Below are 72,089 nucleotides of genomic sequence, written 5' to 3'. Positions count from 1 at the left end.
AAAAATAACTTAATAATTTAAAATTCAATAAATAATTAAATAATAGTTTTGAAAAAATTAAAAATAAAAAAGATCATGGAACATAAACAAAAAAAAACCTCTTTTTAAAAAAATATTAAAATCTAAGATTTAGTTGAAAAAATAATATCAAACTGTGTCTTCTCTACTATTTCTTCCTAATTTCCCTTTATCCTCTTCTTCCAAAAAAATTTGAGATCTAATTTCTCTTTCTCTTCTTCTTCCTAAAAAAATCTGAGATTTAATTTCTCTTATGTTCTTCCTAAAAAATCTAAGATCTAATTTCTCTTTCTTCTCTTCTTCTTCCTAGTTGTGTCTTGTTCTTGCAGCAAACCTAGACAAACCTAGGTAGATCGTTGCTGGTAGAGTCAAGATGGGTCGGGTATGAGGTTCGGGAGACATCGCCGGCTAGTCTGAGGCTCGGGAGAGGTCAACTATGGGTTTGGGGCTTGGACGACGACAAACTGTTGGGAATTGTGCCATTTAAAGCATATGTGTTGAATAATGTTTTATGACATGAATAATTAATATAAAATTTTGCATATATTGATTGTTTATTATTATTATTTGAATAATATTATAAGAATATCAGAAAATTCTCAAAATCGTTATTGTGACTACAATCTTGTATTAGTATGAAAGGATTAAGATTGTAAGGAACGAATTTAAATAGTTTGCACTAAAAAAAAGTTATATGGAATCTTTGGGCCTCGGGATGCATTTGTTTGCATCCCCCTTAGGAAGGTTTCTGACTGTGTTATTATTTAAGGTTAACTTATTTAAAGAGTAGGATTGAATGATGTATTTCAAGTTTGATTGACCCTAAGGCACACTCTTGATTTAAGTAATTAATCTAAAATAATGGGTTACACTCACAAATGTTAACTAGGATTTCAAGCAGACTAGTTAATCTTGACCAAACAAGCGATTGTCTGTAAGTCAAAAGAGAAAATAATTGATTTTAAGTTTTCACTTATGAATTTGAAAATTGTCTAAAAATTAATTTGAAATTAGTTTGACCTGCCCAAAGGATGGTCCATTAATTGTCAAATCAATTTATCGAAGAATTAGTAATAATTATTTTTATGTGTTATTTAAATCTGTTGCATTCATGCATCATATTTACTATTCCAAAAATTATTGATATTAATTATATGTGCTAAATTCATTTTATTTTATTTATTTATTTCAACAATAATGTCTAGCTCAATCCCTGTTACTGCTTTACTTACAAATGAGAAACTTACTGGTGATAATTTTATGAAATGGAAATCAAACATGAACAATTGTGTTGATTTGTGAGAAGCACAAGTTTGTCTTTACTGAGTAATGTCCTGGGGTCCCTGCTCCCAAAACTTCTAGTGAGAAGTATGATGCTTGGATTTTATCCAACAACAAGGCTAAATGCTACATGCTTGCTCGTATGAAAGAAACATGAAGAAAGGGATACTGCATATGAGATACAGGGATCTCTTTAAGCCATGTTTGGACAACATTCCGATCAATGCATACATGAGGCTACTAGAGTCTATATGGACATGAGAATGAAGAAAGGAGTTTCTGTCAGAGAACATGTTTTAAACATGATCAATACAATGCATGATGCGGAAGTTCATGGAGCAACAATTGATGAGAGGACTCAAGTTAGCCTGATATTTGAATCACTCACACCAACTTTTTCCACATTTACTACCATCTATGTTATGAACAAGTTGGAGTATAATGTGTGTAACGTCCTACTAATCCAGGATTATTACACTGTGTGTTTAAAATAGTGCTAAACTCACTAAACGAGTAATTTGGACTTAAACGTGTAATTAAACTAAATAAGGGCTGGGCATTTAAAATTTTGGCCAAAAGAGTAATACCTTTCATCAAAAGAGTTTATAAACTGATACAAGACCATAGTATAAAAAATAGCCGACCTAAGCGGAAAAATGATCAGTAGTTCTAGATTCACAAAAAAAATCCCAATCATGGTGATCGAGCAGGCCGCATATGTACACAACGCCCCCAAAGCTCTCCAACTCATGGATGGTCCAGTTTCTCTTTGCCCTTACATGCACCATAGAGCACTCGTGAGCCGAGGTCCAGAAAGAAAACCTCAACAGGCATAATAATTGTCCCAAATATTCAAAAGCAATAAACACATGTTCCACAAATATCAAATGCATTTATCCTAGTCGTATGACTTGTAAACATGTTCCACAGTTTACAAAGATATTCATTTCAATCATACAATCAATTACACGGCCTAGGAAAACAACCTTGCCGAATGAACCAATCGAGCGGTATGCGTACACATGCATTCAGCTCACGGTTCATGCCGAGCAAGTGGGGGCTGCACCCTCAGATTTAACTTGCCCTCAATTACACAACCTAGGAAAATAGCCTTGCTGAGTGGCCCAACCGAGTGAGATGCGTACTCAGGCACTCAACTCTTTGTTCATGCAGGGCGAGTGGGGACTGCACCCTCATACTGGACTCGCCTTCACGACATGCGTTCCACACACTTTTCCGACCAGCCCCACACTCAATGTGATGGTTGTTCGGCCCCACGTTCAACACGATGGTCGAATATCAATTATATCACATGCTAATGAGCATACCAACCGATTTGCTCTATATGCATATACCAGCTTTCTTACCTCGAGTCATGAGCAATGAAGCGAGGTGACCTCGAGCATGATCCTTTTCTCCTGAGCCTATCAGTACACCCTAGTCACAACCATGACAAGGAATATACATCAAGAATTGAACCGATCAAGGCTTCCAAACCAAGGCCTAGCCTCCGGGACCTTAAATTCTACTAAACCGGGTAGTAGAGTCATTCCCGAGTCCTTAGATTTGGGTTCCCATAATCTAAAACCTCATTTTTTTAGACTTTTCCCAATTAGCACCGCGGTGACCACCACTAAGGGCCGTGGTGCCTGACTAGGCAGAGAGCCTAAACGAGGATTCCCTCACAATTTGAGTTGCGGCGCCACCCCGAAACCCATAAATTTCAGTGATATTTTAAATATCCCAATTCTCCCAAACTCAACCCAAACTCGATTTCCACCCCAATTTCAACCACCAAAACAGTCCAACAACACAGATACACAATAAAAAACAACCAGAACCTCTAAAACACCCCCAAACATAAAATTCAATGATTTTCCCCAAGAACACAAAAAGCAACAAAACTAACAAACTCAAAAACTTGGATTACCTAAGCCAATTCGAATTCTCAGTGGGATTCCTAGCAAATTGAGTGTTCCCAGTCTTCCACAATAGCTTAATCCCCAAATCAAATCACCTCTAGGTTGGAATTCAGGGATTTCTCTTCAAAGACAAAATAATAAGGCCTTCAAGGGGGGGGGGGGGGGGGGGAGAGAGAGAGAGAGAGAGAGAGAGAGAGAGAGAGAGAGAAGTCAATTTGAGTTAATCAGCTCAACACTTGGTTATTTCCAGCTTAAGGGTCCCAAAGGACCAAAATTTCCCTTCCTCTCATAAGTCTCACTCAAGCCTCTCAAGGGCAAAAAGGTCATTTGCCACATATTCCCCGAATAAGCCACAATTCTCACTTAAATTTCCAATTAACTCCACTAATCCCAAAATACCAATATTTCCCCAAGTATAACTCATATCCCAATGAGTCTCGATAACTCACAAAATTACCAAAATACCCCTTGGCTCACCAGCCAAGCTTTTATCCTCGTTCTGACTTTACCACTACTTTGCTCAAAAGGATCGACTCCTGCTGAATATCTCAAATATACCCACATAACAATGTGGGCTAAACCTTATAGCACATATAATTACTGTTATACCCATTTTTGGAGTATCACTACCTATTAGCCCAGATCATGCTTAGAGCCTAGTCAATTGTAACTTTTGTATAATTCTTGGGTCAAGCCCAATAACTTAAGCCCACAATCAATGTAACACTAGTTCTTCAATATAAATAAGAGGAGAGGGGAGGGGAAAAGGGGGGGGGGGGGTGGGGCGGCGGTGTTTCACAGAGAGTTCTCTCCATCTTCAACAAAGTCAAATAGCTAAAAGCTAAATACAAATGTAATAAATGGCTTGTAAGATCAATGACAGTGAATAAGTGGATGTAGGCCATCTTTTTGGGGCTGAACCACTATAAAAATCTCTCTATCCATTATTTCTGAGCACTAGACACATTTCTTATACTTTATTTAGCTCTCAAAATTTTTCTCAATATTATTCTTTGGGTATTAGACGAGTTAACGAAAAAATGAGTCAACATTTTGGTGCTTTCATTGAGAGTTGAATGCAAGGAAATAGACATTTTGGTGCTTTCGTTGAGAGTTGAACACAAGGAAAAAGACGTTGATGTCATTGAAATTCATCCCAGCAACAGGCTGCCCCAAACCATCTTCGTTCAGTAATATTTCAGACATATATGAACAGTAGCTGGCAGATCCACATGTCTAGGTTGCTTGGGAGTGCTTGAAGGGAGGAGTTACTTTGGAGCATTCCTTCTCTTAGGTTCTTGGAAGACCTCTTGCCCCAGAGGACCTCAAGCTTGGAGGACAACCTCAGGCCTGGTGGACCACCTCAAGCTTGGAGGACCAACCTCAATCTTGAGGATGACCTCGGGCCTGGAGGACCTTGGACAGCTTGGCCCTGGAGAATCTCAGAACCTTTGAGTATTCCTTTTGCTTGGTTCCTTGAGAATCTCGGAACCTGAAGCATTCATCTTGCGTGGTTCCTTGAGATCCTCGGAACCCAGAGCATTCATTTTGCTTGATTCCTAGAGGTCCTTGGAACCTAGAGCATTCCTCTTGCTTGGTTTCTAGACGTCATCAGAACCTTGAGCATTCATCTTGCTCGGTTCTTGGAGAACCTTGGAACATGGAGCATTCATCTTTCTCAGTTGCTAGAGAACCTCGGAACCTTTGAGAATTCATCTTGCTCGGTTCCTTGAGGTCCTCAGAATGTTGAGCATTCTTTTTGCTTGGTTCCTAGAGGTCCTCAAAACTTGGAGCATTCATCTTGCTTGGTTCCTAGAGAACCTAGGAACCTTTGAGCATTCATCTTGCTCGGTTCCTTGAGGTCCTCGGAACCTTGAGCATTCTTCTTTTTTGGTTCCTAGAGGCCCTTGGAACCTGGAGCATTCATCTTGCTCGGTTCCTTAAGATCCTTGGAACCTTGAGCATTCATTTTGCTTGGTTCCTAGAGTCCTAGGAACCTTTGAGCATTCATATTGCTTGGTTCCTTGAGATTCTCGGAACCTAGAGCATTCATTTTGCTTGGTTCCTAGAGGTCCTCAAAACCTGGAGCATTCTTCTTGCTCGGTTCCTTGAAATCCTTGGAACCTGGAGCGTTCATTTTGCGTGGTTCCTAGAGGTCCTCGGAATCTAGAGCATTCTTCTTGCTTGGTTCCTAGACGTCCTCAGAACCTTGAGCATTCATCTTGCTCAGTTCCTGGAGAACCTCAGAACCTAGAGCATTCATCTTGCTATGTTCTTAGAGAACCTCAGAACCTTTGAGCATTCATCTTGCTCGGTTCCTTGAGGTCCTCAGAACCTTGACCATTCTTCTTGTTTGGTTCCTAGAGGCCCTCGGAACCTGGAGCATTCATCTTGCTCGGTTCCTAGGGAACCTCAGAACCTGGAGCATTCATTTTGCTTGGCTCTTAGAGGCCCTCGGAACCTGGAGTATTCATCTTGCTCGGTTCCTTGAGGTCCTCGGAACCGTTGAGCATTCATCTTGCTCGGTTCCTGGAGAACCTCGGAACCTGGAGCATTCATCTTTCTCGGTTCCTAGAGAACCTCAGAACCTTTGAGTATTCATCTTGCTCGGTTCCTTGAGGTCCTCGGAACCTTGAGCATTCTTCTTGTTTGGTTCCTAGAGAACCTTGAAACCTAGAGCATTCATCTTGCTTGGTTCCTAGAGAACCTCAGAACCTTTGAGCATTCATCTTGCTCGGTTCCATAAGATCCTTGGAACCTTGAGAATTCTTCTTGTTTGGTTCCTAGAGGCCCTCAGAACCTGGAGCATTCATCTTGCTAGGTTTCTAGAGAACCTTGGAACCTGGAGCATTCATTTTGCTTGGTTCTTAGAGGTCCTCAGAACCTGGAGCATTCTTCTTGCCTGGTTCCTAGAGGTCCTTGGAACCTTGGATCATTCATCTTGCTCGGTTCCTTGAGGTGCTCAAAACCTTGAGAATTCTTTTTTCTTGGCTCCAAGAGGTCCTCAAAACCTGGAGCATTAATCTTGCTCGGTTCCTAGAGAACCTCCAAACCTATGAGCATTCATCTTGCTCGGTTCCTAGAGAACCTTCAAACCTATGAGCATTCATCTTGCTCGGTTCCTGGAGAACCTCGGAACCTGGAGCATTCATCTTTCTCGGTTCCTAGAGAACCTCAGAACCTTTGAGTATTCATCTTGCTCGGTTCCTTGAGGTCCTCGGAACCTTGAGCATTCTTCTTGTTTGGTTCCTAGAGAACCTTGAAACCTAGAGCATTCATCTTGCTTGGTTCCTAGAGAACCTCAGAACCTTTGAGCATTCATCTTGCTCGGTTCCATAAGATCCTTGGAACCTTGAGAATTCTTCTTGTTTGGTTCCTAGAGGCCCTCAGAACCTGGAGCATTCATCTTGCTAGGTTTCTAGAGAACCTTGGAACCTGGAGCATTCATTTTGCTTGGTTCTTAGAGGTCCTCAGAACCTGGAGCATTCTTCTTGCCTGGTTCCTAGAGGTCCTTGGAACCTTGGATCATTCATCTTGCTCGGTTCCTTGAGGTGCTCAAAACCTTGAGAATTCTTTTTTCTTGGCTCCAAGAGGTCCTCAAAACCTGGAGCATTAATCTTGCTCGGTTCCTAGAGAACCTCCAAACCTATGAGCATTCATCTTGCTCGGTTCCTAGAGAACCTTCAAACCTATGAGCATTCATCTTGCTCGGTTCCTGGAGAACCTCGGAACCTGGAGCATTCATCTTTCTCGGTTCCTAGAGAACCTCAGAACCTTTGAGTATTCATCTTGCTCGGTTCCTTGAGGTCCTCGGAACCTTGAGCATTCTTCTTGTTTGGTTCCTAGAGAACCTTGAAACCTAGAGCATTCATCTTGCTTGGTTCCTAGAGAACCTCAGAACCTTTGAGCATTCATCTTGCTCGGTTCCATAAGATCCTTGGAACCTTGAGAATTCTTCTTGTTTGGTTCCTAGAGGCCCTCAGAACCTGGAGCATTCATCTTGCTAGGTTTCTAGAGAACCTTGGAACCTGGAGCATTCATTTTGCTTGGTTCTTAGAGGTCCTCAGAACCTGGAGCATTCTTCTTGCTTGGTTCCTAGAGGTCCTTGGAACCTTGGATCATTCATCTTGCTCGGTTCCTTGAGGTGCTCAAAACCTTGAGAATTCTTTTTTCTTGGCTCCAAGAGGTCCTCAAAACCTGGAGCATTAATCTTGCTCGGTTCCTAGAGAACCTCCAAACCTATGAGCATTCATCTTGCTCGGTTCCTTGAGGTCCTCAGAACCTTGAGTATTCTTCTTGTTTGGTTCCTAGAGGCCCTCGTAACCTAGAGCATTCATCTTGCTCGGTCCCTTGAGATCATCGAAACCTTGAGCATTCATTTTGATTGGTTCCTAGAGGTCTTTAGAACCTTTTAGCATTCATCTTGCTCGGTTCCTTGAGATCCTCAGAACTTGGAGCATTCATTTTGCTTGATTCCTAGAGGTCCTCGTAAGCTGGAGCATTCTTCTTGCTCGGTTCCTTGAGATCCTCGGAACCTGGATCATTCATTTTTCTTTGTTCCTAGAGGTTCTTGGAACTTGGATCATTCTTCTTGCTTGGTTCCTAGATGTCCTCAGAACCTTGAGCATTCATCTTGTCGATTCTTGGAGGACCTCTGAACCTGGAGCATTCATCTTGCTCGGTTCCTAGAAAACCTCGGAACCTTTGAGCATTCATCTAGCTCAGTTCCTTGAGGTCCTCGAAACCTTGAGCATTCTTCTTGTTTGGTTCCTAGAGGTCCTCAAAACCTGGATCATTCTTCTTGTTTGGTTCCTAAACGTCCTCAGAACCTTGAGCATTCATCTTGCTCAGTTCCCGGAGAACCTCGGAACCTGGAGCATTCATCTTGCTCGATTCCTAGAGAACCTCGAAACCTTTGACCATTCATCTTGCTTGGTTTCTTGAGGTCCTCGGAACCTTGAGCATTCTTCTTGTTTGGTTCCTAGAGAACCTCGAAACCTGGAGCATTCATTTTGCTTGGTTCCTAGAGGTCCTCGAAACCTAGAGCCTTATTCTTGCTTGGTTCCTAGAGGTCCTCAAAACCTTGAGCATTCATTTTTTTTTGGTTCTTGGAGGTCTTAGGAACCACACAAGATGAATTTTTCTCCTTGAGTCACTTGGATCTTCTAGCAGAAGAATTGGCTAAGGTCTGCAAGCAACTTGGATCTTTTTATTGTATTTATTTTCCATGCTCAGGTCTGAAGCGTCTCGAATGGCTTACAAGACAACTCGTGAGCCTATGCGCACCAGAATCACTATTGAAAGATCGACAAAGTCAAGTAATGATAAGTACAAGGCCTAAAGGTCTAGTCCTCGTGAAGAGAAACTTGAATAGAGTTCACACAGTAAGTCAACCTTATGCAAACATGAAGACTGACTTGGGGGGCAATTGTTGTACCCATTTTTGGAGTATCACTACCCATCAACCCAGATCATGCTTAGAGCCTAGTCAATTGTAACTTTGTATAACTCTTGGGCCAAGCCCAATAACTTAAGCCCACACTCAAATGTAACCATGGCTCTTCAATATAAATAAGAGGAAAGGGGAGAGGGAAAAGGGGGGGGGGGGGGGGGGGCAGTGTTTCATAGAGAGAGTTCTCTCATTCCTTAATGAAGTCAAATACCTAAAAGCTAAATACAAATGTAATCAATGGCTTGCAAGATCAATGACGGTGACTAAGTGGATGTAGACCATCTTTTTGGGGCTGGACCACTATAAAAATCTCTATATCCATTATTTTTGGGCACTAGACACATTTCTTATACTTTATTTAGCTCTAAAAAAATTTCTCAATATTATTCTTTGGGTGTTAGACGAGTTAACGAAAAAACGAGTCAATAATTACAGATATACCCACAATGGGTAAAAGTTACGAAAATGCCATTTTTAAAAGAAACGAGCCTATAAGCACATTTAATACACTTAAACATGCATAATTAGTCATATTATTATATAACTCATGTAATTCATATAATCATATAAATATTCATTAAACCACGCATAATTCCAATTATGTCCTCCCAGCACCCTAATAAAGGCACTAAGCCTTATTAGGAATTTTATGGCGTTACAATATGACTCAGCTATTAAATGAGTTGTACATTTTTGAATCACTCAATAATATTAATACAAAAGTAGAAGAAGCAAATGTTGATGATAATATATGTATCGCCCTGGATAGCCAAGACCGTTACACTGTGTGTTTTAAATAGTGTTAGACTCTCTACACGAGTCTCTTGGCCATAAACGTGCAACTAAATGTGATCAACAGTTTAGGGTTAAAAAATTTGGTAAAAAACGAATAACCATTTCATTAAAATATTCACGTTCGTACATGGTATCCCAAAATAACATTTAAAAGGCTAATTACAGGTCAAAAGTTACAACCAGCCAACCTAAGTGGAAAAATAGGGTTTGACCTTAGTTCCTCTAAGAAACCCCGATCGTGGTGGTCGAGCAGCCGCATATGTACACGTCGCCACTGAAGCTCTCCAACTCATGGCTGGTCAAACTTCCCTTTCCCCTTACTTGCACCACAAAGCACCCGTGGGCCGAGGGTCAGCAAGAAAGCTTAAACCATGCTCATAAGCAGTTAACAAGATATCATAGAATCATAATAAGCATGACTACCAATAATAACCCTACTCATGAATGCATTCTATTCAGATAAGTAACTATAGTGTCACACCGGGTCTCGTCGCCCTAGATATTTGACCATAGAGTCACCCCGGGGTTGGTGCCCTAAATAAATGACTAATAAGTCATACTAGGGCCTATTGCCCTAAGATATGGGACTACAGAGTCACCCCGGAGCCCACTGCCCTATAACTAGAATTAGAGCTGGCCCAGCGTACCTGGCGCTTTAATTTTCAAATGACCATAGGATCGAACAAGCGTACGTAACTCCCCTGATTAGGCCTAACCATATTGACCAGCGTTTATTGCGCTATTTCCACCCTCGACTTATAAGTCAATGCTTTTGACCAGCGCTCAGCGCGCTACTGTCGTCCTTGACTTGTAAGTCAATGATTTTCAATAAGATAATTCAAACAAGAATACATCATTTAACGTTTACCCAAATATAGAGTATTCAAGCATGCTTAATTAAGCAATCACAGGCACAATCATAATCATGCTCATTCACAGGGGCTCGAGCCCTAATCAATCTATTTTTAACAACCAGACCAAGCTCTAATCACATATTTCACGTATTGGGTACATTTTTCTTACCTCAGGTTAAAGCACAAGTTAGTTAACAACGACCATCGAGCACAATCCAGTCCCGAGCCCTAACCGTACCCTAGCCACAACCATAATATACAATATTTATCAATATCAAGTAAACAAAGACTTCCGAACCGATTCCTCGTCTCCGAGACCTCGAATTCTACTAAACCAGGTAGTAGAATCTTGCCTGAGCCCTAAGGTTTGAGTTCCTGCCATCCAAAACCTAACTTGGCCAAACTTTTCGATTTGAGCCGTGGCACCCCATCAAAGGCACCGCGACTCTCCTCAATTCAGAGAGCCCTCCCCTTTTTTTCTTTGGACACGGGCCGCGATGCAGCTCAACAAGCGCTGCGGCGCAATGGCGGTTCAAGGAACTGTTGGGAAAACTTATACATGATCTTTATTTATTTTCATGTAGATCTAATATTAAACAAATTAATATGAGATAACCTAGAACATGTTTCTAAAATTTAATTCAAAGAGAAATAATGATAAGAATACTTACATTATACGCGGTGGAATGAATGAGTCATTCCTTCAGTTTCTCTAACCCTTGTATCCTTTCTGTCGCAGAGTATTACCAAGGAACTGAACCGATCTTCAATTTTCTTTACAACCTTCCAAAGTATCCTTAGAATCACCTAGACTAGAGTGGAAAATTCTCAACACATGAGATAGATACAGAGAGAAGAAGAAGAAGAAGAAAGTATAATAAGGCTTAGAAAATGACTTCTGTTTAGAGAGAATCTAAAACCTATCAGAAAACTAGTGTCTGTCATCTGTTTTGACTTATTTTTCCACTCTCTCTTAACATTCCTTTTATAGACTTGGTAATTTATTTAATTAAAAAATCAATAAAATAATAGCAATTAATAGCCCTAGGTCGAAATTACATGGGCTTTAGGCCCTTGAAATTTCTCATTTGATTATAAACTCATTGGACTTAAAATCAAGGCCTGTATTGTTTTCTTTTGAATTAATTAATTAAATCCATTATCAAATTAACTATTTATAATTTGAACCTTGATTTAAACTTATTTATAAATTTAGATATCAATTTATCTTAATTAATAAATCTGCCCTAATTTTTCTTTTCTTCTCTAAATTAAATAACACTGTGAAACTATCCAAAATTGGCATGGTCAACTTTGATTATTCTAATTGATAATTAAATATATTAATAAAGAATATTTAGATGATTTTATCCAAGGTACAGTGGGGACCATGGGCCTATGAAATCAAGCTCCAATAAGTTATCATAAATCTAACAAATAAATTTACTAACTTATTAATTCCTTGTGACTCCACTAAAGACTCGGAATTGCACTCTTGAATTCATAGAACGCTCTATAATAAATATAGATACACTATTAATTATCCATTGTTACAACCATAATTGTCACTCAATCCTCTATAGACGGTCTACAATGAGATGGGACTAAAATACCGTTTTACATCTCATTGTATTTTATCCTTAAAACACTTAGTTCCTTGTAGATGATATTTCAGTAAACTAATATTAATTACTGAAATGAGATCTCTATCATTTAGCACCTTGAACCAAACTAAAAGGAAACCATTCTTTCACTTCTTCATCAGAAGCTATATATGTTCATATCTATGATTAACACTCCCACTCAATTATACTACCGGTTCCCAAGATGTAAGTTTGGGCTAGTCCGTAGGGTAAGCTGGTAACGAACAAGTCGAAGAACTCAAATAATACAATCAGTTAGAATACTAACCACTCACAATTGAGATTGAATTGACCTTTGGTCAACTATATGATATGACTAGAATAGATAATAATTGTATATTTACTTATCCTATCAATTGTCAATATCGGTCCTATCCGATGTAACAAATACATCCGATCTTATCTACTGTGCTAATGTTATGGAAATAACATAACACTACAATGTGTAAGTAGATCATATCGTAGATTGTCAAGTCAGTTTAAATCATGTGCACTGACTAATCTTAGGATAACTTATTTTGAACATATAATCATATTTATATTCCACTATGATTACGTCACTATAAATACGACTAGCAATATGCTCGAGATTTAATAGAAGTTTGTATTAAACAAATAATCATGAAAATAAAACATGTGAGCAAAGTGATTGACCAAGTAAAAAAATGATTTCTATTCTTTTATTGATAATAAATGAGAATACGAAGAGATTGGGTTTTAATTAGGGCATAAAACCCCAACAAACTCTCACTTGCACTAATTGAAACTAATGCGTTAATTCTACTAATCCCATTTCCTTGATATGCTTATCAAATGTAGCTTCTGGTAGTGTCTTTGTAAATGGAACCACAAGATTGTCTTCAGTTGCAATCTTCTTAACCTTCACATCTACCCTGGCCACATATTGTCTTCAGTTGCAATCTTCATAACCTTCCTTTCCATATGCTTACTCCTCTTGTGACTACGAGGTTCTTTCGAGTTGGCTATCGTTCCTGTATTGTTACAAAACAACACAAGCAGTTTTTCCATTTCTGGAATAGCACCAAGATCTGAATAGAACTTCTTTAGCCAGCCTATTTCCTTAGCTGCATCTGACGCGGCTATGTACTCAGCCTCCATGGTGGAATCTGAGATTGCAGGCTGCTTTACACTTCTCCATTTCATAGCTCCACCCCCAAGAGTAAACACCATTCCAAAAGTAGACTTCCTAACATCGACATCAATCTGAAAATCTGAATTGGTGTAGCCTACAGGGTTCAGAACACCACCCTTGTAGACTAACATATAATCCTTAGTCTGCCTTAAATACTTCAGGATATCTGTTCACTACTCCCACTACATAGTAGATATATGTTCTAGTACACAACATGGCATACATTAGACTTCCAACTGCAGATGCGTAAGGAACTTTTCTCATTGCATCTTCCTCTTCAGGAGTCTGGGGAGACTGCTTCTTTGAAAGATGTATTCCATGGCAGGACGGTAAATGTCCTTTCTTGGAATTTTTCATTGAGAAACGTTCAAGTACTTTATCTATGTAAGCTGCTTGAGGTAGAGCTAAGAGTCTGTTCTTTCTTTCCCTGATGATCTGGATACCTAGAACATAACTTGCTTCACCCAAATCCTTCATCTGGAATTGAGTGCTCAGCCAATTCTTCATATTTGATAATTTCTTAACATTGTTTCCAATGAGTAAAATATCATCTACATAAAGAACCAGGAATACCACTATTTGATTTTCCTTCAATTGGTAAACACAAGGCTCATCAATTTTTTTTTTCAAAGCCATAGGTTTTGATTATTTCATCAAACCTAAGGTTCTAGGAACGAGAAGCTTGCTTAAGTCCATAAATAGACCTATTCAACTTGCAAACTTTTATTTCTTGTCCAGCTACTTTAAAACCTTCTGGCTGATCCATATAAATGACTTCGTCAAGCTTTCCATTAAGAAGAGTTTTCTTTGTCGTCCATTTGCCAGATCTCATAGTCGAGAGCGGCTGCTATGGATAGGAGGATGTGAATGGACTTGAGCGTGGCTACCGGATGAAAAGTTTCCTCATAGTCCACGCCTTCTCTTTGGGTATAACCCTTTGCCACTAATCAAGCTTTATAAGTTTTGATATTTCCATCAACACCTCATTTCTTCTTGTAGATCCAATTGCACCCAATGGCCCTAAAGTCACTAGGTGCTTCCACAAGATCCCAGACGGAATTTGAGTACATGGACTCCATTTCCTGTTTCATGGCTTCGAGCCATAGTTCCTTTTCAGGGCTAGCCATTGCCTGTTTGAAAGACAATGGATCATCGTCACTAGTGTCACCAACAACCATATTGGTTTCACCATCTATACCATAACGAACTGGGTTCCTAGAAACCCTCCCACTACGACGAGGCTCCGTGACTGTTTGCTCAGGAACAGTGGTACTTTCTTCATTTAAATCGACTTGCGTCGGTTGGACATGGAGAGTGGGAATTTCATCATCAACTCACGTTGATGACGATGGAACATTGGTTGGAGTCAATCCTTTAACCATCCCCTCTAAAACTTCTTTGTTACGTGGTTTGGAGTTTTGGACATAATTCTTTTCCAGAAAAGTAGCATTCGTAGAAGTACACACTTTCTTTTCTAAATGCTATAGAAAAGTCCACCTCGAGTACCTTTAGGATAGCCGAAAAACATGCAAGCTCCAATTCGCGGTTCTAGATTTCCTTCCTTATTCCTCAGGACGTGGGCGGGAGACCCCCAGATTCTATAATGGTGTAAACTAGGTTCACGTCCATTCCAGCGTTCTAAAGGTGTTTTGGGGATTGATTTAGACGGCACGACATTGAGAATGTCATTCGCGGTTTAATTTGCATGTCCCCGGAATGAAGTTGGTAGAGTTGAGTAACTAAGCATGCATCGAACCATTTCTAATAAAGTTTTATTCTGGTGTTCTGCTACACCATTTTGTTGCGGAGTACCTGGGGCAGTAAGTTATGATAAAATCCTAAGTTCTATTAAATGATCTTGGAACTACATATCCAAATATTCTCCACCCCTATTAGATCACAAGATCTTGAACGGTTTACCTAATTGGTTTTGAGCCATCGCTAGGAATTCCTGAAACTTTGAAAATGTTTCTAATTTCCTATGCTTTAGGTAAAGAAATGAGTATCTAGAGTAATCGTCAATGAAAGTGACAAAATACTCAAAACCACCACTAGCTTGTACATTAAAAGGTCCACAAACATCTGAATGCACAAGTCCAAGTGGTTCTTTGGCCCTATCACCCTTTGCAGAGAATGGTCGCTTGGTCAATTTTCCTTCTAGACAAGATTCACAGACAGGTAATTCACCTAAGGTGAGTTCCCTCAAAGGCCCATCCTTTTTAAGTCTTTGAATCCCATCATAGCCAATGTGACCTAGTCTCAAGTGCCATAAATACGTCATATTATCGTTATTGGTCTTTTAACGTTTATTGGTCTTAGGTTTAGCTACTTTGAATACATCATTGTTAAGAGCGAGGGGTTCGTTAGGTCGCGGAATTAAAGCCCATTTTCCAAACATGCAATACACAATTGTGATCCATTGAAGGAAATAGATATATTAGAACTTGCGAAAGTCATAACAAATTGTTCTAATTGCAACATGGAAACTGAAGTTAAATTTCAACTAAAATCCAGAATAAAAAATACATCATTTACAATTAAGTATTTATGTTCGAACTTCAGACAAGCTATTCCTCTAGCTTGGACAGTAATGAACACTCCATTTCCAACTCTAAGCTTTAAGCCACCTTCGTCCATTTCCTCCCACGATTCAAGAAGCTGTAAAGAGTTGCAAACATGGTTGGTAGATCCAGAATCTACAATCCAAATAGATTTATCATTCTCTAAAACACATGTTTGTAAGATAAATGAACTATAATCATTAGCTGCTATAAACTTGGGGCAATCTTTTTTTAAATGCCCCTTCTCTTTGCAGTGAAAGCACTTATCTTTACCTTTCTTGTTTTTCTTGTTTATCCCCTTAGGCGTTTGTGCATTTGGTTGTGCACTCGTCTTTGCAGCCTTGGGGTTGTTGTTTTTTCCACCTTTCCTTTTGTTTCCAGCTTTTGAAGATGAAGCTGGGTTAGCTTCAGCCTTAGCTGGATCAGAAACAATAATAGTATTCTTATTTTCTCCTCCTTTACTAGGTCCACCCATGATAGGCTCATAAATCTGAAGCTTGTTCATGAGTTGCATCATACCATATTTGAGTTGATCACGAATGTGCGGACACGATGCCATTCGAGCATTCACTATGTCATCATGTATGTGTGGAGACGGTGCTATCTAAGCATTTACGGTGCTATCACGAGCATTGACGGTGCCATAACGAATGTGGGAACACGGTGCTCGTTCTGGGGATTCCTCCGCATGACGAACTTGGAGTTGTCACCAATCAACTTTATGTTGATATTCTGCTTCCAATTAATGAAGTTTTCTCGAGTGAGTTTCTCCATCAAAAGTTGACAAAGGATGAGAGTAGACACAGACACTACTTAACTTAAAACTACAAATTATCAATAAAATAGAAGTCAATAACATTTGCTCAATAAAACTCCTATTCACACAAAATTTAAGAAATAACACAACATATAGAAAAAATATGTAAGATATGAGAAAAAAATACCAAAAACATTTATATCTCTATTTCTTTAGGTTTTTTACTATTTTATGATATCGTTATCCCGGTTCGCGAGAGTGAAAAAATACCACTAGTTAAATAGAGTTGTAAACCCGTTTAATAATGGACACCATTATTAACAACCTACTACTTGATCAAAATAAGAAAAAAAAACTCTTATTTTATGAGCTAGACCCACAGTTTCGATAATCATAGATTTAGTCCTAGTAGTCACCATAGGGGTGAGTCTAATAGAATTTGACCTATAATTATCTATCTTTCGAAATCTAGCCTTGTCAAAATAACTAATGAACACCTTCTGTAGGGGGACGAATCAAAGCGTCTTGAGGCCCCATTAAGCTATTGACTTTGTTAAACCAATGGTGGAGATCGAATATAATTCTTAAAATAAGATCATTATAAAATTAAAAATAATATTTTTATTATTTATTTTTAGAAAATTAATTACTATGGTTCTCCAAAAAATTGAAAAGATTAAATTTTTAAAACCAAAGTTCTATAATTTCCTATTAATTCTATAGTGTCACATTGAAACAAATTCAATTAATTTGTTGCTTATCAATATTTAGGTTTAACTAATATAATGAACCTGTACAATTAAGTCCAACTCAGGTAAATGGGCCTCAACAATTGGGCTTGTATGGAGGAGGGTTGGATCCAATATGTCGTTCCCACTACAAAGGCCCCCATACTTCCATACAAGGTCAAAAAGACAGGAATTTAAACATTCGTTTTATTAATGATTATTAATTGATTAAGCCCATTATAATCATGCCAAGCAAATGAGCATTCACAAGTGGAATCACATACAAGAGAGGAATTTAAACTTTACATTTTTTTCATGGGCCCAAATAAAACCTATTATTTTATGAATATTTTATTTGGAAAAATCTATATATCTAACAAACATATGGACCACTATATGCATCTAAACCCAATTGCAAAAATACCACATATAGTGAAAACAGACATGTTATAATTGGATGGACCTAATCATGTTACTATATGAGCAATTCTATGAATTTATGCAAAAATACCACAATGCATTTCATTTGCAAAAATACCACAATTAATTATCTAGAATTTATCAACAATAAACAATAGTTAATTTAAATTTTATTTATCAACAATCAATCTATATATTAATTTAATTTAAATAAGATTTATCAACAATTTACCAAAGTTAATTTAAATCCCATTTATTAAAAAATATTTAATTAATTTGTTGAAAAAATGATATTTTTAAAAATTTAACCAATTTTAAATTTTAAAATCAATATCTTAATTGTTTTTCAAAAATATCTTGTGTTCTTACAACAATAAGCTAATATTTTAACAATTTAAAAAAATATTAATAGTTATAACAACCCTAAAATATCTTAAAACAGTTAAACAAATTCAATTATCCATGAAAATTTATAACTAACAAATTTTAAATAATTTAAATATTAAAAACTATAGAATAAACATATATTTATATTTTCAAATATAGATTGTATAAAAATATCAAGTATTTAAAAGAAAATATCTTAAATATGTGATATCTTAATTCTAATATTTTAATATATTAAAATATTTAAAATTAAGTTGTTAGTCTATTTTTAAATTTGAATTTGATTATTTGTAGAAAATATCTAATTATTTAAATCTCAACCAACAAAAATATCTTATTTTAAAAAACAATTTTTAAATGTAAAAATAAATCTGATATTTTTGGCTTTGATTATAAATTATCAATTTTCACAATTTTTAATTTCTTTAAATTATCGAGTATGTGCGCCCCGAGAGGTGTGGCTGCCTAGGGCTGTGCGCTTGACTGCTGAGCGATCTGTGCGCGTGGGTGGCAGGGCGATGGTGCGCGCAGGTGTGGGGCAGCCAGGCAAAAAACATTTGTGCAATTTTTCAAACCAAAACCGTTTCCTAATTAATTTTTAACATGTTTTACACAAAATAAAACATATATAAAAAAATAATGGCATATAAAACACAACAAAATAACCTAAAAATTTCTAATAATCACATAAAATCGATATGCTTCATAAAAACATGAAATTTATCCAATTATTCAAACACATCAAATAATTCAATTTTTAACATGTTCATGCATGAAAATAAAGATTACCAAAGGCTCTGAGGCCAGTTGTTGGGAAAACTTATACATGATCTTTATTTATTTTCATGTAGATTTAATATTAAACAAATTAATATGAGATGACCTAGAACATGTTTCTAAAATTGAATTCAAAGATAAATAATGATAAGAATACTTACATTATATGCAGCGGAATGAATGAGTCATTCCTTCAGTTTCTATAACCCTTGTATCCTTTCTGTCGCAGAGTATTACCAAGAAACAGAACCGATCTTCAATTTTCTTCACAACTTTCCAGAGTATCCTTAGAATCACCTAGAATATAGTGAGCAATTCTCAACACATGAGATAGATGCAGAGAGAAGAAGAGAAAAGAACAATAAGGCATAGAAAATGACTTATGTTTAGAGAGAATCTAAAACCTATCAGAAAACCAGTGTCTGTCATCTATTTTGACTTATTTTTCAACTCTCTCTTAACATTATTTTTATAAACTTATTTAGGTCATTTATTTAATTAAAAAATCAATAAAATAATAGCTAATTAACAACCCTAGGTCAAAATTATCATGGGCTTTAGGCCCGTGAAATTTCCCATTTGATTATAAGCCCATTGGACTTAAAATCAAGACATGTATTATTTTATATTGATTTAATTAATTAAATCCTTTATCAAATTAATTATTTCTAATTTGAACCTTGATTTAAACTTATTTATTAATTTGGATACAAATTTATCTTAATTAATAAATCTGCCCTAATTTCTCTTTTCTTCTCTAAATTACATAACTCTGTGAAATTATCCAAAATTGACCTGGTCAACTTTGATAATTCTAATTGATAATTAAATCAATTAATTGAGACTATCTAGATGATTTTATCCAAGGTACAGTGGGGACCATGGGCCTATGAAATCAAGCTTCAATAAGTTATCATAATTCTAACAAATAAATTTACTAACTTATTAATTCCTCGTGACTCCACTAAAGACTCGAAATTGCACTCTTGAATTCATAGAATACTCTATAACAAATATAGATATGCTATTAATTATCTATTGTTACAACCATAGTTGTCACTCAATCCTCTATAGACGGTCTACAATGAGATGAGACTAAAATACCGTTTTACCCATCATTGTATTTTATCCTTAAAACACTCAGTTCCTTGTAAATGATATTTTAGCAAACTAATATTAATTACTGAAATGAGATCTCTATCATTTAGCACCTTGAACCAAACTAAAAGGAAACCATCGTTCCACTTCTTCATCAGAAGCTATAGATTTTCATATCTATGATTAACAATCCCACTCAATTATACTATCGAGTTTCCAAGATGTAAGTATGGGCTAGTCTGTATGGCAAGCTGGTAACGAACAAGTAAAAGAACTCGAATAATACAATCAGTTAGAATATTAACCACTCAGAATTAAGATTGAATTGATCTATGGTCAACTATATGATAGACTAGAATAGATAATAATGGTATGTTTACTTATCCTATCAACTGTCAATATCAGTCCTGTCCGATATAACAAATACATCCGATCTTATCTACTTTGCTAATGTTCTAGAAAGAACATAACACTAAAATGTGTAAGTAGATCATATCGTAGATTGGGAAGTCGGTGTAAATCCTGTGCACTGACTAATTTGAGGGCTAACTTATTTTGAACATATAGTCATATTTATATTCCACTGTGATTACGTCACTATAAATAGGATTGACTATATGCTCAGGATTTAATAGAAGTTTATATTAAACAAATACTCATGAAAATAAAACATGTGAGCAAAGTGATTGACCAAGTCAAAAAATAATTTCTATTATTTTATTTTTAATAAATTAGATTACAAAGAAATTGGGTTTTAATTAGGGCATAAAACCCCAACAGGAACTACCCTGGCCTCTAAGTTCATGAGGTCCGTGGTGCCCCAGGAATAGGGCTACGACGCGACTCTGTGAACCCAGTTTTTCAAACATTTATCTGAGACAATTCCCTTAAAATTCACCCCAAAACAGTACCAATCCCATAACTGAGTCCCAAGACAACATTAGTAAATCACAGGCAGCAAAACCCAACTCATAAACGAATCAAAGACTCACAAAAGCCATAAAATTCAATCAATGCTTAGGAAACTTAGAAAAACAAATCTCATAAACTTAAAAGCTCAAATTACCTCTGATAAATCTGTTTTCCAACTAAATTCCCAGGCTATAAAGTTTTTAATCTTACCTAGAGTCTCTACGATTCTAATCTCGCTTGAATTCGAGCACTAAAACTTGAGTTTCCTTCGAAAACGCTAACGAGCATAAAGTGAGAATGAGAGTGAGATTTTGTGTTTTTTTGAGTTAATGAACTCAGCCGTACCTTTATATTCAAACGGTCCCAAATGACCAAAATTCCCCCACTCAACCCGATTCTCTCTCAACACCCCATAAGGGAATAATGTCATTTTCACTCTTTAATCCCTCTCTATACTCAAATCTCCCCAAATAATTATACTAAACCCACAATATTGATATAATCATATAATCACATAATAATTCGATTAAATCAATTTTTTTCCTCTTGCCCCCCTAATCAAGGGACTAAGCCTTATTAGGGAAATTAGGATGTTACAACTATCCTCTCTTTACAGGAATTTCGTCCTCGAAATTTTTCCCGAACATCTCAGGATACTGATCCTGCATGTTGGACTCTAATTCCTAGGTCGCCTCCTCGACCCTGCTGTTCCTCCATAATACCCTAACTAAAGGTATGGTTTTGTTCCTTAGTAACCTGTCCTTCCTGTCTAGTATCTGGCCTGGCTGTTCTTCATAGGAAAGATTAGCCTGGAACTCCAGATCTTTGTAACTCAATACATGAGTCACATCTGACACATACTTCTGAGGTATCGAAATATGAAGCACATTGTGTATGGCCAACAGTGCCGGAGGTAAGGCTAATCTATAGGCCACCTGATCGATCCTCTCCAGGATCTTAAACGGTCCTACAAATCTAGGGCTCAACTTGCCCTTCTTCCCAAATATCTTCACCCATTTCCATGGTGAAACTCTAAGGGAGACATAGTATCCCACTTGGAACTCCACGTTCCTACGCTTCGAGTTAGCATAACTTTTCTGTCGACTTTGAGAAGCGAGGATCTGAGCTCTGATATTCTCAGTAGCCTCATTGGTCCTCTGAACTACCTCAGAACCCAAGTATTTTCCTTCTCCCATCCCATCCTAGTGAATGGGCGATCTACATTTCCTACCTGACAACATCTCATAAGGAGCCACCCCAATGGTTGACTGATAGTTGTTGTTGTCAGAAAACTCTATTAGAGACAAATACTTATTCCAAGACCCTTCAAAGTCCAGCACACATGCTCCCAGCATGCACTCTAATATCTAAATCGTCCTCTCAGATTGTCCATCTGTTTGAGGCTAATAGGTGATACTAAACTTCAGTTGTGTACCCATAGCCCTCTATAGGCTTCCCCAGAACTTGAAAGTAAATGTGGGTCCCAATTTGATACAATCAACCTTAGAGTCCCATGAAGGTGCACTGTCTCTTTAACATAGTGATCTACGTACTAATCAAACTGTGTAACGCCCCAATTTCCCTATTATGGCTTAGTGCCTGGATTAGGGGGTTGAGAGGCAATAATTGAGTTAATTAGGTGCATATGTGTTATGAGCATGTTATTATGTGAATTGTATTATGATATGATTATGCTTGCATGTTTAAGTGTATTAAATATGCATGTGGGACTGTTTCTTATTAGAAGGGCATTATCGTAATTTTGACCATTTGAGGGTATAATTGTAAATATCTATGATTTATAATCGTGGCCACATTATTATGTGGATATATATGAGCTACTTGGAACAAGGCGATCCTAGGGATCTAGTTAGCAAAAAATTCACAACGGGGTAAAATACCTAGCTCGAGATGAGCTTAGGGTTATTTTGGTAATTTGGTAAATTATCGGGAATTATAGAGTAACTGGAATTAATTGGTGAATAATGGTTTGATAGGTTATTTGGGATTATGTGAGATAATTTGATATTAGCGGGAATTAAGCCAAATGACAATTTTGCCCTTAGGAGTAACCTTTGAGGTAAATGGGGCAAGGAGCACTATGGTCTTTTGACCACATGGGATAGCATTAGCAGTAGCCTTTGGAAAGGGGTCTTACACATTTTTTTTTTCCTTTTTCTATTCTCACTTCTTGGAGCATTTTGGAAGCTCACTTAAGGAGACTATCAAGCTAGGCCAAAGTGGATTCTTGGAGGGAATTGAAGGAAAATTTAAGCTTGCTGAGGAGTTTAGAGCTGCCAAACTAGGGATTCCAGCCAGGGTTCGAATTGGGGAAGAAGAAATCAAGGTAAATCTTTGGTTCCCTCTCATCTCAATGGTGTCTTTGAGTTTATAAATTTATTTTGGGATTTCAAGTTGTATGTTGTGTTTGTGAAAGATTGAGTAGTGGGTTTTGTTTCCTAGGCCTAGTATACTATTTCTGTGGCTGGAATTCTGTTAGAAACACTTAGTTGGGTCGAATTTGAAGGATAATTTGGCTGGAAATCGCTGAGTTTGTGAATTGGGGAAGAGCACCTTATTCTGGGTCATTTTTGAGTTTTTGGTGACCTAGCGTGACTGCGCTAGTGTCCTAGAAAAGGTGGGATTGAGCTTGATTTGGGGGCTCAAGTTGAGGGGTGCGACCGCGCCAATGGCCCAGAAGCCCCAAATTTTCTATTGGCGTGACCGCACCAAGGGTAGGTGTAATCACGCCTGGGGCCACGAAATGCTGGTATGCTCACTTTTAGGGCTAGGCTCCGGGGCTTAGGGAATCTGACTTGGGAGCCAGCTTGAGGGCTCGAGGGACATTTTTAGCGCTCCATATATTGGGAAAAATGGTTTTAAGAGTTAGAGTTCAGTTTAAACTCAGGTTCTTGGGTTAATTCCTGATGAGCGTATATATGTGTTGTGACTAGGATTTCTGCTAGGCTTGACTTAGGGTTAGTGCTCAGGGTCGTCTCATTATTCGCACGAGCATCGAGGTAAGAAAAATACACCTGATGCGAGAGGTACGTGATTAGGGCTTGGCCCAATTGTTAAATGTAATATGATTGGGGCTTGGCCCAACTTTCAAATGTAATCCGATTAGGGCTTGGCCCAACTATTAAATGTAAACATGATTTGGGCTTAGGCCAAGTTAATGAGCATGATTATGATTAAGCCTGTGAATATCTATTTAAATACCCTATAATGCATTGTAATTGTGTGTATGATGAATGTATTATATGTATGTTTGCTCCTAACTGGAAAGCTCAACTTATAAGCCGAGTATCTATCTATTGCACCTAACTAAAAGCTCAGCCTGCTAGTCGAGGGCATATTTGTTTAAAATGGTTTGGCTTATAAGTCGAGGGTTTACAGGGCTCGGCTTATAAGTTGATGGTTTACAAGGCTCAGCTTATAAGTCTACGGTTTACAAGGCTCGACTTATAAATCGAGGACTTACAAGACTCGGCTTATAAGTCGTGGTCGGCACTAGGCGCACTGACCGCAGACTGTTATGGCTAGGCCACCCCGGGATTGTATTATGCACTTGACTGGCTCGGATGCCACTTGAATGAATAGAAGTGTAACACACACTTGTGTGACCATGTGGTCACTTACTTGTACAATGTGCTTGCTTGGTTTCAGTTATTACTGTTAAGCATGCTGTTATGTTCTGTTGATTATCTGAGTCTGTTAATATGTTTTCTTGCTAAGTCTTTTGGCTCACGTGAGCTATGTGGTGCAGGTAAGGGTAAGGAGAAGCTTGGCCAGCCATGAGTTGGAGAGTGTTAGAGGCGATGTTTACATATGCAGTCTGCTCGACTGTCACGACCGAGATATCGCATGGAACTAGGGTTGGACCCCGGTTTTGCCGCTTAGGTCGGCTTATTTTGTAATCCTTGAGTTGTAAATAATTTTCAAACTTGTATTTTCGGATTTTATGTAAAGACTAAATTTTCAATGGAAATATTTGTTCCTTTGACCAAAGTTTTTAATACTTGAACCATTAGTTGCTTAATCACAGGTTTTAAGTCCAAATGACTCGTTTAGTGAGTCCAGCACAAATTTAAATACACGTGGTAATGGTCCCTAATTAGCAGGGCGTTACAAACTGTATAAGTCATCCTCATTGGTAAGAAGTGAGCTGATTTGGTGTATCAATCCATGATAACCCACACCGAATCATGTTGACCCACGGTCCTGGGTAACCCAACCACAAAATCCATTGTGATATCCTGCCATTTCCACTCTAGATATCCAGGTGCTATAATAACCCTGCTGGTCTTTGATGCTCAGCCTTGACCTACTGACATGTCAGGCACTTGGCCACATACTCAATCACATCCCTCTTCATCCTAGACCACCAATATAACGATCTCAAACCCTGATACATCTTCATGGTGCCTGGATACAAAGAGTAAGGAGTGGTATGCGATTCATCTAAAATCTCCCATCTGATAATAGTATATATCGGAACACAGATCTGACCCTTATATCTCAGCAAGCCCATATCTGACACTGTATAGTCCCTAGCCACTCTGGCTAGGATGCCCCCTCTGATACTCATCAGTTGTGGATCACTCAACTGACTTTCCTTTATCCTTTCCAAAAGATTAGAATGTAGTGTGATGTTGGCTAACTGATCCACCACTAACTCTATTCCAGCTCTGGTCATATCCTCTGCCAATTCCTTGGATATCTCTGTCACACTATATAGTTGACCTGGACCTTTTCGGCTTAAGGCATATGCCACTACGTTGGCCTTTCCCGGGTAGTACAAGATTTCACAGTCATAATATTTCACCAACTCTAACCACTGCCTCTGTCTCATGTTCAGGTCCTTCTACGTGAAGAAATACTTTAGGATCTTATGGTCAGTGTATATCTCACACTTCTCCCCATACATGTAATGCCTCCATACCTTAAATGCAAAGACCACTGCTGCTAATTCTAGATCATGAGTGAGGTACCTCTGCTCATATTTTTTTAACTGGCATGATGCATAAGCAACCACCTTCCCTGCCTACATAAGAACACAACCCAAACCCTGTCTCAACATATCATAGTACACTTTAAATTTCTCATGATTTGTCAGAAGACTCAGTACTGGAGCTGTAATCAATTGCCGCTTCAACTTCTAGAAGCTATTCTCACACCTATATGACCACGAAAACTTCTGATTCTTGCATGTCAGTTCCATCAATGGGTTAGCAATCCTTGAGAATCCTTCCACAGAACGCTTATAATAACCTGCCAATCCAAGGGAACTCCTGATCTTTGAAGCGTTCCTTGGCCTTGGTCAATCTTTGACTACCTCAATCTTAGTAGGGTCCACCTTGATCCCATCTTTACTGACCATGTGACCAAGAAATGTCACATGCAGTAACCAGAACTCACATTTCTTGAAATTTTCATACATTATGTGTTCCCTTAGCCTCTGTATAACCAACCTGAGATGCTGCTCATGTTCTTCCTCTGACTGAGAATAAACCAGAATATCGTAGATGAAGACGATCACAAACCGATCCAGATAATCTTTGAAAACCCTATTCATCAAATCCATAGAAGCTAATGGGGCATTAATCAAACTGAATGACATGGCTAGAACTCATAATGCCCGTATCCGGTGCAAAAAAAAGTCTTTAGTATATCTCCCTCCTTGATCCTCAGCTGGTGATATCATGATCAAAGATCTATCTTTGAGAATACTGTCTTACACTCCAACTCGTCGAACATGTCATCTATCCTTGGCATAGGATACTTATTCTTAATATTTAATTTGTTTAGTTCCCTGTAATCAATACACATCATCAGAGAACCGTCCTTCTTTTTCACGAATAGGACTAGGGCACCCCATGGAGAGAAACTAGGTCTAATAAAACCCAAGTCTAACAACTCCTGTAATTATACCTTTAGTTCTTTCAACTCTGTTGGGGCCATTTGGGATGGATCCCTAGACACTAGCTCTGTTCCTGGTGCCAGTTCAATAACAAACTCCGTCTCTCTGTGTGGTGGCAACCCTGGTAAATCCTTTGGAAACACATCAAGAAACTCACATAGTAATCTAGTTTCCTTAGGTCCCACTGGCACGACGTGAGTGGTATCTACCACACTGGCCAGGAATCCTATGCAACCATCTCATAGTAGGTCTCTAGCCTTCAATGATGATATCATAGGTATACGGGGTCCATGCACAGTTCCAACAAATACAAAGGGATCGTCACCCTCATGCTTAAGGGTTACCATCTTCTTCTTGCAATCAATGGTTGCCTTATACTTTACTAACTATTCCATGCCAAAAATCATGTCGAAGTCGTTCATAACCAGCTCAATCAGATCAACTGACAACTCTCTACCATCCATTGTCTCTGGCAATGATCGGACCCATTTTCTGGAAACTACTAACTCCCCAATGGGTTACGTTCCGAACCCCACATTATAATAATCACATGGTCTTCACAATCTATCAATTATCCTACTAGAAACAAAAGAGTGTGTAGCACTAGAATCAATCAAAACAGTATAAGAGGTTCCAACACTATAAAGCTGACCTGTCACTATTGAGGGACTAGCCTCAGCCTTTAGCTGCATAAATGTGAACACTCGAGCTAGAGTCGAGATGTCCGCCTTTCTTGGTTCTTCTTTCTTTACTCTCAATCAATCTTTCTTTGAATGTCCCACTATCCCGCACAGGAAGCAGGCCTTTGCCCGACACTCTCCCACATGGCGCCTCCTACATCTGGTGCACTCCGGGTAAGTCCTCTATAACGTCCCAAATTTCCTAATAAGGCTTAGGGCCTTGATTAGGGGGCCAGGATGGAAAATTATGGAATTATGTGATTATGTGATATATATATGTGCATCATTATGTGATTATGTGAGTTATATTATAATATGACTTTATATGCATGTTTAGGTGTATTAAATATGCATGTGGGCTCATTTCTATTTAAAAGGGAAATTTTTGTAATTTGGACTGTTATGGGTATATTTGGCATATATGTGGTATGTGTGTGGTACTACATTACTATGTGGATATGTTTGGGTTACTCAGCACGAGACGATCCTAGGGAGCAAGCTAATGGGAAAGTCACAACATGACCCATACTTGACTCGGAGTGAGTCAAGGGGTATATTGGGTATTTAGCACATTACCGAGATATTGGGTAATGGGAATGATTATTTGATGATATATTGGGAGTTAGTGAGATCAGGAGGGAATTATGGGAATTTTGACTATTTTACCCCGGGGGCCTTTTTGGGACCTCAAGCATTAGGATTTTCTTGAGGTTACTTAAGCTTGAAGTAACCTGTCAGAAACATAAAAAGAACGTTCAGTATGTTCTCTCTCTCTCCCATTCTCTTTCTGACGTCGTTAGCGTTTTCGAAGGAAACTCGAGTTTTAGGACTTAGATTCAAGCAAGGTTAGAGTCATAGCGATTCTAGGGAAGATTAGAAGCTTATTAGCTGGAGGATTTAATTGGGAAATGACTTAATCAGAGGTAATCCAAGTTTTAAATTTGAGTTTTCGAGTTTTTAAGCTTTGATGAGTTTTTGAGTTGTTTAAAGTTTAAGTTTTGATGGTTTCGGGCCATTGGGATGTCAGTGAACTTTGTTTTTGGATTTGAATATGTTTGGATAGGTTTTTGGAGGATTTTAAATGGGAAAAAAAATGAAGAAAATGGCTGGGTTCGAGGTTGGGTCGCGGCCTTGTTCTTGGAAGTCGTGACTTGTGTGTACTCAGAACCAGGAGGGGTTCTACTTGGGGAGCATGCTGGGACTCTAGGGGCAAGTCGCGGCCTGCACCCTGAAGCCCAGGCAGAGGGCTATCTGTCTGGGAGGCACGTCACGACCCCCATGGCCAAGTCACGGCCCACCTATGCAGTTTTGGTCAAGTTGGGTTTTTTAGTTGTGGGAACTTAAACCATACGGCTCGAGATCAATCCTACTACCTGGTTTGGTAGGATTCGACGTCCCAGAGGCTAGGACTCGGTCCGGAAGTCTTTATTTACTCGTTTTTTATGGGATTCTATATTATGGTTGTGACTAGGTGATCACTAGTGGTTCAGAATCATGATCGTGCTCGAGGGTCGTTTATTGGTAATCTGTGCTTGGACCAAAGGTAAGAAAACTGCACCTAGTATGTGATGCATGTGATACATATGATTATAACATGGCATGAAAGTTGAATATGTAATTGATCAGAGCTTGAGTCTCTATAAATGCGCATGGTCATGATTGTGCTTGTGATTGTTGATTAAGCATGTTGAGTGCCTTATCTGGATATTTGACATATGATATAGGCTTATTTGCATTACCTTATTGAGGAAACACTGACTTATTAGTCAAAGATGGCAATAGCGCTGAGCACTGATCGTAAAGCACTGACTTATTAGTCAAGAGCAGCAATAGCGCATTGAGCGCTGGTCGATATGATTAGATCTAATCAACAGAGCATTATACGCTTGTTCGACCCTATGGTCGAAGAAAACTAAAGCGCTTGGCTAATGTATGGCTAGTTACTCAGAGCTAGGGCTAAAAGGCCCAGGTGACTTGATGGTCACATGGCTTAGGGCACAGGTCCCCAAAATGACTTCATAGTCATCTATTTAGGGCACAAGACCCCAGAATGACTTCATAGTCATCTATTCAGGGCACGAGACCACATAATGATTTCATAGTCATTTATTCAAGGCACAGGACCCATAATTACTTCATAGTCATCTATTCAGGGCACAGGACTCCAAGATGACTCCACGCCATCTATTCAAGGCAAAGGACCCTAGGTTGACCCCATGGTCATCTATTCAGGGCACAAAATCCCAGGATGACTCCACGACTATGTATTTAGGTCACAAGACCCCAAGTTGACCCCATGGTCATCTGATTAGGGATACAAGCCTCAGAATGATCCCATAATCATTTATTTGTACTTGCCTGCATGCATGAATCGGTTTATTCACTACAAGAAAAAATGCTTTTAATAACACCGAAAATGTGTTATCAAAACATACGATAACACTTTCTAATTTGTTAAGACCGACTATGTTATCGTAGGTCAGGGTACTTTACATAACACTTTGTCAGTGTTATACATATGTGTTATTGTACTGTCAACGATAACACAATTTCTGTGTTATTTTAATATATAGATAAGTGTTGAATTATGTTATTTATAGTCGATTATATAACACTTTTTTTGTGTTATACTACACTTTAGTATAACACATTTTCTGTGTTATACTACGCTTTAGTATAACACATTATTTGTGTTATATAATGAAGTTTGCATAACACAATTCTTTGCATAAAAAGTGTTATTGTAATAGATATTATAACACAATTTTCATATTATTGTTATATTTAGATATGTTTAAATTCTCATTATATATTTTATTTATATAACACTAATTTATTCTATTATATTTTAATTTTTTTATATAATTAAAATTACCTTTCTAATATATACTAGCATCATCAAATGAACTTGATTTTCAAATAACAAAAAGTAAGAACATTCAACATTGTATTAACAATCCACAAATTAGTTTAAAACATTCAACACTGTCATCAACAACAAAATGTTTTTTAAGTATTCAAGGAGTCTTAAATATTCAACATAGTTAAAAGTTACTACTTTCAACACAAATAAATAAACAAAGTTACTACTTTCAAGGAGTCTTAAGTATCCTTTTCTACTTCACTTGTCACATCTGCAAAATAAACAAAGAAATATTTTATTGTTATTATCTAGCATCACAAATTACTTCAAGAAAAATGCTATGGAAATTATATCCAAGAAAGGACACCACATACAAAATAGTGAATTCACAACTACACCAAAGCAAACAAAGAAGCCAAACACTAAATTATAAGACATTGGTTATTTTTTGAGTATGAAAATGTACCTCTTGGAATAACTTTTTTAAAAGGCCATGCAACTGTGGAACCAACTGCTTCTTGTATTGTAAGCATTGCATTATTAGGACGAAATAAGTAAGATTCTGGTACAAACTCCCTAGACTTTTGCTCATATTCCACCGTTGCTCTACAATTTTAGAGCATACGTCAATAATCAAGCACTGACACTTAAACTTATACCCAAAATAAACTATATGATTTTGGTTACTAACCTGTTAAGATGGATCCAAATTTTATCCATCTCCAATGAAATTGAATTTGATGTTGTTCTCTTAATAAAATCTTGTTTTTTGTCTGGGTTTAACAACTGTTAGACAATACAATCACATTATTTGTGGTTGTAATTTCAGGGTCATGACAAGGTCGTTAACACACATGGTTTTAAAAGAAAAACATGCCTCGGTTGAATTTCAGGTCATCTTAAAAGAGAATTTCAGGTCATACCAGTTAAAAAGATCATTTTCTTCAGTTAAATATCCTATATTTGCTATTTATCCTATGAATGATTAAAAATGGAAGAATTACTTTATTGTTTTGGGGTTAGTTGCAGAAGAAGAAGAAGAAAAGAAAGGCCATTAAGTCAATGTTGTTTAATAGAGAAGTTGACCATATTGTTATTTTCGACCTCAATTGTTTTGTGGGTTGTAAATATATCAATGAAAAGGCCTAGTGGGCACTGACCCTTTTAATTTGATTAAGAAAAAAAAGGATATTATGTCTAGTGGGCAGCAGACTCTACATCATGTGCTCTTAAGAACTTGTTCCTCTTGAGAGTATAATATGATTAATTCAGTCTTTTAAATCTGTAAAAACAATTGGTTATATGATCCAAATGGTGGTAACCAACCAAAAGGAAAGAAAAGGAAAAGACATTGATCTCTTTTGTTTTTTTTGTTATTATATTTTTGCTCAAGATTATTATTTTTATTATTATATTTCATTTCTTGGTTTTCTTTTAAATTATGGCTTTCTATTTTCTGTTTTACTAATCATATCAGCCCCTGTTTCTTATGGAATGAGCATGCATTTAAACATCATTTTTAACAAAACAAGTGTCATATATCTCACAATTCAGGGCCAATTTAAGAAGCGTACATAGCCATCTGTTTGTTAGTGTGACCATTTTCTATTAGTATACATTATAAATTCAATCTATTGTACTCACTTTGTTTGGACCTACTTATAGGCTATATAGATCATCAGAATACATTTTGGTTTGGTTTGGCAATCTATTGCGAAACTGCCTCAAAGTTCTTACTTAAGGAACTTCAGACTTTTTGACTGATTTTAATTTGTAGGAAGTGCTTGTGTGTTTGATTCTGCAGTAAAAGGAAGTTTCAACAACGAACAAGGGTAAGATTTTCAAGCTAGCAAAGGGGTTCCGTGGGGTACACTATCTAATACTTGTTTCATAGATTTGTAATTTTGAGTCAGATTTTATATAATATTCTCTGTCTATACACGATTGTAAGGGATTGCTGATGATTTTGGTCTTCTTATTATGTAAGTTTTGTAGTATTGTTCTCAGAATGAATCCTGCTCTAAGTCTTAGTTTTGTATTCAGTTTCTTTTAACTAAAAACTATACAAATAGTTTAGTTAATGCTCTCCTTCAGCTGCACTAAAGAATTAGAGAAGGATTCATTTCGAAATCAATATTAAAGATAATAAATAGTAAAATATTGTGTACAATTTCTGAATGTGTAAATTACTTTTGTTTTTGTGGCTTGAAAAGATTGTTTGCATTTTATTATGGAGATTTCTGTTGAAATCAGTAAGGCAGAGTGAGATTCACTTATTTTAGATAGATTTTCCTTTGATTAAAAACCTTATAGTAATTTTTGAGGAACCAAAAACTAGAGAGAACTACTGAAATTCCTCATTATTAATTAATAGACAGTGCTGGTATAGACCAAAACCCTAAACATTACAAGGTTGAGTTAGATTGAGAGGCTCCCCTTTCCCAAAGATTGCCAAATTCTTCTCTAAGTAAATCTCACTCTCTATCTACAATATCTTCCCAACCTAACAGCCCAGACAACTCCTAACACAAGTCTTTGTTATTGGAGGCTTATCTAAACACAAGTCTTGACCACCATTTTTTGTTAATTTTGCTGGTTTATTTTCTATCCATTTAATAGTCTCTAGTTCAAGAGATTCTAGTGTTGTGTTTAATTTAAAAATCAGATTCTAAAATAGTAGCCACTAACTAATTGAGTTTGGATCAAAGACAAGATTTTAGCTTGGGTTATGGCAATTAAATCTAATCTATACATATGGAAATAATGAAAACAATATGACTAAATGAAAAATCTAATCTATACATATAATGAAAAATCTAATCTATACATATAAAAGCTTACCTAACCATCTATCAATACCAAGTCAAAAAATTCAAACAACACACAATAAGTTTTCTTCCTTATATCACCGCAGCACACAAACAAATTTTCCAGAACCTACTTCTCTAATACACATAAATTTTCAACCTTCCGTTATCACCGCAGCACACAATTTTAATCTCAGAACCTACTTCTCTATGGATGAATATTTAAGATATTCAAACTCCTCTAACATTTTTAAGATATTAATAATAAGAGTTAAAAGAACAAATTCCGTACCTCTTGCAAATTAACTTTGCAATGCTCCTTGCCAATTCGATCCCCAACCTAAAGAATATAATCAATACATAAAAGATTAATACAAAATTAAAATTTGTCAATAGATATTAAAACAGCCTTTGAAATCCAAAATTTATCTAATTCGATCTTAAAATTTGGGAACAGATATGAACAGATCTACCAAGCTAATTTTTTTTTTATGGCAAATCACCAAAATGGAAAACAGATAGAAAGCAAAAATATGGTATAAAGGGAAATGAAAAAGGACACAAATTTGAAATTCAAGTTATAAATGCTAACCCAAATGCTAAAAAACAAAATCATATTTACAAATTAAAAAAATAAGGCTTGCTCTCTAATAAAAAATCAATTTTATTCATTCTAGTCTCAAGAATTACATGCTATAAAGTCTATTGTTTACTTGGTAAATTATTTTATTTTGAAAAATAGACCAATCATAAACTAAGCAAAGTGATAGAAGTCAAAGATAAATTAATCCTTTATCATAAAAGAATGTAAAGAAGAAAGAAGGAAAAAAGTTAGTTCATCTAATTCTCTTTAAAGACTTATTACAAACAGTTTTAGGGTTTAATCTAATATTTTGTATCCATTCATGATAAGCACCCAATTAATGAATAAACTACATTTATACAATGCAAAAAGAAAAAGGAAAAAGACTCACATCTGGAACAACAATCTGATCATCAGAGTTCTCAATCAGTGGGGCATTAGATGAAAAGCTTCGATTTCCAGCGCTGGCAATGAACTGTGGCTGCTCAGAATATTTAACAAATCACACGAAAATATCACTTAAAAGTAACTAACTCTTTTGCATTTTATCCATTTATGTCAAAGTTAGTACTAGATCTAGCCAAACTCCTCTAGCCTCCTGCAGTAGAACTGCAACACAACGACCCCTGCTTTTAATAAAGAACATAAATAAAGAAAGTTCATGATACCTTAATTGTACTTAATATATGAGGAGTAATTTCAAGGAGACATTTGTTCAGTAAGATGAAACTATAGATTTATTAAGAGTGTAGCAACAAGGGGTTACTTTTATGATGCTATATAAAATGTTGATAGAAACTCAAACTAAAAAAAAGAAGAGCAAAACATATAATAGAACAAAAACAATAATCATAAAACAAAGACAATCAGATAAATAAGCCAAAATAGAAAGTTAAAGTACAATGCAATATAGTAGTTGTGGCAACCATGAGCAATTGTTATATGTTATTTAATATACGTCAAAGATAAATAGATAAACAAGAAAATATATATAAATATAACCCATTAATTTTTGGAGCTGATATAACGTATATTTTCAAAGCTATTTTTGAAAGAAATGTGAATCTGGGTCATTAATGCAAAACAATAATACAACTAACAACCAAATAAAATGAACAAGAAAGAAACATGACTCAATCCAAACAAACCATGATATCATATATGGCATGGGGAAGAATATACATAACCCTATAAAAGACACTACAACCAATTCAACAAACCCAAATTTGAGACTAAGTGGCATGGCAAAGAAGATGCAGAAAGGTCATGTAAAATCCTGCTATAGAACCAGTGAAGTTCTCTTATTTTATGAAATTAGAGCTAAATATAAGGATGAAGCAATGTGTTAAAGAAAATACAAGTCATTCAGGAATTTAATCAAACAGATTCTATGCACACATTATCACATCAAGAGAATCAGAAAAAACACACATACATTTGTATAAAAATATGCAGTAAATTCAAAATAAAAGATTTAACATACTCAACCATAGATAAATCTTTAAAAATAATTAGTAAACGCAAAACAGAAAGAAATTTGAAACACACAAATTATTCTCAAAAGTAAAATAATCAAATTTACAAACCCATTTTTAACCACCAAAGCACTCAAAACACACTTGTCGGAAACATAAAAGACATTTGATCTCCGCTCAAAGAAGGAGAAAGCAGAACCAATTTAAATAAACTATGAAAGGCACACAATAAAACATATTATATTTGTCAAAGAACTAACCTCCATCATCTCAAATCCAATTGATAGCACCCAAAGAAGAGGCTGATTACGAAGCAATATAGCTTTACCCCACCATCCAATAATATGAGCTAAAACAAATTCATCAAAAAGTGTTTCCTATAGAAATTAAAATATTATAAACATAGAGAAGTCAGAAGTCTGCTTAACTGCAACATAGAAGTCGTACACAGTACACCAAGAGGATATGGTCAGAGAATATCATAAGTAAACAGATTATTGAAGAAGAAATCATACACAAACATTTTTAAACCTGCTTGTAGGATTTTCGGGAAGATATATGCGGCAGTCAGCTCCATAAGATCTTTCAGGAAGTTCTGCACATAATTACAAAGGCAGAATTCCAAAGTATAAACAATCAGCATAAGCTTCTCATTCAACTGATGCAAAAATAAAAGAATTTGCATAAATAATATGCAAAGTTATAATTTGCAAGCTTAAACTGCATTACCAACACCAAGATCCGGATGGAGAAACTTCATAAACTGTCGAGCATCATCTTGCTTCTGGAAAGAGAGAAAATGTAAAGTTGTTACCATAAGATATAAATAACACAACAAAATCATAGATAAATGAATAACTTCAAAAGGCTGAAAAAATGTGATAAGAATTTGAAGTAGATGACTCTAGAGTGAATCAAAAGAAGGCTACTCCAAACATTTTTATTTTTTGGAAAAAAGGATCACTATAGAGATAGGAAAGAGAAGAGCTGACCTGAAAAAGCAAAAATGTGAGAGCAACAAGGTAAACAACAGCCATGCCATGAACTAAGCGCCAATTTGCTGGATGCGGTCTGATCAGAATCCTGTATGAATTTATGTCAGAAAACAACATACAGGATTCATTCTCTTTACATGTACAATCATCCTAGAGATCCAACTCCATCTAGACCATTTTATCCCAATGCCCTTCTCTTAAAATAAGAAAAATCCTAGTGAACTATGAAACTCATATTTTATATAAAAATCATTATTAAAGATCCATAAAATATTATCGTTATTCTGTACAACGTAACTAGTTACACGGAAAGGTGACTAAATTAAAGACTTCCCAATAAAGGACTTTTTTTAAACTACGGCTACCAGTCACTCTTCTCTTCATGATTAATATTATTAAGCATGCCAATCAAACATTTATCAATAGATTACAAATGGCAACTAAATATTATATATAACTAAATATAATAACCACTAGCTAACACCCACGTTATTTATTTTTAATATAAGTAGTTGATTGCTACAAAAGAGATATAGTAGATACAACACAAATGGTCAAATGTGTTGAAGTTATATATATCTATATATTTATATATATCTCCCATAGAAAGTGAAAATGAAGCAACAAAAAGGTGTTAAGGTTACCTGATTGAGAGGAGACTGTGTTGTTATGATTGTAATGAGACATCTGGAACTAAAGTGAAAGCAGGTGGATTCGTACATTATATATATATAATAAAAACTTGCTAACACTCAATCAATATCCATTTGACGCTGAAATGAGCCCAGGAAAATACAGAGGAACTCTTCCAGCAAACAAAAAAAAAAGATAAAACACAGGGGAACTCATACTCTATTAAAGAAACTGAATCAGATAACAAAGTCACTACAATCTATAGAGTCCTTGGAAACTACAAAACAAAAGAAAGAAGAAAATTAAAGTCTAAAAAGACAACAGCCATATTCGGTCCCTGATAGTAAAATCTAACATACAAAGCAAAACTCTGAAATATCACAAAAAAAAAAACCCATGCAGACATGGCATCCAAAGGAAGAACAAAACAAGCTGGTCCCTAGTTGTAGAGCATCTATCTCCTAGAAAACTCTCTAGTGGGACTTCTGTCATTTTAATGGCTTACTTATAAATCATCGGCCAAAAGTTCTGGCCAGTGCTGTTAGAATATTTAGTAACTGTAGTCGCGAAATCCCGCAGATTAGAAAATGAATACAGAAAATGTTATTTCAATGGAAGAAAAAATGAAGAAAATACCTCTAGTATTTATGCCGTTGCTGCTAAAATCTGTAGCTTGACACCAGTTTGAAATTTTATAATGTGATGACAGCAGCAGCCAAGAACATAAGTTTTCAACCAAGAATGACTTCTACAATGAATTGCTACTGCTCCCAAAAGTTGAACTTTGAGGTGCTGATGCGGGCACCTGTGGGGGAGACATGGCGCTCAGCCCTTCTTTTGAGACATTTTCAGAGCTTGCACCTTCCGTACTTGGTGCATATGGTCTCGTGACTTTATTTTTTAACGAATCCTTTGATTGGTTGGGTCCGTAAGTTTGTAAAGCTAGCTCAATCGAAGAGTAAACTTCAAGAGCCTGTTGGGAATCAGGATTGCATTTTACAACACGAAATTGTTCCTTCAACTCTGTTGATCTTGTCCGTAAGTACAGTATAAGATGTGAAGGTAGAGCATTTGGATTATCTTTCTTTCCATGGATCAATTCCATGGTTGCAAGGTCATCCAACAGGACATCCCATACTATTGAACATGGATCCTTTGCTGGGCTAAACTTTCTCTGACCAATGATATTGGAGGGTTGCTGTAATAATATCACTCTTCGATGAGTAACCACAAGAATTTTTGATTTTGGGATTAAGAAATGATCTTCATAAGCATCAGTTAAGGCAAACTTTCCACGTACTTTAAAAAGATCAACCTGGCCTAAAAATGAACCTGATTTTGGCAACTGTAGAATAATCTGTCCTCGAGCTTTGTACTCGTCATAAGGCCGGAGTAAATTATCACCACTAATTACGTGAGGAAGTCTCCTGCGAAGAAGTTGTTCATCAGAAGTTATAGCTGATGCTATCTTCATTCTCATTGCATTGGTTCCTTCTGTGGCTTTTGACAAAAGATCCAGAACCCCACTAATTGGTTGTGCCGCTGCACCAATTAGTCCTCTTCCAATACCTTGAACAAAACCCTCAACACCAAAAGTTTTTACACCTTCAAGAGGCTTTGTTAATATTCTAGTGACTCCCCTGAATAGGACTTTTGCTAGTGCACCACCTCCTTCTCTAATAACATCACCAAGATCCTCTATGCCCTTGTTTTCCTGTCTCTGCCAACTTTGGATGAACTTCTTATCCATTGATAAGGCAGCCATACCCTTACTCATATGTCCAAGTGCACTGCTTGCATTACCCAATATATCAACACCAGAAAGCAATTGAAGAGGTTGGCCAAGGAGATCCTTCCGTATGTTTGAAATAGCAATATTTGTCATTGAAATCTGCCTCATGCACACATTCTCATGAAACCTTTGAGTTATTCTAACTTGCATATTCTCAGTGTTTCCCAGTGCAGTCATCAATGATGCCCAAAAGACAAGTACACCCCTTGGTCGTTGACTGGGTGACATAGTCATTGACACCTTGAACCGAACTTCTGAGATGTTAAGAACTCCAATTTGGATAATTGGATCAACAACAACAGCAGTGGTTTGGTTATCATATTAGCGATTGAAGTTGACCTGCTGGATCATTTCATGAAGGCGCCATATAATAGGTTCATGAATGTTTATCAGAAAGGCAGCATTTTCAGGACCATAAAAACTAATATATGGATAGACACAAAGATCCAGTGACCCGTTTGATTGCATGGTCACAGAAAATTTCAAGATATAATTCGTCTCATCCCCAACTTTCTGTGGTCTGAAAAGAACTGGCATTGGAGTTAATGGCAGCGAATTATCCACTTGTATCCCATGCATTCTTAATTTGAACCTACTAATTCCAGAGCCCAAGCCAGTTGAATTTGGACTATATATACAATGACAAGGGGAGAATTCAAACAAATAATTGGCAATTGGTATAGAAAATTGCTTTAAGCAAATGAAAAAAAATAATAAGCAAAAAATGACAAGATTCCACTAATTATGATGGATCATAGGCCAATGACAGCAACAACAACATAGGCCACTAATTATGATGGATCATAGGCCAATGACAACAACAACATAACCAAATGCAAATATGTAATCCAAATGATTTTACTTCCAACACAGTTATAACAAAAAAAAAAAAAAACAACCCATGAATCCATGCCATTGTATTCAAAGTTTTAGTCCTCTATTTATATATACAAAGATAGAAATATAGCTAAACATTTGAATCATGGGAAGTTTATTGGCTCATTACTAATATCAAACTTAAAAAACCTATTTCAAAACTGCATGGAAGAATTTAAGTGGCCTTTTTCCAAATAAGAAGAGATGACTAGATATCTTGTAAACACATAATATTTATCACATCTCATCTCCTATACACATAAATATATTTGTGTCTCTCTACTCTGTTTTTAATGAAGAGTCCAATATGACTTGATCATTTTTTTTTCTGATGCTTGTGTCTTCAATTCGTCATATATACAAGTCTTGGGGTAGAGATTAGCCCAATAAGAATAGGTACAAAAGGAACCGCAAAATATATTAGCAGCACTCCAGAATTAGCAAGTCTTGGAGAATGCAAACTTTTGTAGGGATCATAAAAAGGCTTTGAAAAATAAAGGAGTATTAATTCATAGAAGTAGAGGGACACGACGAGAGTGGGCAGAAGGAATCGATACAGATTAAAAAAAAGCTATAAAAATAATTCAATTCACTCATTTATCTCATTGAAGCATTCCATCAAACAATTATTATGTATTATTTGATAAAATCTTAGTAATACATTCAAACATGCAAACAAGACCAACTTAAGTAGTAAGACAAACAAAACTTTCAGACAAATTGATACAAACATCAATTAACACAATTATACTCTATAGATACGAATTTAGCCTAAATACAAATATTCACTCTTAATCATTCTTATTCCCAAACAGTCCAAATCTGAACAATACAAGCTAGTTTCAGTTAAAACTAAAATACCACCATGTTATGTTGATGGCCAAAAGCTTTAAACATAGGTCAGCTAAACCAACAATAAAAACAAAATGCACAACCAAGTTTCAGTTCAATCAAATAACATGTGAATAAGAAAAAGTACAAGGTTTTATTAGATCCAAACATGAGTGAAAAGTGAAAACAAAAATTGAAAATCAATGATACCTCAAGACAAGTCCCCAAACTCGTAATGATAGTATGCGAATTCCCCAAAAGTCCTTGATTTCAACTATTTATAATCAAAGTTAAAAAAACAGAAGGCACATTTATTTTCAAATAAAAATAGATCTGCATATTCAATCATATTTATAAAAGAAAGAAAACTTACTTAATCCATGGTTTATTGACTTAATAAGGTGACTCATCTCAGCTTTGTATAAAAAAACTAAGCCTCTTTTCTACTTAAGTCATCTAGCTGACTGTTTTTCTTTGAGACCCTGATCTTGAAAATGATCTCATTTCCTTACCAGATAATTTCAGGAGGCCCTTCTTCATATTCCCCTTCATCACTGTCATTACCCTCATGTGCAGTCTCAGCCTGTCATAAATTTAACAAAGCAAATATAATTTCCTTGCTAGAATTACATATTCTCTCTGCCAATCAGCGAAAACTCAAAACATTCTATAACAAGGCAAACAAAGTTCTTCTTTCCATATCAATATCTCAAACCTTTAGGTATATTATATTAATTTGGTTAGTTTTTTATTCTTTTCCAGCAACCAAACAGCCGTTAAAACCAAAATACTCCGAGAAAGTAAAGAAAAGAAGAAAGTACTTGTTGTTTCCGAGACTCTTCGTGCCTTCTTTCGTTGTTCCTCATATTCTTCTTCTTCTTCCATCTTCTTCCATTTCATCTCCATGGCCTCGAGCCCTGAACAAATGAAACACTGGACGAAGAGTCTCTTTCCGTCTCCGTCTCTATCTCCACCTCTGCAATCTGGTTGGGAGAGAATGAGCCTTGAACGTCGCCGTTACCAGTCCGCAAACCAGTCCTCATCCCCCATCATCAAGTCCCCTAACCTCAAAACCCCTTCCGGGGACCCAAAAGAGTCCAGCTTGGCTTGCTCTGCTGGTAATCGGAACCGACAAACGGGGCAGGAGTTATGGTGAGCGACCTAGGGCAGAATGCAGTCGGGATGGTAGAGATGCTTAAAGGAAGATTTCAAGCAGAGAGAGGCGCAGAAGAATGGGTGGGCTAGGAAAAAAGAATGGGTGTGAAGAAGAGAACGGTGGTGGGCTAGGTGAAGAAGAGAACGGTGGGCTAGGAAAAAAGAATGGGTGCGAAGAAGGGAAAAAAGAATTAGCTAGGAAAAAAGAATAGGCGGGCACCAAAAAAAATTAGCGCCATTTTTTTATTTTACCATATATATGTATATAATAATACATTTTTCAGTTGTATTATATTCTTGTGTTATGCTAGGGGGTATTTGGTGTAGTGATTACTGCTAGGCATGCCTATTATGATTTAGTGACACGTTATTAACTGCTTATGAGCATGTTAAGTTTTCTTGCTGAGCCTCGGCTCACGGGTGCTATGTGGTGCATGTAAAGGTAAAAGAAAGTTGGACCATCCTTGAGTTGGAGAACTTAGGTGACTATGTGTACATATGTGGCTACTCGAACACCACAGCCGAGGGTTTAAAGGGGAACTAGGGTTAAACCGTATATTTCCGCTTAGGTCGGCTGGTTGTAACTCCTTTATTGTAATTAACATTTTAAATGTATTTTGGGATCCCACGTATACAATAAACGTTTTAGTGAAACGTTGGTATCTTTGACCAAATTTTTTAATCTTAAACCATTAATCACATTTAGTTACACGATTATGGCCAAATGACTTGTTTATCGAGTTTAACACTATTTAAAATACATAGTGCAACGGTCCCTGGGTAGTATGACGTTACATCCTCCAACCCTCATTGTTGCCTTGGCAACCTATCTGTATACCACGTGGCCTCCTATCGGGGCATGGAGATGACATTTGGAGCCTTCCTTTTCTGGTCACTGGGGCCTCTGCCCATACTTGAACCCATAAATGGAGGTCCCATCCTCCTAGTGTCACTCATGGTTGTGTTCTCACGCCATATTTTGTTCTCTGTGCCTTCGGCCGTAAGGGGTTTCTCTACCACCTGTGCATATGTTGTCACTCCAGGCATAGTGGTAATGCAAATATCCTTGGCTATCATAGGTTGTATCCCTAGAAGGAATCTTTCCTTCCTTGTCCCATCAGTGGGCACCAAGTCTGCATCAAACTTGGCCAATCTGTCACATCTCAGTGCATACTCTGTCACTGACATTTTTCCCTACAACAACTTACTGAATTCCTCTACCTTTGCACCCCTCACTGCATCATGGTATTCACGTTCCTGGTCTGGGATATCACTTCCCACTCGATTCGGGAATCCTCCCAAAACATGTATGTGGCACAGGCCACACTCTCATTACCAACTACCCTCATGAAATCCAGGATATCGGTGACCATGCTCATCCACTGTTTGGCCTTAATTTGATCTACACTGCCCTCAAAGACTGGAGGGTGCTGCCTCCTGAACCTTTCATAGAGAGGTTCCCATCTATTCCCAGCCTTTGTCAGCTGTAATACTGCTAGCACCAACATAGGTGGTACATCTAGCTGAACATTCCCTACAGGTACCTGTTGCTGTCTCAGGAGGCGGATCTCTTCTTCTTGCCTCAGTAACCTGGCTTGCATATCAGCAAACTTTGCTGCCAGTTCTCACGAGCTGGCGGAGGGGTCTGACCCTGATTATAATTTTTGGCCTATATTCCTTTGGCCGGCTTGCAGATTTGAGTGCCTTGGAAGCATACTTCCAAGCTTGTACCTTGTTGCAGTAATCAATTCGACCAATTAGGTATTAATAACTATACCTCTTGCCACCCTACGGTCTAAGACCGAACAAACAAGCATTCACATTCAACAATCATGCTGATAAGCATGTCGGTTTATATTCATACTCAAACATGGTGTTAATAAGCCCATCCTGACATTTATAAGCTAGTAACAATGCTAATAAGTAGTTTCTAGCATTTATAAACAAATAACAATGATAATAAACATTTCTTTAATATTTAACAGTGATAATAAGCATTTCCTGGCTTACATGTACGTATAACAGCACTAATAAGTGTTTCCCTTGCATTCACAAGCAATATCAATGCTAATAAGCATGCCTTTATCAATCATTCAATAGTCAAGGGCCAGGCCCTATCAGAATATCTCATGATTTCTAATAAGGTAGACACATAAGGCATTTGTATCCTATTTAAACAGTTAAACACATAACCAAATAAATATGTACCAAACCTTGAGTCGAGCTTGTATTTACTGGCGAGTGTACATGCCCAGCCAGTCTTTAGGAACCCTTAACCTTGACACGCTCTGATACCAAGTTATAACACCCTGGATAGCCAAGACTATTACACTATGTGTTTTAAATAGTTTTAGATTCTCTAAACGAGTCTCTTGGCCATAAACGTGTCACTAAACATGATTAATGATTTAGGGTTAAATTTTTTGGTAAAAAACGAATAACCATTTCATTAAAATATTCACGTTCGTACATGGGATCCCAAAATAACATTTAAAAGGCTAATTATAGTTCAAAAGTTACAGCTAGCTGACCTAAGTAGAAAAATAGGGTTTGACCCTAGTTCATCTAAGAATCCTTGGTCGTGGTGGTCGAGCAGCATCATATGTATGCGCCACCATCAAATCTCACCAAGTCATGGCTGGTCCAGCTTCCCTTTCCCCTTACCTGCACCACAAAGCACCCGTGAGCCGAAGGTCAGCAAGAAAACTTAAACCATGCTCATAAGCAGTTAACAACATATCATAGAATCATAATAAGCATGCCTAGCAGTAATAACCCTACTCATGAATTTTTTTTTTAAGATAAATGACTACAGTGTCACATCGGGGCCCATCACCCTAGATACGTGACCATAGAGTCAATCTGGGGCTACTGCACTAAATAAATATAAGTCATACAGGGGCCCGTTGCCCAAGGATATGGGACAACAGAGTCACCCCGGGGCCCACTGCCCTACCCTTTGTATAACCAGCCTTAGAGCTGGCCCAGTGTACCTAGCGCTTTAATTTTCCAACGACCATAAGATCGGATAAGCATAGGTCACGCTCCTGATTAGGCCTAACCATATTGACTAGCGCTTAGTGCGCTATTGCCACCCTTGACTTATAAGTCAATAATTTTGACCAGCGCTCAGCACGCTACTGTCATCCTTGACTTATAAGTCAATGCTTTTCAATCAAATAATGCAAACAAGTATACATCATTTAACAATTATCCAAATACAGAGTATTCAACCATGCTTAATCAAGAAATCACTGACACAATCATAATCATGCTCATTCACAGGGGCCCGAGCCCTAATCAATCTATATTTAACAACCAGACCAGGCCTTAATCACATATTTCACTTATTGGGCGCAATTTTCTTACCTCAGGTCCAAGCACACATTAGTTAACAATGACCCCGAGCACGATCTTGTCCCGAGCCATAGCGGTACCCTAGCCACAACCATAATAAATGATATTTATCAATATCAAGTAAATAAAGACTTCTGAACTGATTCCTAGTCTCCATGACCTCGAATTCTACCAAACCGGGTAGTAGTTACCTTCTCGAGCCCTTAGGTTTGAGTTCCCGCCATCCAAAACCTAACTTTTCCAAACTTTCCAATTTGAGTCACGGCGCCCCATCACAGGCACCGCGACTCTCCTCAAGTTAGAGAGCCCAACCCTCTTTTTTTCTGGACACGAGCTGCGGCACATCTTAACAAGCGTCGCGACGCGATGGAGGTTCAAGGAACCACCCTGGCTATTGAGTTCATGAGGGTCGCGGTGCCCCAAGAATAGGGTCATGGCACGACCCCGTGAACCCATTTTTTCAAACATTTTTTGCATGAAAATTACCTTAAAATTCACCCCAAAATAGTACCAGACCCATAACTGAGTCCCAAGACATCATCGATTCATCACAGGTAGCAAAACCCAACTCACAAACGAATCAAAGACTCACAAAAACCATAAAATTCAATCAAAGCTTAGGAAACTTAGAAAAATAAAACTCAGAAACTTAAAAGCTCAAATTACCTCTGATAAATCTATTTTCCAACTAAATTCCCAGGCTATAAAGCTTCTAATCTTCCCTAGAATTTCTACGATTCTAATCTCACTTGAATCCGAGCTCTAAAACTTGAGTTTCCTTCAAAAACGCTAACGAGCATAAAGAAAGAATGAGAGAGGGAATGAGAATGAGATTTTGTGTTTTTTTGAGTTAATGAACTTAGCCATACCTTTATATTCGAATGGTCCCAAATGACCAATTTGCCCCCACTCAACCCGCTTCTCTCTCAACACCCCATAAGGGCAAAAATGTCATTTTCCCTCTCTAATCCCGATCTATACTCAAATCTCCCCAAAAAATTCCGCTAAACCCGAAATATTGATATTTCTCTCAAAGTACGACTCATGCTACAATGAGTCCTGGTGACTCTCCAGATCACCCACAATACCCCTTGGCTCGCCCTGAGTCGGGTATTACTCCCCGTTGTGACTAAACCACTAATTTCTCCCTAGGATCATCTCGTGCCGAATAACTCAAATTTATCCACATAATAATATGGTTTCAATCAATATGCACAAACACACACACACACATATATATATATATACAAATATGCCCTCGACGGGCCAAATTAAGAAAATGCCATTCTAATAAGAAACGGGCCCACATGCATTCTTAATACACTTGAACGTGCCAATATAGTCATATTATAATATAACTCACATAATTCATATAATCATGCATAAAATCACATAATAATTCAATTAAATCAATTATTTCCCTCCTGATCCCCTAATCAAGGCACTAAGCCTTATTAGGGATTGGGACATTACAATATACCTTCCTCTTCAAAAGGGAAAAATAAGAGGAGAAAGAAATCCAATGAAAAAGGCAATGAAAAACAGGAAAAAAAGCCTAAAAAGTCATTTAAAGGCAATGAGAACAAAGATAATAAGGATAACAAAACTTCTAAGTAAAAGTAGCCCAATGGGGCATGCTTTCATGTTGCAGTTGAGGATCATTGGAAGAGAAATGTCCTAAGTATCTCTCAGACCTAAAAGAGAAGAAAAAATGTAAATATGATTTACTTGTTTTAGAAACCTGTTTAGTGGAAGATGATACATCATGTGGGATTGTTGATTCTGGTGCCACTAACCATGTTTGCTTTTCTTTACAGATTCTTAGTTCTTTGATGGGGGTTGCTGATGAGGAGGTGACTATGAGGGTTGGTAGTGGCCAAGTCATCTCTGCCAAAGCAGTTGGTACAACCCATTAAGAATTTGATAAAAAATAAATTTCTTGTTTTGGACAATGTTTATTTTATTATTGGATTTACTAGAAACTTAATTTATGTTTCTATATTGCATGAACAAGGTTTTGATATTTCTTTCAATAATAATTCGATTGTTATCTCAAGATCTAGTATTGAAATCTGTTATGCAAGGTCTAATGATGGGTTGTATAAACTGAAGGCAAAAGAACGATTAATCTACAACTCTGAAATGTTTAAAGTTGCAAACCCAAGGTCTATTTAACGTCAAAAAACTGATTTTGACAACGAAACATATCTATGGAATTTGAGCTTGGGGAATATTGGTTTGGATAGGATAAACAAGTTAGTAAAGGAAGGACCTTTAAGAGAATTAATTGTTGGTTCTCTTCCAGTTTGTGAATCCTGTTTGGAAGGCAAGATGACCAAAAGACATTTCTCTACAAAAGGTTCAAGAGCCATTAAACCACTCAGACTCGTGCATAGTGACGTGTATGGTCCACTTAATGTACAAGCGAGAGGAGGGTTTGAATACTTCGTCACTTTTATTGATGATTATTCAAGATATGGTTACCTATATTTGATGCAAAAGAAATCTGAAACTTTTGGAAAGTTTAAAGAATTCAAAGCACAAGATGAAAAACAATTAGGTAAATCACAGAAAGTTCTTCGATTTGATCGAGGAGGAGGGTACTTAGATTATGAATTTTAGGACCACTTGCGTGAGCATGGAATTCAATCCCAACTCACTGCACCTGGAACGCCAAAGCAAAATGATGTTTCAGAAAGAAGGAATAAGACGTTATTAGACATGGTTAGATCAATGATAAGTTATTCATCATTGCCATGGTCATTTTAAGGCTATGAAATTCAATGTGCAATGTACATATTGAATGTTGTTCCATCCAATTTTATCCAGAAGCATCGTTAGAAATATGAAATGATGCTACACCTATTTTACACCATTTTCGTATTTGGGGGTGTCGAGCACATGTTCTGAAATGAAAGACTGCAATGTTGGAATCTTGCATTGAATTGTGCATGTTTGTAGGGTATTCCAAAGAGACTAGAGGTGGTATATTCTATAGTCCTAAAGAAAACAAAACATTTGTATCGACAAATGCTACTTTTCTTGAATATGACTATATTAACAACCACAAGCTTCGCAGTAAGGTTGTATTGGAGGAGATGGTCTTAGGTCAAGTAAATAGATCACCAAGTGCTCGCAATGAACGACAAGAAGAAACCACAAATTATAGTCAGAATAATAGAGAGCTTCATCGTAGTGGGAGGGTTGTCAAACAACTAATTCACTATGAACACGAAGTACAAAGGCTTGTGTCTGACATAAACAAAGATGATCTGTTGACATATAGAGATGCAATGATAGATTCTGACAAAGAAAAATGGTAAGATTCCATGAACCTATTAATGGAATCGATGTATTCCAATTCAGTCTGGATTCTTGAAAATCTACCAGATAATGTTAAACTTGTTGGTTGCAAATGGATATTCAAGAAGAAAATAGGAGCATATGGGAAAGTGGAGACTTTCAAAGTTGGGCTTGTTGCCAAGACCGTTACACTGTGTAATTTTAAATAGTGCTTGACTCTTTAATCGAGTCATTTGGCCATAAACTTTTAACTAAAGGTAATTAGCAGGTTAGGGTTAAAAATTTTGGTCAAAAAAAGTAATCATTTCATTTAAAAGTTTAAGTTCGTACATGGGATCCCAAAATAAACATTAAAAGGTCATTTACAATTCAAAAGTATATAACAGGCCGACCTAAGCGCAAAATTATAGTTCAACCCTAGTTCCTCTATGAATCTCTGGCCATGGTGGTCGAGCAAGCTGAATATGTACACGTCGCCACCGAAGCTCTCCACCTCATGGCTGGTCCAGCTTCCTTTTTCCCTTACTTGCACCACATAGCACCCGTGAGCCAAGGCTCAACAAGAAAACTTAAACATGCTCATAAGTAGTTAATAACATATTACAGAATCATAAATAGCATGCCTAGAAGTAATAACCATACTCGTGCATGCATTCAATCTGAATAAGTGACTATAGAGTCACACCGGGGCCCGTTGCCCTAGATAAGTGACTGTAGTGCCACCCTGGGGCCCATTGCCCTAGATAAGTGATTGTAGAGTCACCCGGGTCCTGTTGCCCTATTCTCTGTATAACCAGTCTTAGGGCTGGCCAAGCATACCTGGCGCTTTATTTTCCAAGAGACCATAGGGTCGGTCAAGCATATACCACTCTCTTGGATAGGCCTAACGATATTGGTCTGCGCTCAGCCCACAATTGCCGCCCTTGAATTATAAGTCAAGCCTTTCAACATACTCTCATCACGCTATTACTGCCCTGACTTATAAGTCAAGCCTTTCAATTAGATAATATAGACAAGCATAAATCATTTAACAATTATCTAGATAGAGAGCATTCAAGCAAGCTTAATCAAACAATCACAGGCATAATCATAATCATGCTCATTCACAGGGGCCCGAGCCCTAATCATATACTGGGTGCAGTTTTCTTACCTCTGGTCCAAGCGTTGGATAAATAGAAATGACCCTAGAGCACGATCCCCTTCCAAGTCCTAGCGGTACCCTAATCACAACCATAATAGAGGATACCCATCACTTTCTAGTAAATAAAGGCTTCTAGACCAAGTCCTAGCATCCGAGACCTCGAACTCTACTAAACCAAGTAGTAGAATCCTTTTCGAGCCCTTAGGTTTGAGTCCCTGACACTTGAAACCTCTCTTGGCTATTCTTCCCGAATAGAATCACAGTGCATCCCTGAAGGGCCGCGGCACGCCCCAAAGTAGAGAGCCCTGTGTAACATCCCAAAAATGCTAACAAGGTTTAGTGCCTTGTTTAGCGTGCCGGGAGGGCATAACTAGGTATATGTGTGATTAACTTATTAAATGCGTGACTAGGTGGCATGCATGAAATATATGATATGTGAGCATGATTATATTTAGATGCATGTTTATGAGTATTAAATATGCATGCAGGTCCATTCTTGATAATTGGGGCATATTTGTAATATTGGCCTGGTACGAGCATAAATGTTATATATGTGAGTAAATGATCGCGACCACATTATTATGTGGATATATTTGAAGTATACGGCTCAAGGCGATCCTAGTGAGCGCTTTGGCAAAATAGTCACAACGGGGTTTAATACCTGGCTCGTGGCGAGCCTAGGGATATTTTGAGAAGTTTAATGTATATTTGGGGTTTACTGAGTAACAGGTAAATATTCGGTAACTAGTTGGGCATGTCAGGATTAATTGGGGATTTATGGGATTAATCGAGGAATTTACGGAAAAAATGGAATAATGACCATAATGCCCTTATGGGAAAATAGGAGGCTGAGATAATTCTGGGGCATTTTAGTCCATTTTAATTAAAGGTTATAGTTGGTGGAAACTTTGGGAAGATCAGTTCTTAGTGGAATAAGTTAGAAACTTCTCAAGTACTCTCTCCCTCTTCCTCTTACATGTTCACTCCCCCTTCCACTCTTGTGCCTTGTGGCTAAAGGAGAATTTTGAAGAGAAGCTTGGATCTAGGTTGGCGAAATTTGGAAAGTTGAGGCTAGGAATAGACAAGGATCAGCTGAGGGAAATTTATGCCATCACTGAGGTAAGATTCTAAGCCTTCTTGTACTAAATTTTGGTTCGGTTTAGATAGAGTTATAAGTGCTTGGTTAGCTTCTGAATTTGGGTACTAGTGAGAGTATGAAATTCTACCGACTTGGGGTTGTGGTTTCAGTATAAATGTTATGGTCTTGTGTTTAAATGGGTGATTAAAAATCCTAAACTCGTAGCTTAGTTTGGTTTTGGTTGGCAGGTTGGTTTGAAGATTTGAGGTTTTGGCTGGAAAAATATGCTAAGGAAACCCAGAAATTCTGGGCTCGTAGGGGCGCGCTGCGACCCAACTCGGGGGCACCGCAGCCCGCATGCCCAGAATGCCCTGGGTGGGCTCTTTGACTTGGGGGCACACCGCGGCCCTAGGGGGCAAGTTGCGGCCCACCTACCCCCTGATGCTTGAACAATGAGTCTCTGGCTTTGGGGCGCACTGCGACCCTTAGGGTAAGGTCGCGGCCCGCCTAGGGGACTTTGCCTTAGGATGGTTTCTATGATTGGTAAGTCTCGGGGGTTCAAATTTAGACGCTCGGGACGATTTCTACTAACCGTTTTAGTAGAAATCAAGGTCTCGGAGGCTAGTAATTGAATCCAAATTTTTTAAATGGTTTAGAATCTTATGGTTATCCATTATCGCTTTGTGACTAGGCTTTTTACCGCAAGGCCTCAGGAATTACGGGTCGTGCTTGGGGCCGCTATACACTTGCTGCTCGGGATCCGAGATAAGAAAACTACACCATTGCATGGTTGAGAATAGGACTGAGATTCCCAATAGTTGAATAGTTGTACTGTGTTTGTAAGATTGATGTGATATGCGAGAATGAAAGTCCTAAGAGAGTCGGGGTTGATGACTTGTGCACAGGATGCAGCTCGGCAACTGTGAGCCGGGGTCAGCTAAATAAAGAATGGACTCAGCCTAAGCGAGCCAGAGTCAACTGAGTAAATAGAGGGCTCGACCAATGGGCGCCGACTCAGAACACTTGTGTTACCATTTTTGATATGTTCTTGGAAGTACATGTTAATCATTGTTAGCTTGATTGTAATGCCACGAAATCCCTAATGCAGTTTAATGGCTAGATTAGTAGGCCGGGATGGCTATAATTGTTTTATTATGCCATTAAATGATTATATGCATATTTATGTGAATTATATTATAATATGATGTTAAATGCATGCATGTGGGTCCACATTTGATTATTAGGGTGTTTTGGTAATTTGGCCTGTTGAGGGCATATTAGTGTATTTTGGTGCATATTGTGATTTATGGATGAGATCCCATTATTATGGAGATATATTTGAGCTATTCGGCATGAGACGGTCTTATGTGGTAAATTAGCGGTTTTGTCATAATGGGGTCATTTATTGGGATATTGGATAATGAGAGTGTTTATTTGATGATAAATTAGGAGTTGTTGAGATTAGGAGGAAATTCTGGGAGTTGTGACTATTATGTCCCCGGGGGTGTTTTTGGGACCCCGAGCATTAGGTATTATTTGAGGTTACTTAAGTCTGAAGTAGTTCGTCAGATAGAACTGTACGTTTAAAACACCTTTTTCTCTCTTCTGTTAACTTTTGTGACGTTCGTGGCAATTTCGAAGAAATCTTGAGTTCTAAGAGTCGGAATCAAGCGAGGATCGAGGCATAGCGATCCTAGGAAAGATTAGAAGCTTTTTGACCAAAGGATTTAATGGAAAGCAACCCAATCAAAGATAATCTAAGCTTTAAGTTTTGAGTTTTTAGAGTTTCTAAGCTCTGAATTGGATTTTGTTGATCGTTGAGTTTTCGATTCGTTTGAGCCTCGGGATTTGATGATTTTGGATCATTAGAATGTTTGGGAACTTTGATTTTCATAATTGGAAGTGTTTAGGTATGTTTTTGGAAGGTTTAGGATTGGGGAAAACGAGGTTATGGCTGGTTTCTGGGTGGGGGTCGCGACCCAAGCTCGAAGAAGCAGGAGGAGTTTGGCCTGTACTGGGCGCCGCGACACTGAGTACCGGGCGCTGCGGCCCTTGCTCCTGGTGTGGCTGGGGGTCGTGGCTCAAGGTTCTAGGGTCGCGGCTCATGTGTGGTTTTGAGGCCAATTGGGTGTTTTTATCATGGGAAATTAGTTTTAGGCCTCGGGATCGCTCCTACTACCCGGATTAGTGGGATTCGATGTCCCAGAGGCTAGATCTTGGTTCGGGAACCTTTGTTATTCATTTTATTGATGGTGTCCCATATTTGGTTATGACTAGGTGACCGCTAAGGAACTTAAAGGTTGGTCATTCTCAAGGGTCGTTCTTATATTAACTCTCGCTCGAATCAGAGGTAAGAAAACTGCACCATGTGTATATGACATGCATGATTGTTGTTGAAGCATGTTGGTTATTAAATGTGGACATTGATTGCATATTAAATGCTTAGCAACTCCTGCTTACTTGTGTATGGCACTGACTAGTCAGGGTCGGCATTGGTCACGTATTACTGACCTAAGAGACAGAATCGACATAAGCGTCCTGAACGCAGGGCCGATTAAAGATTAGATCTAATCGATACAGCGTTGAATGACTCTAGGAGCATTAATGCTAGACCGACCCTAAGGTTGATGAAAATTATAAGCGCTTGACTATTCTAAGACTAGTTACTCAGAGCCAGGGCCAAAGGCCTAGGTTACGGTTGTCACATGGCTAGTGAGCGGAATCTGATGGTTGTGACTCTATGGTCTTGTGGTAGGTTATATTGGTGACTAGTTCATCGAACACCTATCTTGATAAGCTAGTGAAAGGATCACTTATTTGAAAAGCCCAGGTGACCCTATCCTCACATGGCTAAAGGGAATGGAACCCACCTTAGTGACTTTTCAACTGTCACTCCTTTATTTTGGATTGAGAGTCATTAATGATTATTATGATCATTGTTGATATTATATTCATGCAATATTGTGTTTTCTTGCTGGGCCTTGTGATAACTCTACAAAATAGAGTTATTTTACCATGTTTTACATGCTAATTGTTGCTTAGTTCATGAGTTTTTAATTAACTTATTAAGTTTTTATGTAATTTTTAATTTATTAGTCTTATTGTAGTTTTCTAGATTTTTATATGTTTTTATAGATATGTTATTATAATATGTTGTAGTTTAATTATTTAAAATTAGTATTGTTAGTTTGAATGCTAAAAATATGATTTTATTGAAATTAAATGTTATGTAAATTAAATTTTAATTAATGTTTTCATGGGAGTTATATGATATATTTTATTAATGAAAATATTTAATTTTAATTTAGTTTATAATTTATTGTGTAGGAAAATTATTGCCCTTGAAAAGCAAGAAAATCAAAGGAAATATGGTAATTTTGAAAGAAAGTAACAAGAAAAATGGTGTTTCTCCAAAAGCCCAACCACGTGAGGCCCACTCTAGGCCCAACCCGTGGCCCCCCCTCCAACACCCAACCACCACATTGCTGCCATTTCCCTTATTGAGCCCAACAAAAATGCATTTTGTCCCTTTGTCCCCTATGACAAAAATGCCAACTTTTTACCCTTTTTCCTACACATTTTCACCACAACATCATCATTACACCCTATAATTTACCTCTACATACCATATTTATTTTATTTAATTAATCTAATCAATTTAATTAATTTAAATTGATTATTTTAATAAACTCACTTTGGCTATAAATATGGACTTTCAAGACCATTTTTGGGGTGCTTAATTTTTTGGTTACCATCTTTTTCTCTCATTTTCTCTCTACCATTCTCTCTTCCATTTGGGTTTTTCAAGAGCATTTTGCAAGTATGTATGTCATTTATTTTGTAATTTCTATTCTAGTTATGTGCTTCTAATCTTTTTCATAAGATTATTAAGATCATGATGAAGCAACTTGTAACTAGGTAATATTTATGTTGTATGTTGATTTCCCTTGTAATGCAACAAAGTCTATGGATTTTTCTTCTTCATATATTTCTTTCATCTTAAATATCTTGTATTTTAGATTGTTAGAACATTTTTACACTTTGTTCTTCATTAGTGCATAAACATAATATTCTTTGTGTAAGATGTGTCATTAAATTGTACACATCCATGCTTAGAACAAAAATATTATGTTTTGCCTTATAAATAATGTTCATTGATTTATTTGTTATTTCATTAGATTGATTTACACTAAATGCTTTGAAATTATAATTTTGAAAAGTGAAGAAAAATCCTATCTTTTTATAAGAAAATTGTGCTTAAAATTATAAATATTTTTGGAAAATGATAGTTTAAATTATTTTAACTATCACTAAAACTTGGGAATCAATATACTAATAAATATTATTAAACTTACATTTTGTGGATTCTAGTATCTTAATAATCTTTTCTTTTAATACTTATTTTCAACTCATTATTGGTTTATTTTCATTATCTTAAAAAGCTTTATTTTTCAATATTTCATTTTATGTTCATACTATTAAAACTCATCAATCTTTGGAACTAGGTTAGAATTTATTACTTTTGATTTAAAATAGTTTCATTTTCGATTTTAGACAACTCCTTTGGGTTCGACATCCTTGCTTACGATCACTATTCTATATGGACGATTCGTGCGCTTGCGATATATAAATTTTTAAACATACCCGTTTTGGGTCCATCAAGTTTTTGGCGCCGTTGCCGGGGAGTTGCAAGAGAAAAGAAACGAAAATTATCTCAAGGTTAGTAAATTCTTCTACTAGTTATTTTAATTTTTGCACTTAAAAAAATAACTAAAAAATATATATACTATAAAAAAAAAAGATAAGAAGAAAATTTGGGACGGTTCAACCACCCATAAAAAATATATACTTATATTTCTATATTTATTGTTTTTTTTTATTTAGTTGACGTCACTTGTGCCTCCTAATTTTGTTGTAATTTTATTTCTTTTATATCTTTGTTAGTTGACGGCAATTTTTGCCTCCTAACCTTTGTGTAATTTTCTTTATTTATTTTGTTGTATTTTTATTTTATTTAAATTCCGCAAATTACTAGTTGATGGCAATGTTGCCTCCTAGCTAGTTGATGGCAATTTTTGCCTCCTAGTCATCTATCTTATGTTTAAGTTGATGGCACTTGTGCCTCCTAGTTTTTACCTTAATTTTGTTATGGTTGATGGCATGCTATGCCTCCCTACTGTTGCTTAAATTTTAGTCTTATTTTATTTTTGCCTTATTTTTCTTTGTCTTCTTTAATATTTTAGCGTAATATTGTGAAAAATACTTGAAAAAAAAAAAAGAGAAACCTAAATCTTGTCCTTTCACCATAAGCAATTCTTGCTTAAAGGAAATTTGACCAAAATTCCCATCCGCCTCTACTAATTAACCTCGGGGAGTTGTTAGTAGTGCGCGAGTAAGTGAAATCAAATAGGCCTGGGGACAAGTAAACCATAAGAATTATTGTTGTGAAATCTCTAAAAATTCTAAGTATGCTCTGTGGTTGCGGTTTTAACTGATCTTCCACATCAGAAAATTGCTTGTTTGAGATTATCATTGTTGCCTTGTTTGTGAAAATTGTATGCATCATTGGGAACGTAACTCTAAAAAACGATTAGTAAAAAGACGTTTATCTTTGTTTGAAATTGAAAGTGTTAGTAAAAATTTGAGCATCATGGAACCTATTGCTAATATTGTTGATGAAAATGCTGTGCCTGAAAAAACTTTGCTTGAATACTTTGCACCTATTTCATCTAATGCTCCTTCATGCATTGTTTTACCTACAACTTCTGCTACTCATTTTGAGCTTAAACCAGCAATCATTCAATTGTTGCCATCTTTTTATGGGTTAGATAGAGAGGATCCTTACATGCATGTCAAAGATTTCTTAGAAATTTGCTCAACATTTAAATTTCAAAATTTTTCTGATGAGTCGGTCAAACTAAGATTGTTTCCTTTTTCATTAAAAGACAAATCAAAAGCTTGGTTAAATTCCCTTCCCACTGGGTCTATAACTACTTGGGATCAACTTTATAATAAATTCTTGTTGAAATTTTTTCCAATGTCTAAAACTGATAGTCTAAGGAGAGAAATCTCCGAGTTTTTTCAAAAAGATAATGAAGAGTTTTATGAATGTTGGGAAAGATTTAAAGATTTATTATTAAAATGTCCTCATCATGGTTTTGAAAAATGGAGACTTGTAAAATATTTTTATGATGGTTTGACTCCCTCTAATCGTCAAATGATTCAATCTATGCATACTGGAAAATTTTTAAAATTTCAAGGACAAGAGGCGTGGGACGCCCTTGAAGATTTATCTGTCAATTCACAACAATGGAATTATTTTGATCCTAGGTCTAGGTCAACTAATTCACCAAAAAGAGGAGGAAGGTATGAAGTAAAAGAAGAATTAGACTTAAGAACATCCTTAGATAAATTAGCGAGAAAAGTAGAAGCTTTAGCCATAAGCCAAACTATAAACTCTCCAATTCAACCTAGAAAAGATGTTTGTTCTATATGTTCTAGTCCTTGCCATAATGTCCAATCATGCCCTTCCTACCAAGAAGCCTTTTCTGAGGAGGCCAATGCACTTCATACTTATGGGAAACCAAATGATAGCCCATTTTCGTCCACCTACAATTCAAATTGGAGAAACCATCCGAACTTTTCATGGAGACAAAACCAACCCCAAATGAATCAAGGGCACCAATACAACACACAAAACCAAGCTCATGCCCCACAAAATCAACCATATCCGCAACAAAGAAAACCTTCCTTAGAAGATACTTTACAACAATTTATGCAATCCACCCAACAAATCCTACAAAATCAATCTCAATCTATTACCAAACTCGAGACACAAGTAGGACAACTCGCCACTGCTTTAGCTGATAGAGAAAAAGGAACATTCCCTAGTCAACCTATCCCTAATCCAAAAGGTCAATATGAGATAGGAAAGTCTAGTCATAATGGAGAAGTCAAATCAATTTCAACTCTTAGGTCTGGAAAGAAAATTGTCAAACCCGATTACATACCCGAGGTTGAAAATGAAAAAGAAAAAGAAAAGAGTCAGCCTCCTAGTTCTAATCTCAATGACTCATCAAACAAAGAAACTCCAATCCATCCTTTCATTCCAAAAGCCCCATTCCCACAAAGATTACTTCCAATTAAAAAAGGCAGCCAATATAATGACATCTTAGAAGTTTTTAAACAAGTTAGTATCAATATCCCTTTCTTAGATGCCATTAAACAAATTCCTGCCTACTCTAAATTTTTAAAGGATCTTTGTACTGTTAAAAGAAACACTAATGTTCCTAAAAAGGCGTTTTTAACTGAACAAGCTAGTTCCATTATTCAATATAAGAGTCTTGTTAAATATAAAGATCCTGGGTGTCCCACAATTTCATGCATTATTGGTGATCATTTTATTAACAAAGCTTTACTTGATTTGGGTGCTAGTGTAAATTTATTGCCTTATTCTGTTTATAAGCAACTTGGTCTTGGTGAGCTAAAACCTACCTCTATAACTCTTCAATTAGCCGATCGTTCTGTAAAAATTCCTAGAGGCATTATAGAGGATGTTTTGATAAAAGTTGATAAATTTTATTTTCCTGTTGACTTCATTGTTCTTGATACTCAACCTGTGGAAAATATGCATGCTCAAATTCCTATCATTTTAGGTAGACCATTCTTAGCTACATCTAATGCAATCATAAATTGTCGTAATGGTGTTTTGAAATTATCTTTTGGAAATATGACTGTTGAATTGAATGTTTTTAATGTGGTTAAATCTGTTGAGTGTGAAGAAGTGCATGAAGTTAACATGATAGATAGTATTTGTAAAAATGATGGAAATGACTTATTTGATTTTTGTGAAAAATACTTTGGTATGAACTTGCATGTTGATGACTCTAATGATGATGTGAATTCTTTGGTAGAGCCTATACCCTTAAATGAAACCAAAGTTGAACCTTTTTCACCCTTAGGTCATGTTCAATCAATTTCTGAGTCTCCAAAGTTAGACCTTAAACCTTTGCCAGAAAATTTAAAATATGCTTTTCTAGGAGAGTCTGAAACCTTACCTGTTATCATAGCATCCGCTTTAGATAAAGAACAAGAAGGTAAATTGTTAGATGTCCTTAGAAAACATAAAGAAGCCATAGGTTGGACCATTGGAGACATTAAAGGAATTAGCCCATCCATATGTATGCATAGAATCCATCTAGAAGAGAATGCTAAAACCTCTCGGGAATGTCAAAGAAGATTAAATCCAAATATGAAAGAAGTAGTTAGAGAAGAGGTCATAAAATTGTTAGACGTAGGTATCATTTACCCTATTTCTGATAGTCAATGGGTTAGTCCAGTTCAAGTTGTGCCTAAGAAGTCTGGGATCACAGTTGTTGAAAATGAGAAAAATGAATTAATCCCTACTAGAGTACAAACAGGGTGGAGAGTGTGCATAGATTATAGAAAGTTGAATAATGTTACTAGAAAAGACCATTTTCCATTGCCTTTTATTGATCAAATGCTTGAACGATTAGCTGGCCATGCATATTATTGTTTTCTTGATGGGTATTCGGGGTATAACCAAATCCCCATCGCCCCAGAAGATCAAGAAAAGACTACTTTTACATGCCCTTTTGGAACTTTTGCATATCGTCGCATGCCCTTTGGATTATGTAATGCACCTGCGACTTTTCAAAGATGTATGATTTCGATTTTTTCTGACATGGTTGAAAGATTTCTTGAAGTATTTATGGATGATTTTTCTATGTTTGGTTCCTCTTTTGATGAATGTTTGCACCATCTTTCACTTGTTTTAATTCGTTGCAAAGAGAAAAACCTTGTGCTTAACTGGGAAAAATGTCATTTTATGGTTAAAAAAGGAATTGTTTTAGGTCATGTAATCTCATCTGATGGAATAGAAGTTGATAAAGCTAAAGTTGACCTTATTTCAAAACTTCCCCCACCTAAAACTGTGAAAGAAATTAGATCATTCTTAGGCCATGCCGGTTTTTATAGAAGATTTATAAAAGACTTTAGCAAAATTTCTCGGCCTTTATGCCATTTACTTGGAAAAGAAAATGCTTTTGTCTTTGATAGTAATTGCCATGTTGCCTTTGAAAAATTAAAAAATTTGTTGACTACTGCACCCATTATTCGACCTCCTGATTGGAAAATACCTTTTGAAATAATGTGTGATGCTTCTGATTATGCTATAGGTGCTGTCTTAGGACAAAGACTTGAAAAAATACCTCATGTAATTTACTATGCTAGCAAAACTTTAAATGATGCTCAATTAAATTACTCCACAACCGAAAAAGAATTGCTTGCTGTTGTTTTTGCATTGGAGAAATTTAGATCTTATTTGTTAGGATCTAAAATTATTGTCTATTCTGATCATGCTGCATTAAAATATCTCTTATCGAAAAAAGATGCTAAGTCTCGTTTGATCCGTTGGATCCTGCTTTTACAAGAATTCGACTTAGAAATACGTGATAAAAAAGGATCTGAAAATGTTGTCGCTGATCATTTATCTAGACTAGTTGTTGAAACTATACATGATTCCACTCCTATCACTGAAACTTTTCCTGATGAACAATTAATGCATATTTCTTCATTACCTTGGTATGCTGATATTGTTAATTATTTGGTCACTAAAGAAATACCATCTCATTGGTCTAAGCATGATAAATCTAAATTTTATTCTGAGGTGAAAAACTTTATTTGGGATGATCCTTACTTGTTTAAATACTGCCCTGATCAAATAATTAGAAGATGCATTCCAAACTGTGATCAGTCTAAAATCATATCTTTTTGTCATGATCATGCATGTGGAGGACATTTTAGTGGTAAGAAAACAGCTGCTAAAGTTTTACAATGTGGTTTTTATTGGCCTACTATCTTTCATGATACATATGTTTATTGTAAAGCTTGTGAACGTTGCCAAAAGTTAGGAAGTTTAACTAAAAGAAACATGATGCCTTTAAATCCTATTCTTATTATTGACATATTTGATGTTTGGGGCATTGATTTTATGGGACCATTTCCTAACTCTTTTGGTAATCTTTATATTCTTGTTGGAGTCGATTATGTATCTAAATGGGTTGAAGCTATTGCATGCCACACTAATGACCACAAAGTTGTGCTTCGTTTTTTGAAAGAAAATATATTTTCCCGTTTTGGTTCACCACGTGCTATAATTAGTGATAACGGTACTCACTTTTGTAATAAGCCATTTGAACATTTGATGAAACAATATGGCATTACACATAAAGTCTCAACACCATATCACCCACAAACTAGTGGTCAAGTTGAAGTGTCTAATAGGGAAGTTAAGCACATTTTAGAAAAAACTGTGAATCCAACTAGGAAAGATTGGTCCTTAAGACTCATTGATGCATTATGGGCGTATCGTACCGCGTACAAAACTCCCATTGGAATGTCACCCTACAGACTTGTGTATGGGAAGGCGTGCCATTTACCTGTTGAGTTAGAACATAGAGCCTTCTGGGCAATTAAGCAGTTAAATTTTTCTTTAGACAAAGCAGGTGAGAAACGAAAGCTTCAACTCAATGAACTAGACGAAATTAGGAATGATGCATATGACTATTCAAAAAAGTATAAGGATCGCATGAAATTTTACCATGATAAAAATATTTTGAGAAAAGATTTTTATCCTGGTCAGAAAGTCCTTTTATACAACTCTCGTTTGCATTTATTCCCGGGAAAGTTACGCTCTAGGTGGTCTGGTCCTTACATTGTTCGTATTGTTTTTTCACATGGAGCTATTGAAATTGAAAATCCTAAAAATGGTGATATATTTAAAGTTAATGGACAAAAATTAAAACCATTTTTGGAATTAAAAACTGATGAAGTGGATGAGATACTCCTTGAGGACCCTGTTTACCATGCTCTTTGATTCCTGTGTGATCTTGATAACTTGTGTTTTATTTGTATTGTTGTTTTATGTGCGATTTAATTTTTGTTAGTTGTATCCTGTTCTATCTTGTTCTATCTTCGCAATGCACAATATCGAGGTACGACCATTCTAAACTTTACACTCTTGTCAATTTTAATTTATATTTATATTTTGACACATTGAGGACAATGCTTAAATTAAGTTTGGGGGTATCAAGTTTTATTGTGTTTGTTTTGTGTTATTTATGTTTGCTTTGTATTAATTTTAATGTTTTGTGTTTTATCTAAGTTAGTCATGTTTGAAAAAAAAAAATTATTTATATGTTGTTGTTTTGTAATTTTTTTTAATTTGTTCATTTTCATAAAAAATAAAAAAAAATAAAAAATTTGGTGATATTTTTCATTTTCAATGATAAAAATTCTGATTGAGTTTGAAATTAATTCTCTTAAAAATATGAATAATTTTTAAGCTTTGTTTTTAATTATAGGGTCAATTTTGCTTGTAACAAAAATTACATTTTTCATAAAAACTCTTATTTCCTATAAGTTTAAGTGAAAAATAATTTTAATAAAAACATATTTTCTAAAAGCAAAATTGACAATTTAATTAATTATATAAGCTTAACTTTTATTCATAATAATTTCTGAGAGTTATTTTCATTGTGCAATTTTTGAGAAAATCATTTTTATATCACCAATAAAAAAAATATATATATGTGTATTTTAATTTTTCTTTTACTTGAGGACTAGCAAAACTTTAAGTTTGGGGGTGTGATAACTCTACAAAATAGAGTTATTTTACCATGTTTTACATGCTAATTGTTGCTTAGTTCATGAGTTTTTAATTAACTTATTAAGTTTTTATGTAATTTTTAATTTATTAGTCTTATTGTAGTTTTCTAGATTTTTATATGTTTTTATAGATATGTTATTATAATATGTTGTAGTTTAATTATTTAAAATTAGTATTGTTAGTTTGAATGCTAAAAATATGATTTTATTGAAATTAAATGTTATGTAAATTAAATTTTAATTAATGTTTTCATGGGAGTTATATGATATATTTTATTAATGAAAATATTTAATTTTAATTTAGTTTATAATTTATTGTGTAGGAAAATTATTGCCCTTGAAAAGCAAGAAAATCAAAGGAAATATGGTAATTTTGAAAGAAAGTAACAAGAAAAATGGTGTTTCTCCAAAAGCCCAACCACGTGAGGCCCACTCTAGGCCCAACCCGTGGCCCCCCCTCCAACACCCAACCACCACATTGCTGCCATTTCCCTTATTGAGCCCAACAAAAATGCATTTTGTCCCTTTGTCCCCTATGACAAAAATGCCAACTTTTTACCCTTTTTCCTACACATTTTCACCACAACATCATCATTACACCCTATAATTTACCTCTACATACCATATTTATTTTATTTAATTAATCTAATCAATTTAATTAATTTAAATTGATTATTTTAATAAACTCACTTTGGCTATAAATATGGACTTTCAAGACTATTTTTGGGGTGCTTAATTTTTTGGTTACCATCTTTTTCTCTCATTTTCTCTCTACCATTCTCTCTTCCATTTGGGTTTTTCAAGAGCATTTTGCAAGTATGTATGTCATTTATTTTGTAATTTCTATTCTAGTTATGTGCTTCTAATCTTTTTCATAAGATTATTAAGATCATGATGAAGCAACTTGTAACTAGGTAATATTTATGTTGTATGTTGATTTCCCTTGTAATGCAACAAAGTCTATGGATTTTTCTTCTTCATATATTTCTTTCATCTTAAATATCTTGTATTTTAGATTGTTAGAACATTTTTACACTTTGTTCTTCATTAGTGCATAAACATAATATTCTTTGTGTAAGATGTGTCATTAAATTGTACACATCCATGCTTAGAACAAAAATATTATGTTTTGCCTTATAAATAATGTTCATTGATTTATTTGTTATTTCATTAGATTGATTTACACTAAATGCTTTGAAATTATAATTTTGAAAAGTGAAGAAAAATCCTATCTTTTTATAAGAAAATTGTGCTTAAAATTATAAATATTTTTGGAAAATGATAGTTTAAATTATTTTAACTATCACTAAAACTTGGGAATCAATATACTAATAAATATTATTAAACTTACATTTTGTGGATTCTAGTATCTTAATAATCTTTTCTTTTAATACTTATTTTCAACTCATTATTGGTTTATTTTCATTATCTTAAAAAGCTTTATTTTTCAATATTTCATTTTATGTTCATACTATTAAAACTCATCAATCTTTGGAACTAGGTTAGAATTTATTACTTTTGATTTAAAATAGTTTCATTTTCGATTTTAGACAACTCCTTTGGGTTCGACATCCTTGCTTACGATCACTATTCTATATGGACGATTCATGCGCTTGCGATATATAAATTTTTAAACATACCCGTTTTGGGTCCATCACCTTGGCTCATGGGTGCTATGTGGTTCAGGTAAATGGAAAGAAAAGCTCACCCAGCCTTGAGTGGAGAGCTAAGGTGATGATGTGTACATATGCGGCCGCTTGACCACCACGGCCAAGGAGTTCTCAGAGGAACTAGGGGGTTTACCCTATTTTTGCCGCTTAGGTCGGCGGGTTTGTAAATTTGAAACTGTAATGACCATTTTGAGTTATAAATAACTTGTAAATGTTTTGATGGGCCCATGAATAGTTTTATGTTTTAATTAAAATATATCATTTCCTTTTGATTGGTTTTCGACCTTAACTTGTTAATAACACCTAGAAGCACGTTTTAAACCAAGGAACTCGAATAACGAGTTAAATTCACAGTTCATGTTCACCGTAACGGTCTTGGGGTATCCAGGGCATTATAACTTGGTATCAGAGCGTGCCAAGGTTAGGGTTCCTGTAGACTGGCTGGGCATGTACACTCATCACTGAAGTCAAGCTCAACTTATGGTTTGGTAACTATTTATGTAGTTATATGTATAACTGCTTAAATATAATATATATGCTTTACCTGTATACATGAGACACCATGTTAAACCTGTGCCCTGAATATTACATCTTCAGCAACCATGTGCTAAATAGTACTTAAATTACTGGAACATACTTATTAGTATTGTTGCTTGTGAATTATTATGTGATACATGCTAAGTACTAAATGCTATAAACATGTATCTATCTGTATATTTGCATGACTGTGGAATATGATAATTGTCTGCTTGTTCTTGGACCGTAAGGCAGCAAGAGGTTTAGTTATTACTACCTGACTGACCGTATTGATCATTGTTTCAGCAAGGTATTAGCTAATAAGAATGAATCCAGGGCAGACAGATATGTCAGCTGGCCAGATTGATCAAGGCCAGAATAATAATAATAATCAGGGTCAAGAGAATGACCAAGGGCAGATTCCACAGCCAGCTCCTGCAAACTGGCAGCAGTTGTTTAATGATCTGCAGGCTACAGTGTTGAGATAGGGAGAAGAACTTTGTCTCGTGAGACAATAGCAAGCACCTACAGTGGCCAGTGTGTCAGAGGCACCTCCTGTGTCGGTGCCAGCAACAAAGCAGCTGGCTGAGGTTGGTAATAAATGGGAGCCTCTCTATGAAAGGTTCAGAAAGCAACAACCTCTAGTTTTTGAAGGCAGTGCAGATCCTTCCAAGGAAGAGCAATGGATGAGTATGATTACCACCATCCTGGACTTCATGAGGGTGATTGGTAATGAGAGGATGGCCTGTGCCACTTATATGTTTCGGGAGGATACTCGAATTTGGAGGGAGGTTATTACCCAGAACAAAAATGTTAATGCCCTGAGCTGGGAAGAGTTTCAAACTCTGTTTAATGAGAAATATTACAACGATGCCATCAGGGTAGCAAAAGCTGAGGAATTTATTAGATTTCTTCATAGGAGTTTGTCAGTCACTGAGTATGCCCTGAAGTTTCATCGTTTGGCAAAATTTGCCATGGAGTTGGTGCCAACTAATGGGACCAGGAGGGAGAGATTTCTTCAAGGGCTACAGCCCTGACTAGCCCATGATGTTCGTATATCAACTGTGGCTGGGGTTACTACCTATGCACAGGTGGTTGAGAAGGCACTCATAGCTGAGAGTGCAGAGAACAAGATCTGGTGAGACAGTGCAACCAGAAAGGAATTTAGGAGAACTTGTTCTCCATTTGTGGGTTCAAGTAGGGGTGGAGGCCCTAGTGATCAGAAAAGGAAGGTTCCTGACACCTTCCTAGTTCCAGGTCCTGATAGGCGACCCTGTGGTGTTTCAATGGGTCGTCTAGGTGGTAATGAGGCCTGGAAGTCTTATCCTGAATGCCCTAGATGCAAGAGGCGTCATTTGGGAGAGTGTAGGGCAAAGGCCTGCTTTTTGTGTGGAGCAGTGGGTCATTTTAAGAAAGATTGCCCTAAGGTCAGAAAAGAAGAACCCATGAAAGCAGACAGCTCGGCCCCAACTCGAGTGTTCGTATTGACACAAGCAGAAGCTGAGGCTTCTCCCTCAGTTGTTACAGGTCAGATTCTTAGTGTTGGAACCCCTTATAACGTATTAATTGATTCTGGTGCTACACACTCTTTTGTTGCTAGTAGTATTATCGATAGACTGTGTAGACCTTGTGATTTTTATGCTGTGGGGTTTGGAACTTTGTTACCCACTGGAGAATTAGTGGTATCTAAGAGATGGGTCAGATCTTTGCCAGTGACAGTGGAGGGCAGAGAGTTGTCAGTGGATTTGATAGAGTTGCTTATGACTGACTTCGACATGATATTGGGTATGGATTGGTTGGCAAAGTATGGGGCAATCATTGATTGCAGAAGGAAGATGGTTACCTTTGAGCCCGAAGGTGAGGATCCTTTTGTGTTTGTTGGTATTGTGCATGGACCTCGCATACCTTTGATTTCTGTTTTGTGGGCTAGGGATCTGTTGCAAGGAGGTTGCATTGGATTCTTAGCCAGTGTGCTTGATACCACTTAGGTCGTGCCAGTGAGACCAGAAGAGACCAGACTTGTTTGTGAATTCCTGGATGTATTTCTAGAAGATTTGCCAGGGTTGCCACCACACAGAGAAATAGAGTTTGTGATAGAACTGGCACCAGGGACGGAGCCAGTGTCTAGAGCACCTTACAGAATGGCCCCAGCTAAGTTGAAAGAATTGAAAGTACAGTTGCAAGAACTATTGGATTTGGGTTTTATCAGACCTAATTTCTCACCTTGGGGTGCGCCAGTTCTGTTTGTAAAAAAGAAGGATGATTCTTTGAGGATGTGCATTAATTACAGAGAACTGAATAAGTTGACAATCAAGAACAAGTATCCTTTGCCAAGGATAGATGATATGTTTGATCAGTTTCAAGGTAAGACAGTATTCTCAAAGATCGAACTTCGTTCTGGTTATCATCAGTTGAGAATCAAGGAGGGTCAGTTGAGTGATCCACAGCTGATCAAGATCAGAGAGGATGTTTTGGCTAGAGCATCTAGAGATTATACAGTGTCTGAGTTAGGCTTGTTGTGATACGAGGGGCGGATATGTGTTCCGTTAGACACTGCTTTGAGGTGAGAGATTCTGGATGAATCTCATGCTACACCTTACTCTTTGCATCCAGGCACCATGAAGATGTATCAGGATGTGAGATCGTTGTATTGGTGGCCGGGGATGAAGATAGATGTAGTAGAGTATGTGGCTAAGTGCTTAACATGTCAGTAGGTCAAGGCTGAGCATCAGAGGCCGGCGGGGTTACTGCAGCCTCTAGAAATCCCATAGTGGAAGTGGGAGGACATCATGATGGATTTCGTGGTGGGCTTACCCAGGACTGTTGGTCAGCATGATTCTATTTGGGTGATAGTGGATCGCTACACCAAGTCAGCTCACTTCTTGCCAGTGAGGAGTACATATACAGTTGATTAGTATGCAGATCTCTATGTGAGAGAGATCGTGCACCTTCATTGAGCGCCGAGGTCAATCGTGTCAGATTGGGACCCCACTTTTACTTCCAAGTTTTGGGGAAGCTTACAGAAAGCCATGGGAACACAGCTGAAGTTCAGTACTGCTTATCATCCTCAGACAGATGGGCAATCTGAGAGGATGATTCAGATATTGGAAGACATGCTGCAAGCATGTGTGCTGGACTTTGGTGGATCTTGGAATAAGTATCTACCTTTGATAAAGTTTTCCTACAACAACAGTTACCAGTCTACCATTGGAGTTGCACCTTATGAGATGTTGTATGGTAGGAAGTGTAGATCTCCCATTCATTGGGATGAGACAGGTGAAAGGAAATACTTGGGTCTTGAGGCAGTTCAGAGGACCAGTGAGGCCATTGAGAAGATTAGAGCTCAGATGCTCGCTTCTCAGAGTAGGCATAAAAGCTATGCAGATCCCAAGCGCAGGAACGTGGAGCTCCAAGTGGGGGACTATTTCTTCCTTAGAGTCTCGCCATGGAAAGGGGTGAGAAGGTTTGGGAAGAAGGGCAAGCTGAGCCCTAGATTTGTAGGCCCGTTTGAGACCCTGGAGAGGGTTGGTCAAGTGGCTTAGAGGTTGACCTTGCCACCGACGTTGTCAGCCATGCATAACGTGTTTCATGTTTCAACTCTTCAGAGGTATGTATCTGATGTGAAACATATTTTGAGTTATGAAGATATGGAGCTTGAGGCAGATCTCTCCTTTGAGGAGCAGCCAGTCCAGATACTTGACAGAAAGGACAAGGTCCTCAGGAATAAGACGATACCTTTGCTTAAGGTATTGTGGAGGAACAGCAAGATCGAGGAAGCGACTTGGGAGCTGGATTCAGATATGCAGAGTCAGTATCCCGAGTTGTTCAGGTAAATTTCGAGGACGAAATTTCTGTAAGGAGGGGATAGTTGTAATGCCCTGAAATCCCTAATGCGGTTTAATGGCTGGACTAGTACGCCGGGAGGGCCATAATTGTTTTATTATGCCATTAAATGATTATATGCATGTTTATGTCAATTATATTATAATATGATGTTAAATGCATGCATGTGGGTCCACATTTGATTATTAGGGTGTTTTGGTAATTTGGCCCGTTGAGGGCATATTTGTGTATTTTGGTGCATATTTTAATATATGGATGAGATCCCATTATTATGGAGATATATTCGAGCTATTCGGCATGAGACGGTCTTATGTGTTAAATTAGCGGTTTGTCATAACAGGGTCATTTATTGGGATATTGGATAATGAGAGTGTTTATTTGATGATAAATTGGGAGTTATTGAGATCAGGAGGAAATTCTGGGAGTTTTGACTATTATGTCCCCGACGGTGTTTTTGGGACCCCGAGCATTAGGTTTTAGAATCTTGAGTTCTAGGAGTCGGAATCAAGCGAGGATCAAGGCATAGCGATCCTAGGAAATATTAGAAGCTTCTTGACCGAAGGATTTAACGGAAAACAACCCAATCAAAGGTAATCTAAACTTTAAGTTTTGAGTTTTTAGAGTTTCTAAGCTCTGAATTGGATTTTGTGGATCGTTGAGTTTTTTATTCGTTTGAGCCTCGGGATTTGATGATTTTGGATCATTGGGATGTTTGAGAACTTTGATTTTCGGATTTGGAAGTGTTTATGTATGTTTTTGGAAGGATTAGGATGGGAGAAAACGAGGTTATGGCTGGTTTCTGGGTGGGGGCCGCGACCCTGTTCTTGGGCGCCCGGCCCAAGCTCGAAGAAGCAGGAGGAGGAGTTTAGCCTATGTCGGGCGCCATGGCACTGAGTAGTGGGCGCTGCGGCCCTTTCTCCTGGTGTTGGTGGGGGCCGCGGCTCAAGGTCAATCAGGTGTTTTGATCATGGGAACTCAGTTTTAGGCCTTAGGATCGCTCCTACTACATGGATTAGTGGGATTCGATGTACCGAAGGCTAGATCTTGGTTCGAGAACCTTTGTTATTCATTTTATTGATGGTGTCCCATATTTGGTTATGACTAGGTGACCGCTAAGGAACTTAAAGGTTTATCATTCTCAAGGGTCGTTCTTATATTAACTCTCGCTCGAATCAGAGGTAAGAAAACTGCACCATGTGTATATGACATGCATGATTGTTGTTGAAGCATGTTGGTTATTAAATGTGGACATTGATTGCATATTAAATGCTTATCAACTCCTGCTTACTTGTGTATGGCACTAAATAGTTAGGGTCGACATTGGTCGCGTTTTACTAACCTAAGAATCAAAACGGCATAAGTGTCCTGAACGCAGGGCCGATTAAAGATTAGATCTAATCGATATCAGCGTTGAATGACTCTAGGAGCATAAATGTTGGACCAACCCTAAGTTCGATGAAACTTATAAGTGCTTGACTAGTCTAGGACTAGTTACTCAAAGCCAAGGCCAAAGGCCTAGGTGATGGTTGTCACATGGCTAGGGAGCGGAATCCGATGGTTGTGACTTTATTGTCATGTGGTAGGTTATATTGGTGACTAGTTCATCGAACACCTCTCTTGATAAGCTAGTGAAAGGATCACTTATTTGAAAAGCCCAAGTGACCCTATCCTCACATGGCTAAAGAGAATGGAACCCACCTTAGTGACTTTTCAACTGTCACTCCTTTATTTTGGATTGAGAGTCCTGGATGATTATTATGATCATTGTTGATATTATATTCATGCAATATTGTGTTTTCTTCCTGGGCCTTGGCTCATGGGTGCTATGTGGTGTAGGTAAAGGGAAAGAAAAGCTCACCAACCTTGAGTGGAGAGCTTAGGTGATGCTGTGTACAAAGGCGGCCGCTTGACCACCACGGCCAAGGAGTTCTCAGAGGAACTAGGGGTTTACCCTATTTTTTACACTTAGGTCGGCAGGTTTGTAAATTTGAAACTGTAATGACCATTTTGAGTTGTAAATAACTTGTAAATGTTTTGATGGGCCCATGAACTGTTTTATGTTTTAAATAAAATATATCATTTCCTTTTGATTGGTTTTCCACCTTAACTTGTTAATAACACCTAGAATCACATTTTTAACCAAAGAACTCGAATAGCGAGTTAAATTCACGGTTCATTGTTCACCGTAACGGTCTTGGGGTATCCAAGGCGTTACATTGATGCTTTTAATTCGTTGGATTTCTATTTAACTATCTTATCATTGATTGGATGCTTCTATTGCACTTTTATTGGGATTGTTGCCTATAATCTATTGTCGGTTGAATCTGGTGAATTATGTCTATTGTCTTTATACTGTTGCTTAGTTGTGCATTTTATTTTAGTTTTCTTGTTGGGCTTTGGCTTACGGGTGCTACGTGGTGCAGGTTAGGGAATTGATTGCTGGACCAGCCATGAGTTGTAGAACTTCAGGGGTGGTGTGTACATATGCGACCTACTCGATCGCCACGGTCGGGGTAGCTTGAGGGGAACTAGGGTTAAACCCTCTTTTGTCACTTAGGATGGCTAAATTGCATCTATTTATCTTTTATCAATTTGTAAACTAATTTTTTTGGGATCCCATGTACAAATTTAATATTTTAATGAAAAATAACCATTTGTTGCTAAATATTTTATTGCTTAACCTTAACTCAGCCTTTAATTACACATTTAAGTTCAAATAACTTGCTTAGTAGGTTAAGCACTATTTTAAACACACAGTGTAATGGTCTTGGTTATCCAGGGCGTTATAACTTGGTATCAGAGCGGTCTAGGCTTAAGGGTTCCTAAAGATTGGCTGGGCGTGTACACTTGTCACTAAAGATAAGCTCGACTCATTGTTAGGTACTTAATGACATGATTATGTGGTTAATTGTTTAGATTGAACCTATGTGACTTATCTTCATATTAATATAGAAAGAATGATGTGTATGAATATATATGGTAGTGATGGGATTTTCTAATTAATGCATGAGTAATGTAGATCGGTGCTTTAATATGCTTAATGTGTATATGATTATCGTGGTTGTTTGGACCTGCCCGTGGGATGATTCTGGATATGAACATCACAGTTGAGGGGTTTCGCTAGTGATTGCAGGCTGATTCATAATAGATGAACTCAAGATGGTTAATTGGACTTGGTATTGTTAGAATGGGGGCTGTAGATGTTGGTTAGGGTCGAAACCCTCCATTTATCTCTGGAGTTCGTAGCAGACGTTCGCTGGTATGCGAGTAAGGATGCTAGACCAGGATAATGAGGTTAGATGGTTGAGACAGTGGGATCCATTGGGGAAAACATTGTTTCATATGTCTTGACAGTAAGGGCACTAGTGTTGGTTCAATCTGAGGATGGAAACCGATAAGAGTTTTCTTATAAATGACATTAGAAGTATTATCCTCTAGTTTTCGAGGAAGGTTTGGGTTTGCTCAAGAACGAATCAATGAATGGGTGTGATGAATTCTGTCCTTGACGATATGAGAATGGTAAGTCATGATAGAGTAGCTCTGCCATGCATAAGCGGCAGGAGGATGCCCGGATGCCCAAACCCGGAATATTGTTATGATGGGTTAGGAGGAATTCGAACAGTGATTTGATAAAAGATACTACTATGACACAGTTTGAACTGCGTAGGTTAATGAGTTTATGAACTTAGTTCAGAATGGTAAGTCGATGTCAGAGTATGTCAATAAATTTGATAGGTTGGACAACTCGTTTCTGATTTGATACAAGCAGGTATAGGCCAGGAAGAATAATTTATTTAAGGACTGAACTCTGGGATGGCCAGTGCATCAAGGTCGCTCCAGTGCATGAGATTTTCATCTATGCATGGGTAGAAGGGAGGGCCTTGTTATTAAAGATATAAGAGATGATATATGAAGTGTGGAAGTCGTAGGGCAAGAAGCACAAGCAATGATATTCCCATTTTCGGGATCAAGTAAGGGCTTGAGATATTGGTGCCTATTGGGGAAGAGCTAGTAACTCCTAAAAGAAGAATTGGAATATAAGTGGTAAAGGTTTATAGTAAAGGTGATTGGGCTCGTCATATCAGAGCCTTGATATGAGCCTGAGTGGGAGCTAATTTGTTC

At 37.0% G+C, this 72,089-nt stretch overlaps 2 protein-coding genes and 1 non-coding gene across 3 annotated transcripts; all 3 read right to left on the bottom strand.

Annotated features, from left to right (window-relative positions):
- Positions 1-30,325: 30,325 nt before the first annotated feature.
- On the bottom strand, positions 30,326-36,639 carry LOC133822933 (uncharacterized). The gene is made up of 9 exons (XM_062255410.1): positions 36,082-36,639; positions 35,819-35,873; positions 35,605-35,684; positions 35,350-35,466; positions 34,006-34,095; positions 33,324-33,371; positions 30,916-31,010; positions 30,691-30,830; positions 30,326-30,495 (listed from the first exon to the last, which is right to left on the bottom strand). The coding sequence occupies exons 1-9, from the start codon at positions 36,199-36,201 to the stop codon at positions 30,464-30,466; spliced, it is 777 nt and encodes a 258-aa protein (XP_062111394.1). The 5' UTR covers positions 36,202-36,639; the 3' UTR covers positions 30,326-30,463.
- Positions 36,640-36,856: 217 nt separating this feature from the next.
- On the bottom strand, positions 36,857-39,141 carry LOC133822932 (uncharacterized). The gene is made up of 2 exons (XM_062255409.1): positions 37,354-39,141; positions 36,857-37,274 (listed from the first exon to the last, which is right to left on the bottom strand). The coding sequence occupies exon 1, from the start codon at positions 38,741-38,743 to the stop codon at positions 37,466-37,468; it is 1,278 nt and encodes a 425-aa protein (XP_062111393.1). The 5' UTR covers positions 38,744-39,141; the 3' UTR covers positions 36,857-37,274; positions 37,354-37,465.
- Positions 39,142-56,302: 17,161 nt separating this feature from the next.
- LOC133827727 (small nucleolar RNA R71) lies at positions 56,303-56,409 on the bottom strand. The gene has a single exon (XR_009890378.1). It is a non-coding gene; the product is annotated as a small nucleolar RNA R71 (small nucleolar RNA).
- Between the last annotated feature and the right edge of the window lie 15,680 nt (positions 56,410-72,089).

The sequence above is a fragment of the Humulus lupulus genome, chromosome 3 (genome assembly GCF_963169125.1).
Source record: "Humulus lupulus chromosome 3, drHumLupu1.1, whole genome shotgun sequence".
Classification (NCBI taxonomy): domain Eukaryota; kingdom Viridiplantae; phylum Streptophyta; class Magnoliopsida; order Rosales; family Cannabaceae; genus Humulus; species Humulus lupulus.
The sequence above is the reverse complement of the archived record's forward strand: the minus strand, read 5'-3'. Positions and strand labels throughout refer to the sequence as shown.

Excerpts from the sequence above, each read along its gene's own strand:
- LOC133822933 (XM_062255410.1), bottom strand. The coding sequence starts at position 36,201 with ATGTTGTTTTCTGACATAAATTCATACAGGATTCTGATCAGACCGCAT. Across the intron at positions 35,874-36,081 it reads TCACATTTTTGCTTTTTCAG|AAGCAAGATGATGCTCGACA; the intron begins GTCAGCTCTTCT and ends CTCTCTTTCCAG. Across the intron at positions 31,011-33,323 it reads GCAAAGTTAATTTGCAAGAG|TTGTTAAACCCAGACAAAAA; the intron begins GTACGGAATTTG and ends ATTGTCTAACAG.
- LOC133822932 (XM_062255409.1), bottom strand. The coding sequence starts at position 38,743 with ATGACTATGTCACCCAGTCAACGACCAAGGGGTGTACTTGTCTTTTGG.